Source organism: Nannobrachium achirus (genome assembly GCF_963921795.1).
Source record: "Nannobrachium achirus genome assembly, chromosome: 3".
Taxonomy (NCBI): domain Eukaryota; kingdom Metazoa; phylum Chordata; class Actinopteri; order Myctophiformes; family Myctophidae; genus Nannobrachium; species Nannobrachium achirus.
This window is the reverse complement of record NC_137812.1, coordinates 1,577,872-1,649,960: the sequence shown is the minus strand read 5'-3', so window position 1 is coordinate 1,649,960 and position 72,089 is coordinate 1,577,872. Positions and strand designations below refer to the sequence as shown.

Genomic DNA, 72,089 nt, shown 5'->3' with positions numbered 1-72,089 from the left:
TTGAATGAAGTGCACTGTAGGGAGTCCAGGCACAGAGGAATTTTGGCCAATGTGAATGCTGGTCAGCGGGAACCAGGCAACTGTTTTCGGGAACAGTTCGAATCAATCGAACTTCAGTGTGAATCCTCCCTCACATTGAGCTGAAGGTTTTTTTGTACAACTAGTAGAAGGTGAAATAGCGACATCTGCTTGGCCGTTAATCAGAACAGCAGCTTCAACAAGAACCCGGAAGCGGCTTCATTTCCAGCGAACGGAACGTGTTACTTTGTCGCTGCGAGTCTCATTTCTGAGGTAAGACTTTGGGAGTGTCGGAGTTCTCAAGTAAGACTGTTGCATTGTAAAACAACGCTTTTGAGTGCTGCAGGTACGCTGTAGGAGTGCGGCTGCCACCCCCCTTTGACAACTCCCAGACCCCGGACAACTGGTTGGGAACCCCTGTGCTACTTGACAGATTCTGATTTCAGTGGTTTCAGCATCACCAACCTTTTCATAATTCAAATATGGGTAGAGTTCCTCAGTGAAACGTGGGCCTTCATGAGTGCAGATGGGAGTCCTGTCATCTTCAGTGTCATAGAAGGACACCTTCCCCTCATCATAGTCCAGCTGGACTCTGATCCTCTGAGGATTTCTCTGTAGTGAGAATTTTCCTACACCGTTAGAGTACTCCTTGCTTCTGTGTCGACGTAAACACCATATTCCATTATATGGTGCGGGAGGACGCTCTCCCTTCCTGTCGATAGACTTTCTAACATAACCTATATCCCATCGAGGATGGTCCCCAACTTCCACCTCCCAGGTGTGTGTTCCTGAACTGAAACCCTCTGAACCCAGAACACTGGGATACATAGTGAACCTCTCTGGGTTGTCAGGAAGCTGCTGTATTTTCTCTGTATGTTTCACACTGGTCAGGTCTTCAGACAGACAGAGATAGCCGTTTGCTGTGTTTGGGTCCAGAATTACAGGACAGAACGTGACCTTCTGCTTGATCTCCTCACAGACTCTGTAGGCCAGGTTTCCCAGGTGTTTATCCACATCTATCAACACTCCTGAGACCAGCTGTGGTTTTGATAGTGTATACTTGTCTCTGATAAAGGAAACATTTGGTTTCTGCAGCTCTTGTTCTATATCAGAGATTTGGTCTGAGAGAGAGGAGATCTGCTCCTGAATGTTCTTCATCTCTCTGGTGACAACCTCTGCTTTCTGCTTCTCTTCCTCCTTCAGAGCTGAAACTCTTTTCTCTTCTTCCTCTCTCAGAAACTGGTGAAGCTTTTCAATCTCTGCTCTGATCTGATTCTCTGTGGTCTCCACCTGCTCCTTGTTGTGTTGAAAACAATCATTGTATGTCTGGTCAAACTCTGTACATTTGTTGTCACTCCTCTCAGAATAATGAAGCAAGTTGTTCGATGTACAGATGTTTATTTTCAAAACACCGTCAAACTGGTGAACACATAAACAAAGAATCAGGACATATACACAAACACCAAAATGACAATAAACGTAACAGAAAAGGAGAATACACTGAAATCAAATGTACCTCTCTGGCTGCATAGGCATGAAAGGAATGAAGGGGGGGGGTGGGGAATCCAAGTCCCAAAACAACTAGACAACTGAAACAATAAACACAAAACGCATCAGTGAAACTCATAACAAAAAGAAACAAAGAACTTAAATATTGACAACCAAAGTATAAACATAACGTTAAAGTAACACAAACCTTGCCAACCGGCTACAGACACCCAACAGGTTCATGCCTCCTCTCACACAGGCGGCATGACTAGACTGTGGAAGCTAACAGTGCCTGAACTGGCGTCTTCCATATAAGGTGGCCGGAAGTGGCCGGAAGTGACGTGACCACAATGTCCGGTAGGTAAGAAATAAAATACAAAGTAGAAATAACCAAATAATATCGCGGCAGCCAAACTCCCACCAAATCAAGTTGACCAACCTTGATTTCTTAAATGATAAACAACAACAACAAAAAACAAAAATCAGTTTGACCGTGACAAGATTATGCTTCCAACAGTACAACAATTTTTTGCACTGGTCTATCGAGATAGACTGCTTTACTTTGTCTTTTCCCTTGGTCATCTAGAGTTGAGTCACTTATTAACAGTTTAACCTTCCTGACCCTCCCATCAGGGCTAGGATAAACTTCCACAACTCTTGCGATCTTCCAGCGATTTCTTGTAGTGTTCTCCTCTTGCAAAATGACAATGTCATTGACTTCAGTGTTCCTTTTGTCCTTTTGCCAGACTTGCCTCTGTTGTAAGTTAAGAAGATATTCCCTTTTCCACCTCATCCAGAATTCATTTGCTAGAAACTGCACCTGACGCCATCGTTTGCGTAAGTACACATCTTGACTGACAAACTGTCCAGGTGGGGGCATGATAATGCTGGATTTCATGGTAAGTATATGGTTAGGTGTGAGGGGTTCCAAACTGGTAGGGTCATTCAAATGCTCTGTAGTGAGGGGTCTGCTGTTAACAATGGCCATTACTTCATACAAGAAGGTCCTCAATGAGGTACCGTCGAGTCGCTTGGATGATTGATCAAGAATGGCAGTTAAGACATTGCGGACTGTTCGAATTTGTCTTTCCCAGACTCCGCCCATGTGACTGGAAGAAGGAAAATTCATTAGGAACTCACATCCATATTCCTTTAATTGTTCCTCATTAAGGTCTTTCATCGCCTCCATGAATTCCCTTTTTGCACCGACAAAATTCGTGCCTTGATCACACCTTAATTGCCTCACATTACCACGTATGGCAATAAGCGTTCGTAAAGCATTAATGAACGCGTCGGTCGTGAGGTCGTCGAGCATTTCTATATGAATGGCTCTGCAACATAAACAGGTGAAAAGCAGGCCATACTTTTTCAGCTCCTTTCTAGCTTCTTTGACATAAAAGGGACCAAAACAATCAATTCCACAATAAGTGAAAGGTGGGGTCGTTTCCATTCTTTCCACTGGCAAGTCTGCCATTTTTGGATCTTGGGTGGACCTCCTGTACCTTCTGCATTTTGTACACTTGTAAATGTGAGAGGCCACTGCATTGCTGCATCCTGTAATCCAAATCCCATTAGATCTTAATTCATTCACAGTGATTCCTCTTCCTTGATGATGTACCTTCTCATGATAATGCTTAATGAGTAATAAAGATATATGACTTGCTTTAGGTAGAATGACTGGGTGCTTAACATGAGGGTGTAGGCATGACCTCTTCAATCGTCCTCCCACCCTTAGAACACCGTGATCATCAACAAATGGATCCAAAGTGTATAACTTGTTAGTTTTATCCTTCGCCTTAATGGCTTTGCGAAGCTTGATACTTTCAATTTCACTTGCGAATGCATCCTTTTGTGCCAACTTAATAATGAACAGTTCTGCTTCTTTGCGTTGCTCAATACTTGTAGTTTCACCTTGAAGTGAAAGTCCCTTTACCTTTTGAGCACGGCGCTTTAAACAAGCAATGGCTTTGACAGCTCTTTCCCAATCTGAAAACCCTTTGAGACGGTCCAACATCGTCCTTACTTCCTTTGCTTGTACGTTGTACACTTGAGCCTTGCGAAGTTCTGGATCCTCAGGGACCATTTCCACCATGGTTTCTTCTTGTGGCAGCTCTCTTTCCCATAGAAAGTCTGGGCCCGTAAACCAATTTGAAGTTATAAGTTGATCTGCTGTTAAGCCTCTTGATGCATGATCTGCTGGATTAGATTCTGACTGAACGAAGTGCCACTGCTTCGGATCAGTTAAAGACTGGATTTTTTGTACTCTGTTGGCAACAAACACATGGAATCTTCGAGCATCGTTATTTAGATATCCCAGGACCACTTTGGAGTCAGTCCAAAAGTACTCCTTAAGGTTGTCCAACTCAAGCTCATTTCTGAGCATGACACCGATCCTTGCAGAAACAACTGCGGCAGATAACTCCAGCCTAGGTATGGTAGTTATCTTAGTTGGAGCAACACGTGATTTTCCCATAACTAGAGAACAATAGACGTCTCCATTGACATTAATGGCTCTGAGGTAAGTGCACTCCCCATAACCAATTACACTAGCGTCTGAGAAATGATGCAGCTCGTACTGCTGGACCGCGAAATCTGCCGGAATAAAGCATCGCTTGATCTTTATTGTGGACAGTGTCTTAAGATCCTTAAGCCATGACTCCCATTGGCTTCTGAGGGTTTCTGGGAGTGGATCGTCCCAGTCAAGTTTCTCTCTGCACATCTGCTGTAAGATCAGTTTGCCCATGAGGATGAAAGGTGACAAGAAACCCAATGGATCAAAAATAGAAGCCACAGTAGAAAGTATACCTCTTCTGGTTAGTGGGCATGCTTGAATAGTGACTTTAAATTGAAAGACATCTGAGGATAGGCACCACTGAACTCCAAGAGCTCTCTCCATTAGTGGTTCTCCCAAATCCATATCCAAATTTTTGACACTTTCAGCACATTCTTCCTTAGGTATTGCTCTTAACACATTTGTGCTATTTGAAATGAACTTATGTAGTCTTAGTTGACCTGTGCCACAGAGATCTCTTGCTGACTGAATGATGTGTATGGCTTCTGCTTCAGTTGAGACACTCAACAACCCATCATCAACATAGAAGTTTCTCTGTATGAACTTGACAGTGGCTTCGTCAAATCTTCCCTGACCTTCAGAGGCAAGATGTTTGAGCCCAAAGTTGGCACAACCAGGTGAAGAAGCTGCCCCAAAAAGATGTACAGTCATACGAAAGACAGATGGTGGAGACTTGAGATTGCCTTTCTCCCACCATAAGAACCTTAAATAATCTTGGTCTCTTGGGTTTACGTGGAATTGGTGAAACATTTTCTCTACATCACACATGATGGCTATGGGGCCTTTGCGAAATCTGCAAAGGACTCCCACCAAGGAATTAGTGAGCTCTGGGCCAGTAAGGAGGTGGTCGTTCAAGGATACATCACGAAACTTTGCGGAGCAGTCAAAGACCACACGTATTTTCCCAGGTTTCTTTGGGTGATAAACACCATGATGAGGAATATACCAAGCAGGTAGACCGTCAATCTGTTCTTCTGGGACTTTCTCGGCATCTCCACGAGATATGATGTCTTCCATAAAGTTCACATAGTCCTCATAGTATTTCTGGTTTCTGTTAAATTTCCGTTCCAAGGAAGAAAGACGTTGCACTGCACAGATTTTATTATTTGGTAGGTTTGGACGCTCCTTTTTAAAGGGCAAGGGCATTTCATAATGGCCATCTGACTTATGTTTGATTCCATCTTTCAACTTTGTTAAGAACAGCAAATCTTCCTGAGAGACCATTGCTTCTTCTCCACTACGGTCATTGAAATCAGACTCCAAACCCTTGATTACATCATCTGGCACAATCATTTCTTTGATTTGACTTTTGCAGACATAGTGGACTTCACCTTTAAAGTCAGCTGTTGGGTTTATGTCAGGGGTCACTTGTTTTACCATGATACGATGACTCATCCCTATGGCATCTCCGTAAAACTCACATGGTTTCCCATAACCGATGACGCTCCAGCCCAGATCGGTCCTTTGAGCAAACGGCTGCTTTCCTTCACCGAATACCACCTCTCTGGGCATGAGGGCCAGTGGGCAATTGTAGCCAATCAGAAGTGCGACTTCACATTCCTGATACGGTGCAATATGATCTGACAGATGTTGTAAATGAGGCCATGACTTGACTGTTTCAGGGGTAGGAATATGAGACCTCATTGCAGGAATGAATTCACGTGTGTACAATGTTGGCACTGTGACCTTTGTATCGGAAAAGAAACCCCTTACTTGGAGACCACCTGTGAGCTTTTTGCATGATACGAGTGCACCCTTAGAAGACATAGTCGACAGCTTGATTCTGACAGGTTCAGCGGGGACATTCAAAATGTCTGCTACATCTTCAAGAATAAAGGAAGAGTCACTCATGGTGTCAAGCATCGCATATACAAGAACCTCTTTATCAGTATGGTCTGAGGAAGAAACATACACAGGTACTATAGAAGATGTTTGAATGCTTGTTTCCTCTTGCCCAATACTGTGAGATATCATAGCATTTGATTGACTTGACGTTGCCCGGCCTTTATCCTTATTGAAACTTGATTCCATTTTGGGTTGTAGATTTGAGCGTGCATCGTCATGTAGACAGGTAGGGTGGCGCTTCTTGCAAATGTCACATGCTGATCTATTTCTGCAACCTTTTGACTGGTGCCCAGGTGTTAAACAGCCAAAACAGAGTTTCTCATGTTGCACATACTGTACTCTGTCTACAAGTGGCTTAGCTGTGAAGTGATAACAGTTGTGTAATCCATGTCCTGTTTTATTACAAAGGTAGCAGCTAGGTGGCCTTTCAGTGCTAGTAGAAAATGTTTTTGCATTTGTTGTTGGCCCTTTGTAGGTGACCGTAGTTTGATTCTTGGGTTTATTGCGATCATCCGTCTCACTTTGTCGCAGAGCACTGTATGATGTGATGGGATTGCAAGCGATGTTAGATTCCAATTTGAGATATGTGACAAAATAGCTGAAGTTTGGAAAACGTCCACTTTGCAGTTGGAAAGTAGTTGCTGCACGATTCCATCCATTTACCAACCAGTCAGGCAGTTTCATTGCAAGCCTTTGATTTTCCATTGCGTCATTCAAAATGTTTAAGTGAGCATTGTGTGAGATTGCTGATTCGCAGCTCCTCAGGAAATCAACATATTTGCGCAATTCCACACCATCCCTTATTTTTGGCCAGCTTTGTAATTTGTCCCGATAGGCCTTTGCAATGATAAAGGGATCCCCATACCTCTCCTCCAGTAGGTCCCATGCAGCTTGGTAAGACTCATTGGTTTCCATTAAAGAATAACCTTCAATTGCCTCCTTGGCAGCTCCTCCAATATACCTTTGTAAGAAAAAGATTTTCTCTGCTGTTGGTACATTTTTTCGTTCAATTAAGGTTTGAAAGGAGCTCTTCCATATGTTGTACTTTAATGGGTCACCAGTGAAAGTAGCAGGCTCAGGTATGGGTAGTCTATTAGATGTAATTGCTTCAGCTAGCACTTTAACCAGGTCGGATACATTGACACCCTCTTGTGGTGGTAGTGAGTACTGCTGTCTTGTATTGCCAGGGGTGGAATTGGCTTGAGGAACCTTTAAATTAGCTTTAGCAGCGTTTAGCTTTTTGAGTTGCTCCAGGCGCTCCACCTCCATTTTGATCCTTTCCATTTCCTTTACATGTATGAGGTTCTCAGCCTCCATGTGATTCAACCTCTGTTGTTGCTGCTCCTGTTCAGCCATAATTTTTAAAAAGTTCTGGGTGGCTTGGTTCTCTGCAGCCTTGTCCTTTAGCTCCTCTTGTTGGGTTTGCTCCTCTTGATAATGTGTTGCTGGTAAGGATGGAGTTGTAGCAGTGGTGGTGTCAAACACAGTGCTTACTTCTGCCCATTCGATATCTTCTCCAGTCACTTGATTGCTCTTGTCAATTCTGCGACGCAGGTCATTTGTTGGTGCGTCAATTGTTCGATATTCGTTATAAATGCCATTTAATTCTTCCTGGTATTTCTGAACCGCATTGATTTCTTGTTGTAATATTTCAGAAGGAGCCTGGTTGATTACGGCCTTTTTAATTCTCTTTGCTTGAATTTTCCAATGATCATAAGCACCATCAAAAATGTAAAGCAATCCCTTTAACCTTTCGGTTTGCAACCCCTTTCCTTTTTCAGTCAAAGTGCGACCTCTTTGTCCTCTACGAGGTTCCAAGTTTTGTTTCTCAATGACAGTTCCTGCATCTTTAACAGATTTTATAGACTCTGGTGGCACTGATTCCTTTGTTTTAGGTTCGGATTGGGCATTTGGCAAACCAGGTGTTGTTTCCTTTGGCTGTGGGGGCCCTTCTAATGTCTTTACTTGAGACATTTTGTTTGTGACCCACGCACTTTACCATAAATATAAACAATACACTTAAACCATAAAATGTACCAAAACCTTAAAACCACCATAAAACCATTTCAAGAGCCATATAAAGTGTCGACTTGCAGGCATTTAATTGAACCCAAAAACATTATGCAAAAACGCTTAAAACCAACTCCTCGTCACCAAGAATAAAAGGAAAGAATGGTTCACTCAATGACTCTTCATTTGCATAAGGAAAACCTTAAAGTGTCTCTTTATTGTCTCTTGCGCATCGTGTTGTTTTTACTAACCTCTACTTGGTGTTTCTTGATGATGACCAACGCAAACGTGTCCTTTGCTGGCTGGCTGGCAAGCACGCACGCAAACGATGTAGTGTTTGGGGGGGGGGGAGGGGGGCGTGATGATGTCTCTGCGGAGTCTATCGGCTATTCGGCTAGCAGCGCTAGCGACGGCCGCCGCTTGGTGCTTCTCGGCTGGTCGCGCTCCACTGCTCTCGGCCGGGTAGACGATTCGCCGCAGGATGGATGGATCTGGACTGGATACCCTCTTTGAATGCAGAGTTTGACTGTCACTCCTCTCAGAATAATGAAGCAAGTTGTTCGATGTACAGATGTTTATTTTCAAAACACCGTCAAACTGGTGAACACATAAACAAAGAATCAGGACATATACACAAACACCAAAATGACAATAAACGTAACAGAAAAGGAGAATACACTGAAATCAAATGTACCTCTCTGGCTGCATAGGCATGAAAGGAATGAAGGGGGGGGTGGGGAATCCAAGTCCCAAAACAACTAGACAACTGAAACAATAAACACAAAACGCATCAGTGAAACTCATAACAAAAAGAAACAAACAACTTAAATATTGACAACCAAAGTATAAACATAACGTTAAAGTAACACAAACCTTGCCAACCGGCTACAGACACCCAACAGGTTCATGCCTCCTCTCACACAGGCGGCATGACTAGACTGTGGAAGCTAACAGTGCCTGAACTGGCGTCTTCCATATAAGGTGGCCGGAAGTGGCCGGAAGTGACGTGACCACAATGTCCGGTAGGTAAGAAATAAAATACAAAGTAGAAATAACCAAATAATATCGCGGCAGCCAAATTTGTTTCTGTTGTCCTGTAGAGACTTGAGTGTGTCACTCAGTTGGGCCTTTGGATCATACCTTAACACTGTCCAAGCTGTAGAAAGGAAGATAAAATCAGAAAGTCATAAAGAACAGCATGAGTGTGAATTAAACCTGGAAGGATTGGGTGTCATGTCAGTGCAGGTGCAGTGGGCAATGTTTAAAACGACACATTGTGCATGAGTAGGGTGAGGTTGTCTAAAGTCTGATTGGATCCTTTTTAATGGTTTTGGGATGGAATCTCGAATGTATTAAATAACTCCCACATGATCCCTAGTAATAAATAATAGGGCAACATTTGTCAAACATAGCTAAATATTGCTTGTAGATCTGCAAAAGATGCTTGGCAAGAGATTTGGTGTGGAGGAAAACTAGGGGGTAACAAATACAAACCCCTGGGGGACTCCGGTTGATTAAGTACATGGTTTAAAGCTATACTGTGTAAGTTGCTCAACTAGTGGTCAGTAGCTCTATAGCAAACCGCGGTCGCGTCTGCGTCTTTCGGACGTTTTTTTTTTCTTTTTTTTTTCTTTTCGGAGAAACGGACTCCTTCACCCGAGTATATGCTGTTGTTTTGTTGAGGCAAGCTACTTCCTGAGAAGTCAGCAAGATGCGCTGTGATTGGCTGGCAGTGTATAACCCTCGCTGTGATTGGCCGGTAGTGTATGATGACGTAATTTTTCCGCGAAAACCGGACCCCGGCGAGGATCACAGAAAACACATAAAGAGAAGGCTTTAGAAGCTGAAAATAACGGAGTGGGTGTTCTAAAACTTTAGCGATTTAACAGTTAGGACAATTTTAAGATTTGTTTTATAAAAAAAGTTACATGGTATAACTTTAAAGGAATAGTCTGAACGGAGTCTGTCTTTCTCTCGGTCCCCCGCTGTGCAATGATCACACTAGATTGTGTCTATTACTTAAATTATGTCACTCTGCAGCGTGATCAAATTAACATAAGAAAACATTATTTGACATGATTTTAAAGTTCCATTTATATTGGCTGCAGCACAATTGCTATTATGCCAAGCAAGGCCAGTTAGTTAAGCTGACAGGTGGGGTTAGCCAATCAGGGACCTACAGATATATGTGGATATCTGTATTGCCAAATGGCAATTCTTGTCTGTCAGAATTGGCATTTGGCTCTGTACACCGCACGGTTATGAGCAGGCCTGGAATTTCGTCATTTTAAGCCAAGGCCACTTGGCACTTGGCCTTTGGTGCTGTCCATTTCTTGAGGGCACAAAGGCCAAAAGTCAGGGCAGGAAGGCCAACAAATAAAACAAGATTTTGGTCCATTGAAAGAAATAATTGAATAAGGATGCTATTACATTTTATATGTAGACTATCTGCTGTGAAATAAATAAATTGTGCTATTTACAATGTGATCCATGCTCAGCCCTGCACCAAGCAAAGATACTGGATTGGTTTTAAAAATATAGACAAAAGACACTGGTGTCTGAGGAGGAGACGGAGGAGAAAGTGGTACAGTCAGCTGGGGCATTAAAGGACAACTTTGATTTGAACAGGGGTTCATATTTTAGATTGTAATTAGAGAAAAGAAAAAGTGATTGTTAAAATGTTTTCATTTACTTCATTCTATCGTTTTAGCATGTTTAGCGTGCTAAGACGTGGGGCATGCGTACTTATGGGGCATGCGTACAAGTGGCTAAATATGTATTTTTAGGCACAATAAGCCTGCGATTTATTTATTGCTATTTACAGTAACCCCAAAAGTCACATCTGTCCATGAAAGATTGCAGTGCCTTTTGGGAATGGGCTTATTCTGTGTAGAAATACATATTTAGCCACTTGTACGCATGCCCTCAGCCACTGAAATCGAAATCATTAAAATGTCTAAAACGATAGAAAGGAGTAAATTAAAACATTTTAACTCATCTTTTATATTTTTTAATTACAATCTAAAATATGAACCCTTGTTGTAAAAAAAACAAAGTTGTCCTTTAAGGCCACTGTGGCCTCAGGGAATGTCATTTTTTTGAGGGGCACAAGGTATTATGGAATACATAATAAAAGTCTTATTAACCAGAGTTTGTTATAAGCATCAAGTAGTATAATTGTTTCTCTTCTTGAGTTTGTTATAAGCATCAAGTAGTATAATTGTTTCTCTTCTTGAGTTTGTTATAAGCATCAAGTAGTATAATTGTTTCTCTTCTTGATTATGTTGAACCGTTTTTGTTATAAGAACATCCACAGATATGAATATTAAAATACATTCATTAATTTATTTGATTTTATCTTTTTAATGAAAGAAGGTCATACATACGTCTGGAAACTTTCTGAGGTTTGTTCTTCGGCTTGGTCCGAGGTTTGTTCTTCGTTTTGGATAATTGTCCTACAGGAAGTCATAAAGAACATCATGAATATAAATAATATCTGGAAGGAGTGGGAGTCAGAGTGGCAGACAATCTTTGATTCTTGATTCAAAATGGTGAAATTCCTCGAAAACTGGGAAACATAATTACGTAAAATAAATTCAACTCATTTCTCTCTGACTCTCTCGCACACACACTATGGCCCTCATTTATCAACGTGGAGCAGATCAAAATTTGGGCACACACCAAAATTTAGGGAAGTCTCAACATTTATAATTTCAACGTGACTTAGACGTTGGTGTAGGGTAGGATGAAATCTCACGTCAGGTTCTGAGGTGGTGTAGGATTGATCTTACACCTCTTATTCCATTGTAGACATGCGGGGCAGCAATATTTCTAACTAGTTGACTCATGTATCCACTCCAAAATGTATATTCAACACACTAATAAATAATCCCTGTGAAAACATAACATTTTATAAAAGCTTATAGCTGGCTCTCACTATCATAGACATGCACGCCGATTTTATTTCCAAGTTACAATGACAAGCAATTAAAATCTAGCGATATGGAAGCAATTTCTACTAATTCTACAATTTCTCTAAGTGCTTTAACAGTCTAAATCTTAAGATCACAGATCTGGCTCAGAACAAGCACATATACGAACGCATGCCAGAGCAGTGATCTTATACATTTTCGTGGACCGTGAGCCTCCAATTTATACAGTGACGCGAGTCCTTTTAAATATGGATAAATCCCGAAGGTCCAAACCTGGCTGTGCCCAGCCCAGCGCACGCACGCTGCAGATATTTGGGGGTCCACGTCCCACCGGGGAGAAGACCAGCCCGTGCGGGAAGAGTACATGATTGCAAGTCTAAGCACTCAAACGCGCATTGCGCTCGTCGCTGAAATTGGGTTAAATTAATATCCAAAACGTAACCGTGGGGTCTCTCAATTTATCCAGTAGCTACTGTACACTATGCTGGAGTTAATGATGAAAACCGGCGTGGCAAGAGCGCGTGAGTTCATGGCCATAGGATGCTTGTAACCAAATGAACGCGCTCTGTCTGCGCACGGCACGTATAGGCTATGGTTTAAAATAATATTCAAAAGTATTCATGGCAGTGACTTGTGTCGTTCATGTCGGCTGCAGTGCTATAGCCTCATCAAAGATTGTACCTTTGGTTAATCCCACGACTGCTGTGTAAACCAAAATGCTACTGTTCCAAGTAGCCTAGTTGCGTGTGTGGGTGTGTGCGTGCGTGCGTACATGTGTGCGTGGTCTGTGTGGGACGCGGACATGGGAGTGAACTTGAAGCGTGCAGAGTAAACGCTCTTCTATTGGCTTTCCTTTCGTTGTTGGGTCGTATTCAGGTCGTTCTAGTCGTAAAATCGGGGCCTTTCAAGAATAATTAAGGGTGTGTTATTTAAATTTCAGCCTGCGCATTTATCAACGCTGGGATCAAATGTACGCCAGGTGTGTCTGTTTAGGACGTGTTCGTAAATGCCACGCAAAAGTTGCCCTACGCAAAATTTGGTGAAAAAAATAGACCATTTATAGAATAGGAATTTAAACTTAAACAAATAGTCAGGCCACATACCTGTATAGTGTACACTGACTAAACTACACTTCTGGTCATATTTTATTGTACAATGCTCAGTTGTCACCAGAGCCGTTTTAATGTCAATGTCCGCCCCCCCCCCCTGCTTAGTTAAGCAGTAGTTGACCCTCAAAATGACCTTTTTACTAAAAAAGAAGAAAAAAAAAGTCACATTCCTTAGACAAAAATATTTTATTGTAAATTTACCCCTATTGATTCCGAATGGGGACCAAAATCAATGTGGGTCAATTTATTGTAATCAACTGCTCCTTTAACTGATGGGTCGGGTTAGCCAATCAGGGACATACAGAATAGATATCTATATTACCAAATGGCAATTCTGGTCTGTAAGAATTGCCATTTGACTCTGCACACCTCAGGGTTAGACCAAAGGGTTGGACATGTCTGAGTTATGCCAGGGGCAAATGTTGGATAATCGTTCTATAGGAAGAAACATCAAATCATAAAGAACATAATGAATATAAATAATATCTGGAAGGAGTGGGAGTCAGAGCAGCAAATGGTGAAACTCCTTGACAACTGGGAAACATAATTATGTAAAAATGTTTTACGTCATTTCTCTCTAAGGCCCCTATTTTGAACGACTTCTTATGTGTTAATATTACGGATTGGAATTTCAACTTGAAAATAGACAAGCCAGTGTGCACATATATAAAAAAATAAAAAAATAAACAGCACTCACCTGAGGCATCTGCAACCACTGCTTTGGATTGTTCTGAAATGAATAAAACAATATTCAAGTAATACATCATATTTAAATTGAAACAGAAACATGTGCGCTAACATAGAAGTTGGAAAAAAGCCCTTGAGTTGACTTTTCTTACCCGAAGTTAAACTTAAACTAGAAGTGAGGATGAAGTCTTTCTGTATAAATCAATGGTTCTCAACCTTTTTTGGGTCAGCAGCCCTCTATCCATTATCCAGGTTCCTTACCTCACACCTATATAACATGTAGGATGTTTCTGCTCTGAAAATTCATGTTTGTTTATTTAGTGTTGCTTTTAGTTTTTAACCCCTCTCATGGAATAACAGATTAAATGATGATAGAAATTCTAGCAAGACTACCATTGTTAATCTCTAGGCCCACCCTATAATACAGCCAATTGCCTACATGATATTAAATCCTTAGCGCAGTATTTACAATTTGTAATCAATTAGGATAAAAACATAACCCTCCAATTCTCTAGTTCCTGAGAAACATTTTTGCAGTTGATTTTTTTCAAAATATCCAGTGTAACTTCCACAGCATTGTCCTCAGTGAAAGTTTGAACTAATATGTCAGCAATGTCTGTTCTAATCTTCTATTGTTGTTTGACTTCTCTGGTCATTCTTTTTGCATAATTTCAGCAGGGGGCACCTTAGTCAGGGAATTTTAATAAAACCTGGGAATAACCAACCAAACAATTTCTTCACCAATGTGTTCATAAAGGTGTCTAGTAACATAATTATCTAACAAAAATTGAAATTCAAAATCCCTAGGAGAATCTTTGACAGCTAGGGCAATTCTGGGTCTCATTCACTTACTGTACTATAAGGGAAAAAAAAACACCCCCAAAAATATGCTTTACTGTAAGTAGCATGTTAGGGGTCTAACTAGGTGTTTTTAATTATTCCGAATCCATTGCAAGCATTTGTTTTGCACGAAAAATATTTATTGGGCCAAAAACAGACGCAAATAAACAATGGTTTAGTGATGAGTCATCACTTTTCACAAGGTGTATGGGGACCAGTAAGTGAATGAGACCCAGAATTACCCTAGCTGTCAAACATTGTGCTAGGGATGTTGAGTTTCAATCTTTGTTAGATATGTTACTAGACATTTTTATGAACACATTGGTGAAGAAATTGGTAAGGAATTTATTCCCATATTTGTCAGGTATTCTGCTAATTTTCCCTGACTACCGGTCCTGGCATCCTGCTGGCCTACTGGTCCAGGCACATACCACATACATGTAGGCTCAGTGTAGCCTAACAGTGTGTCACTGGTTTGATTCCTGACCCGACTACCTTTGCTGCGCGTCCCTCCCCATTTCCATCTACTGTCCAATCAATAAAGCCATAAAAGCCCCCAAACATATCTTTACACACACACACACACACACACACACACACACACACACACACACACACACACACACACACACACACACACACACACACACACACACACACACACACACACAGGTTTGCAATTGCTACTTTGTGGGGACATTACACATAGTCTACTATCTTTGTGGGGACATTCCATTCATTTTTATGCAAGTCCTGTGGCCTTACCCTAACCTCTATCCCTAAACCTAACCCCTAACCATAACCCTAAACCAAACCCTAACCCTAACCCTAAACCTAACCCTAACCCTTAACCTAACCCCTAAACCTAACCCTTGCCATGTGGGACACTAAAATTTGTCCCCACAAGGTCTTTTTCTCCGATTGTACTATCTTTGTGGGCACCTGTGGGCCCCCACAAAGATAGTATTGCAAACACACACACACACACACACACACACACACACACACACACACACACACACACACACACACACACACACACACACACACACACACACACACACACACACACACACATTCAAATAATACATCATATTTAAATTAAAACAGAAACATGTGAGGTGGAAAAAAAGCTGTTGACTCTTTTTACCCACAGTGAAACTTAAACTAGAAGTGATGGTGAAGTCTTTCTGTATAAATCAATGGTTTTCAACCTTTTTTTGGGCCAACTGCGCTCTATCCATCATCCAGGTCCCTTAACCCACACCCATTTACATTGTAGGATGTTTCTGCTCTGAAAATTCATATTGGCCTAATATAGTGTGCTTTTATTATTTAAAATCTCTTGGAATCACATGTTAAACTAGACTGTTTGAATCATGAGATTATTGGCCTAATTCAAAACAGTCCAGAATAATGGACACACACACAAATGTGCAAATGTTCAGAACGCTATATCTGATAATAACTATGTAAGCTATTTGTGTCTTAAGCTGACATGAAATAATAGCCTGTACAACACTCAACATAGGTGTATGTCCCGTAGAATAGGAATTTAAACTTGCAGGCCACATACTGTACACAAGATTAAACCACACTTCTGGACATAATTTATTGTATAATGCAACTAGACGTAAACCACACCAGTAACAGAATAATAATACGACAAGACAGACCATGCCAAGATGAACAGATCTACAACCAACATTGTTTTGCATCAGGTTGCTGGCTTGTACTGTAGATCTTTTTATTTTATTTTATTATTATCAAACATATAATTTTCCGAATGTCTGTCTGTCTGTCTGTCTGTCTGTCTGTCTGTCTGGGTGTCTGAGTGTCTGTCTGTCTGTCACAGCTTTTCTCCTCGGTGGCTGGAGCAATTGATCTGAATCCGCATCACCATTAGCATATGAACACACCTGACATAACTGTGAAGCCCGTTTGTCACTTTCACAAATCGTATGCTGTATATTAGCATTTTTATCGTGTATCTTTTCTGCATCTAGCATGAGGCAACATTTTTAACCAAAATCTTTGCTTCTGGAAGAAAAACAAAATGAGATTGAGATCGCAGATCGGGGTCCGCGGCCAAACATATCTTTTTGGGTTTACATGACAACGTTGGAACCGGGTTTGAGTAAAACAATTTTTTGCACTACAGTACTCCTACAGATTTTGTCCAAAAATCATGCAGATCGGTACACAGTATCTCTATAGCCATTAAACCAAACGGGTATTTCTTACATTGATGCTCCTACATATTATCATGCAAGCACCAGTTAAAGTTACTTTCCATCCCTCATATAGTGTGCACAGTGCACACCCCATAACCCACACACTGCACATAATTTCAGAGCTCATATCTTCTAACGGGTAAGGGCTAGTTATTATTTATTTTGTGTTGCAAGTGGCAAAGTCGTAGGACATATTAATTAGGTTTTGTTGCCGCCCCAGTCGTTTCCATCTTCTCCAACTCCATTCAACATGGAGGATTTACTGTGAAGCTGCCTAACATTATTACCCCAATAGACAAGCAACTAAACACCATTCACAGAATCTATGATTAATTAAGAACATTTGCACTTGATTATATTAAACCCTGGATGTTCTCTGAATTGCGAAACACTTGGGTCAATGATTAAACAATGGTAGAAATTCTAGTAGAAAGACTACTATCGTTAAACTAGGCCCACAACCTATAGCCTATTGCCTAAATGATATTAAATCCTTGGCTCAGTATTTAGAAATTGTAATCAATTAGGATTAAACACTTACCCCTCCAATTCTTTAGGTCCTTTGCAACATCATTGCAGTTGATCTTTTTCAGCATATCCAGTGTAACTTCCACAGCATCGTCCTCAGTGAAAGTTTGTACTAATATGTCAGCAATGTCTGTTCTACTCTTATTCTCAATTGAGTGTTTTCGAATTTTTGGTTCCTCTTTACGCTCACGCAAAGCACTGCAGAATTTCTCCAGATCAGTCTTCCCCAGATCTTCAAGGGCGTCTAAGATTGCCTCTTTAGTTGTTTTAGCGGCCATGTCCAAATGTAGTCTCCTTGATAACTTTTGACAAAATTGTCTGTGAGTAAACGGCAGATTAAATGGCGGACGTGTCAAGCAGTGAGTGCAAGTCAGACAGACAGACAGACAAACGGGTTTCTATCTAAATGGAACGCTTAAACCCTGTTTAAGACTTTTCAGAGCTGCAGTCTGTTGCAAAACACAACCAAGAGGAACCGTAAACGTTACCACAACCATGACTTCCTGTTTGACATAGATTGACCAACTGAAAACGTCCTTTTGTGTGTGTGTGTGTGTGTGTGTGTGTGTGTGTGTGTGTGTGTGTGTGTGTGTGTGTGTACCCCCATGTATTTGCAAATATAACGGCAAATACTCCAGACGTCATTGTGATTGATGAGAACAGCCTGTGCTTTTGATTCAAGTTTAGAGGAAGCTTTCCTTACTAAACAGGTTAAATACTAACCATTAGTACAAGCCATTATAAACCTAGGATAGGTCAGCTCATTGTTTTTATATTTGGCAGCCTGGGCCATGTCCACAGGCTGGTGGTCTGAGGATTTTGGGGTTGTCCAGGTATAAGGCAAAGCAGCTTGCCACATATTGCTCAATCTCCTCCATTATAGGCAGTCGATCTATTTGGAGAAGGAGGTGCTATTTGTACCCATAATTATTGTCCATGTATGACAGACTGAAATGTATGACCAATAATGACTGTGAATAAGCTCATGTGTTGATTCTGTACAGTCTGGACTTGTTTGGATTCAGGCACTGACATGTTGTTTCAAGCATGTGGGACATCAGCAACTGAAAAATGTTTGTGTCCCTTGTAATGTATTTTATAAATGTGGACTCAAATAACGAAATTGAAATGTGTGGCCTTCACCTGCCATGTGAGTACCAAAAGGAGTTGTGGTGGTGACATGTGGGGTCCACAGCCCGGACCCCAAAACCTTTGGGGTTAGTTTACGGGTTAGGTTTAGGGTTAGGGTTAGGTTTAGGGTTAGGTTTAGGGTTAGGGGTTAGGTTTAGGGATAGAGGTTAGGGTAAGGCTACAGGACTTGCATAAAAATGAATGGAAGTCTATGTAATGTCCCCACAAGTGATGTGGGGGGAGGGTGTGTGTGTGTGTGTGTGTGTGTGTGTGTGTGTGTGTGTGTGTGTGTGTGTGTGCGTGCGTGCGTGCGTGCGTGCGTGCGTGCGTGCGTGTGTGTGTGTGTGTCGCTGCAGTCGCTCTCTCTCAAAAAGCAAAAAGAGAGGGAGAGAGCTCGCTAGAGATGTTGCATCTGTCCAAAAACAAAAAGGTCTCATCTCACAGTGCACTCTAACTTCTTCATAAAGATGTTAAACTTGGTCACACATAGGTTTGAGTGATTAGGCTACTTTGTCTGATGTGAAAACATTGTGATGGATAAAGACATGGATGTTACCTTCCGAACGTTTCGCACCGTTTTCGGAAAACCGCGCATCGGGTCGGGTCGAGGCCCGGCACTGCACTCCGTGCCGCAGCGGGGAACGCGCGTGCCGAATCTGAAGCCGGTGGGACGAACGGTTCTCGAGATACGCGGATTACATACACGCAGACAGACAGAGATTTGTCGCATTTATAGATAGATTAAGGGTCGTTTCATACCGTTATAAGGACCCTAACTAATTTCGGTTCGGGAGTGCTCCCCGACCCGAAATTATTTAGGTTCGGGGGGAGTTCATCCATACTTTCTTAACGGCTATAGTGCCGAAGTCGCTTAAATATTTGAGGTCCGTGGCATGACAACGTTTGTGGCCGATGAATGAGCATTGCAGGGCGGATACATATTTGACTTGCCCTGGCGCTGCTGCACGTTGAATGACTTGAAGTCCAGTGAGTAGCAGGCAGCTCCAGCAGGCAGCAGCACCAGTGACGGGGACACGGGGTCTCTTCCATAGGTCTCTTTCTCTCTCTCACTCACTCTCACAAACGTCGAAAACATTTAATCTACAAGCTCATATTATAGACGTGCCGCGGCCGCCTCTCTTGCTGCATGCATATCATCACGCAGTCAACTCGTCGTGGACAACACGGAACATTAGCAAAGTTGTGTCTATGCTTTTCTTTTCTCTTTAAAACGGTCGGCGAGTAGCACTAGCAAGACATGCACCAAAGCTGTGTGTGTGTGTGTGTGTGTGTGTGTGTGTGTGTGTGTGTGTGTGTGTGTGTGTGTGTGTGTGTGTCGCGCGCGCGCCTCCCAGTCCACCACTCGTATGTATCCGCTCTGCGATGCCCAACACACGGCCACACAAGCATTTGGAAGTCGGCGTGTCTCCCTCCCAAACGACCGCTGTTTCCTTGGATTTACAGCCGAGAATATGCACTTGAAGCCGGGCTGAATGAATTAGAAGACACCGCTGAGTACCGAAATTAAGTCGGGAGGTCACAACATTTCGTCAGCACCGTAGAGCCGAATTTAGTCGGTTGACGCCCCCCCGAACCGGGAGATGCGAACCATATTTGGGTTTGCCTAGTGCCGAACCGAACTTTGTTAGGCTCCTTATAACGGTATGGATCGACCCTAAGGCCTACATTTCTTACTAGTCAGGGATCCTTTTAACATTGTTTAATGCAATCATATAGGACTTTCTGTTTGGATGTATGGTCTGTCAAGGCCAGAAAGTTTTTTTTTTGTTTTTTTTTTGCCACTCAGTAGGCATTCCCGCATAACTTCCAGGTATGATGATGATATCATGCACATACCCTATATTAAAGTGTTGTTTTATAAAAAAAGAAACAACTACATACCAAATGTAACACTTCTTCTAGGGCCGCTTTCTGGTTCGGGGTTCAATCTGGAAATAATAATACACAATCCATCATAAATACATATTATAGCTGGAAGTAGTGGGAGTATTTTTCCCTCCCTTTCTCTCTCTCTCTCTCACACACACACACACACACACACACACACACACACACGCACGCAAACACACGCATGCGCACACATCCACACTATGCTTGTGTGTCTTGGGTATTACTGTATATAAAACTCTAGTAAAATGTATGCATTTAGCGTTAATAAGCAGAGTAAGCAATAAACATAAACTGTAGTCAACAAACAACAGATGCCAGATGTAGTCATGTGTACAGTATTATGTGCACACTGGCCTGTCTATTTTTAAGTTGAAATTCCTATTGTAGTCTCAACCGTTAGGGCCTCAACCTAGGGACGCTTCCCAGCACACAGTGACCTCTCTGACCTGGGCCTCGGCGCATAGCTCTCTATAGGAACCAGCTGTATTTTCTCTGACACACACACGGCACCCAAGCACACATCCCAGTTTTCGTTCGTGCGCTCCGGTCAAGAAGGAGACACCCTATAGACACACGTTAGTGCATGCACGCGCATGAATTCTCGCGCACTATAAGGCGCACGTAGCTCACACCCGATACTCGGGCAAAACATGTTATTGAGTCCCTCTACACATGTGGTTCGAATCTCAGCTCTCGAACGTAAGCAACTCACCTATGTATTACTGGTAGACCAGTTCATACTGGTTGTTCGTGCACGACATGTATGCGCATTAACTGCGAGGAACCGCTGACCTCACCGGTGCACTGATTCTGTGCCCCACACACACGAATGTGACAACAGGGGAGACATGTATGCGCGCCGCTCAGCGTGCGCCCGATGTGCCCAGGCGTAGACACAGGTTACAGAATACAGTATATAAGAGAGGTGCATGCATTGGTCCGGGCCTTTTTCTTGACAACCTCTCGCCACATCGAAGCTTGAAGAATTTGTGCCCGCCAACTGACTGTAACTGCTTGATTTTGTAATAAACCAGACTTTGTCCATTTTGGCAAGGGAAGCTGGACAACTTTGTGTCTCTCATCTGTCTCAGCCGCCGGGGAAAACAAGACTTCTACCACTCTCAATATACTACAGAAGCTGGTGCCCAACGTGGATTCTGTTTAGAGCCTTCTTTTTATGCAGCTTGTTTTTTCATCTTTTTTGCTTTTTCCCCACCTGGATCCCTTCTGTGAGCAGGGTGAGTTGAATTTGTATTGATTCACGCACGTTTGCTTGTGGAGTGGGCTCCTTGTGGAGGCTGCTTGATGAGCTGCAGGTAGAACCCGTGTGGAATTGGTCTTGTTTTTCTCTTTTTTTTTTTTTTGTTAATGCGCTTTTTCATGCGCGGGGGACAGATGGGTGATACGGGCCAGTATAGTGTTTAGTTACTTTCAGCTGGCGTTTTTTTTTTTTTTTAGTAAACTTTAGAGGGTTTACATGCCGTTCCTGCATTTTGGAAGCAAAGAGTTGGGTTTAGCTTAAGAAGGGTTAATTGCTTAATGCTCTACCGGTCCAGGGTACACGTCAATTGCTCTGGCCACCCCTAAAAGCAATACGATGTTTATTGCATGTGGATCTCGCATTATGAGAGGCAAAGAATGTGGTTATAGTCTTTTTTGTTTAGTGTTTGACTATTGCTGGGCCAGGAGAACGTCATTGCTCGTGCCACCCTAAATTAATTTGTGATATGGTCATGGTATTGGTCCCATCTTAGGCGTAGGTTTGATCACCCTCACGTGCAGGTGGCGATGCTTTAGTTTCTTAGATTGCTGGTTTTTGTGGGAATTGGTGGTCTGTAGGGGCTAGTGGCGTTGATAAAAGACCCTGGGAGTACTGGGTTGTACTTGGAAAATGTTGTGGCATGCATTGTTGTTTAGCGCTTTGATGTGTAATGACTTTGGTTTTGTTGTTTAGGCCTATTGTTTAAGGGTTGTTTTAATAGTGGTGTGTTAATTTGGGTTGTGTTTATGCTGTACCGGCCGTCCTGGCGACGTGCTGGTGTGTGCGTAATGCTCGTGCGTAATGTTCTGTGTTTGTTGTCTGTATGTGTTTGGTGATTGATGTCTGTCTCTCAAACGCAGCACGGTGACGGCCATCTGCCCGGGGACTACGGCCGATTCTCTGGGGCTTGTGGAGCGTGCCCTGACGTGGGAGTGCCGCCCGCTTTGTCTGTCTGTTCGACGCGCGGTGCAACTTTGTGTCCCGGTGTCGCCTGGCGTGCCAAATTCCTTTTCCTGCTGCTGCTTAAGGTTGGGTCGAATATTATTTACTTTTACCGTTCTGTGGCGTATGCATGTTGTGCGCCGCGGCGCTCGGGTGTCTTAATGTCTAATGCACTCACATAGTTTATTTGGTGTTGCGCGTTGTACTGACTGCCTGACCATTTGCTGTATGTGCTCACGGCGTTTGTGGCGAATTCGTATGTATGTTGGGGGCCATACATATGTATTGGTCTAGGCCGTTTGTGGGTTTGTACGCTGGGAAGGCTGGTCAACACACACTGCATGGGCGCTCTGTCACTGTTTGGGCCCGGCCGTGTGTTGCGGTTGAGAGGGTTGGGTTGGTGGTTCATGTGTTGTAGTTGTGTGTCTGCTCTCTGTTTTATTCAGTGGGAGTGGGGTGGTTTTTGTTTTGGGCACTTGGGGCTGTGGTTTGGCCTCGGGTGTTGTTGAATGTTTGCATGCGCTTGTCAGTTTCGCTTGGGTGCGCCTAGTAGGTGTTTGCGCACTGAATTGGCCACTTATGGGTGGTCTGTTTTTGCGTATACTGCGGGGGTCTGTTTGGGACCTCTGTGGGTTATTTTTACGTGGTTGCCTGCTTGCCCGGGGGTTATGCTGTCTCACACTGTGTTTGAACTTTGCGTGTGCTTGGGGGTATTGCACGTGAAGTCGTGGGGTGGTGTGCGCCTGGGGATTGTGGGCTGCCTGGTGTTTTACGCGCCGTTTGTGTGTTTGCGGTGGTTCTTTTTTGAGGGGTTTTTTCTGGTCTTATGGTTTTGTGAAGTTCTACTATTCAGTTTATTTTGTTTTTTTGGTTTGTTGGTCACTGTTGTGGTGGCGAGTGTTTGTTTTCATATGGGGATTGGTCTGGTTGTTCGACGTGACTGCGCTTTGGCAGTCACGGTTGTGGCATTGCAGTTGTGGTATTCTGGTGTACCACCGTTTCGGGTGTTTGTCCGCCACGTTTGGCATGAAGAGTCTGGGCAGGTTGTGGATTATGAAGCGGGTGCTGTTTCATTCGCTGGGTTTGCGGAAGAGGTACTGTCGCTGGGGGAGAAAGAGTGGTTGCCTCGTGACACTTGCAATCAGCTGCTTACTCTGTGCCGGGAGCATGTGCGTCGGAGATTTATTGGCAGATAAATCTTTGTTTGAGTTTTGGGTGAATGATTGTTCTGTGCTTTGCTTCCGTGTTGCATGCGTTCGCGTCTGCTGTCTGTGTGTGGGTTTGGGTGTCCACGCTGGCTGCTTCACTGGGTGAGCGGGACTCTCTCTGCTGGCGTTGGGATTGGTCCCAACGTCAGAGGGGGGGGTGGTCTGCCCCGCTCGGCTGGTGGAGGCACGCCTCGGGGTTCCGTCATACACGCACCCCTAGTGACAGACTGTCAGTGGCATTACACGTCCTTTCAGTGCGTTATGGTTGTGTAAATGTTGTAATGTGAAGCCTACATATAAACTGCATGATTTGTCTCACTCTGAAGTTTGCTTTTGTCTAATCTCATGTGCTTTGTGGGGTGGGTCCCTCTTTTCTCTTATTGCCTGACTGCCTGTATGCGTTTTGGTTCAGTATTTGAGTATTTATACTCGGATACATTCCCTCTACTGGTATAACTTTTCTGCCTCTGTCTCCTCTCGGCATGGTTGTGTGTGTATGTGTGAGGCATTTCTGTGCGGCCTATTGTCTCTGAGTCAGGAGATCCTTTCTGCTGGGCTGCTTCACTCACACTGACGCTTATTTCCTGTCGGGGTTTCGCCCCCTCTCGAGTCCTGACCCCGCCTCTGCGTCTCATTGGCTGCCTGTGGGAAAGAAGGGCCTGCTTGCGCACGGTCGCAGGCAGTGGAGGGGGTGAGAAAGGGAGCTTTTCTCTCTACTGGATCCCGCTCTTCCTTTCTTTTTCCCAGTCTATAATGGGTTCGTAGTTATTTAAGAACAAATTTTTAATAATTGCTGTGAATTCCTAAAATTCCACAGTGATAATGAGGTCAATTGAGTAATAAGACCTTTTCCCCCGTCAAGTAAATTACTTGGCCTAAACCAAATGAGGTCAATTGAGTAATAAGACCTTTTCCCCCGTCAAGTAAATTACTTGGCTTAAATCAAAAGTTTCCAATAAAGCTTATCAAAACTGTAGAGCTGATTTCTGTGTCGGTTGAACGCAGGACATGGTTCTATAGTACATAATAGTCACATTTTTCCAGTTGCCAGCGGTAATTTATATGTGATTTCACAGTGGTTAGAAGACTGGTGCAGGTTATACCTTCTGAATTAGCAGGGGGAAGCCTTTCCCTCCTATTCTAACGGCCTTGATACTTTTCTTTTCAGTATTTTTACTTGAGTACTTCTTTCTCTCTGTTACTAACTATACTATACTCATACTTCTGATATGTCAGAGTTGGTCTATGGTTTTAGGAGGGATGTCTGAGTATTTTTACTCGAGTATTTCACATTTTTCTCTACCCATACCGGGATTCACAGTATAACACTCTAGTCTGGCATATGAATGTATTCACTTATAAGATCTACTAAGTGGTTTAGCATGTGAGTACGTGTACCTGGTTTCCTAAAACCCTATCTTTTATGGTCAAATATGCTTAGGTTGAAATACTTTGGATCAAATCGCTGGAGACAACCTGTTGACTATCCTTCCTTTACAATAGCATGACGTAGTTTGAACCTACCGTCAACATTCAGGCCTTACTCAGGTCCCATTCTTAGCATCTGTGTATTGTATACTATAGGCCCACTGCCGTCTGTAGAGTGGTGAGTGACTCCGTTTGGGAGGGCTAGGGGCAGCACAGGTCACTGTTTAATAAGCATAGCGAAGGGGGGGGCCGTGGTACCCCTGCACGCTTGCTCTCTCTCTCTCTCTGTACCACACACACATGCACTCACACACATTCGCATGCCCATACACCCCCACACGCACACACCCTCTCTCCTTCTCTCTCTCTCCCTCTCTCCTTTTTTCCTTTTCTTGGGAATCCCACCGTCGTATATACAGTATTTGTCTGTGCACACTGACTTTATTCTTGGTTAAGTCAATTTCTTTTCTTTCTTGTATTGATACAAGGGGGGTGTTTTGTGACATCTGGGTCTCGATGGTGACACCATTTACCCCTAGTACATTACAAAACTGTGTTTAAGCGTGTGTCTTGGTAACCCTTTCCTTGGCCTTGGGTGCTCATGTTGACAAGGCTGCATGCGGAAAGACCTTCCGATCACTGGGTTGTGTTGAAAAGTAAATAACTGCATGTTATTGTGGCTGTTGTGAGTATCTGTACTTAAACAGCAGCATTCTACACAAGTTATATATGCAGCGAGCTTGCATTCTCAGGGCCTATGTGGTTCGGAAGCCTTAAATGGTAGTCCGTCTGATTCAGAGATTGGGCGCTCTAGCCATTGTTTTAACACATTTTTGATTGTATGGTTACCACTAATGTCTGCATGCTGCTCGCTGGTTGCATTTTTTATCTCCCCAGAGGGGTAAGTTGCTGGGGTATAACATTAGACTAATGTTTTTATTAACGGGCAAAATGGTGTGTGTCTATTGAGTTACTGACATTTAGTTTGGTGTGGAAATATTGAATGCTGTAACATAGGACACATATTTTAACACGATGAGTGGTTGCTGCATGAGTGTTTGTGGATTGACTATCGGGTTGAGCTATAACACTGCATGGCCATTGCATTGGAGTTATTATTTATGTTAGGTTGTGCTACCTGTTACTATTATTTTCAGGTCGGTGTTCTCCAGTACCAAGGGGGGTAAGTGATCGCTGTCTCAACCCTGTCTGGTTGGGCCACCTGCCGTTTCACGGATATCCGGCGATTCAGGTAAAAGACAGTAATCTTATCTTATGCCTTATCCGTCTTCCTGGGTGATTGGTTTTTAGGACGTAGATCGGCTACTTTTTGTTTTTTCAAAAGGACTTTAATCAGGATTTTTCCCGCGTTGTTTTTTGACATTTCCGGACTGTGATAGGACCTCAATAGTCTTGCATATTTTTGTTTAATCCCCGACCTTGGACTTTTGACTAGACTGAACACTTAACTTTTTATATTGTTGTCTTGTGCTCTTTTTACAGTGACTTGTACTGTATCTTATTTGCGTAATAAAGAAGTTATTCAGGATATTATTGTCTCCCTTCTCGTATTTTTGGTCATTTAAGGGAACACAAACTTATAATAATTCTTAGGTTAAGGGTCGACATTTTATAGTGGTCTTGGTACAGCCTAAGGCTGGTTTCCTCCAGGTTCAATTTAACCTCGGGTTGGTAACCCTTTGAATGGTTTGGTGGTTTCAGTTGTTGCCGGCCTCTTATTACTGACTCGTAACACCACTCACATATGTTAGGATTGGGGAAAATTCTAATAAAATTCTATTGTCTCTGTGTGTTCGTTTCCCATTAGCGCATTTGGAAAACAAAAAGTTTAAGGTATACATGAATAAAGTGTTTTAGTGTCTGTGTGTTCTTTCATTCACATTGTTTTAGCAAATATACAGCTAAGGGCGAAGGACAACATAAGTTGGGGTGATTACACCACAAAGGTCCTTTGGGGGACCGGCAACAACACAGGCTCTGTGCAGGAAAATAGTGGGTATCGGGGTTTACTGGGGTATTTGAATATTTTTTATATTATTTTTCATCCTTATCAACCCCCGCCAAGTTTATCTCAGTTGTGGTCTGCACAAGGGCCAAGTACATTGCCAAATTTCAAGGGTATATACATCTCTGCTTGATAGAATGGGAGCCGAACTGTCAAAGGCGGCGCAGGCGGGTACAACTCCTGTCGGTATTGTGCAAAATAATAATGGGATGTGGCATAAGAAAACTCTTGCTAAATACTCTAAGGCGTGGAACTCGCGATGGAAAGACATCGCTAATCCATGGCCTAAAAATGGCACCTTTGACCCTGAAGTTATCAAAACATTGCAGGTGTTAATTAGCGCCCATAAGGCGGGGCAAAAGAAGGGTCGCCGCGGTCTTGCGCGTGCGCAAAAACGAGAGCTCGAGTTGGGAGCTTTAGCTTTGTTCCTTCAAGAGAGCCAAAAGTTAAATAAGGCATACAAAGAAAAAGTTGGGCAGGCTGCCAGAATTCGCCAAGAACCCGAGAAGCAGCTGCTTTGTGACACTCCCTTCTCTCATGTGGCTCCTCCGCCCTACACCATCCCGCCTTCATCGTCCACTGCATGTGGGGCAATCTACCCCCAATTGCCAGTGATATCAGCGGCTGGGCGATATGATGTGACAGATGATAAGGGTATGATGGTTGAAACTGGAGATGCAGACGTCAGGTTCAATTTAAAACCAGACTGCCGCAAGAAAGACACGCCGCGGGCAGTGGGAGGGGCGACGGCTAGCCTGGGTGGCTCTCCTAAACCCTCATCCAGAAAGTCCGCGGTTGCCAAGAGCAGGAGCCGCAAGTCCTCCTTGACGGGAGGATGGGACCCTCTCATTAAGCGACTTCTGGCCAAAGCGGAGCGTCGGGGACGGGAGGTCCGCCCAAGAAAATCGGTGGTTGGCTTCACCTCCGGTCAGACAACTGACTCAACGGACAGTCAAGCTTCCTCAGACTCTGGATCTGAATCAGAGTCTGAGGTCGAGATTAGTGCACAACCCAGCCGTACGGGCTCGGTGATGGCACGGATTGGTCAAGCATTGGAGAGGCTCAGACATTCCCGGGACTCCCTAAACCGAGAGCTGGACCTTGTCGGCAGTGATAGAGAGCAGATGGCGGACATCAAAGACAAATTGGATGCCATATCTCTTGAAGAAGCCGAATTGACTATTAGCCTGGATGAGGAGAGTCGTCAGCTTAAGAAGTCCAGTGCCCACCGGGGGTCTGGGAAGTCCTCCCGGGAGTCGGCGCCCAAGTCCCGGCAATACTACTTACGGAAAATGTCACACCGAGAGGCCCCGGCATCTGCAACACAGGACCCGGCCGACTCGAAAGCATCAGGAGACGAGAACGTTAGCATCATAGCGCCGCTGTTGATCAAAGGTCAACGGATGGAATACAAGCCGTGGGCATCAACTGACGTTACTGATTTGGTGCAGAAGCTCCCACCACTCCAAGAGGGGGCGTTTCCCTGGATCGCAAGGCTCGAACAGCTTACGATAGGATTGACCCTTGCCATTGCTGATGTTAAAATTCTCCTTGCTTTGGTGATAGGGGTCCCTTCGATGGAAAGTGCCCTGACAAGGGCCGGTCTCACTAGGTATGTTGGTACTAAGCAACACGACGCAAACCTCTTTCTCCAACATACCGCAGCAATGTGGCGTGCGTTGAGAGACATCTATCCCACCAACATTCACCCAGACCATATCGTCTTGGACCCTCTTAAGCCCGACGAAAACCCAAGAGCGTTCGTCGCCCGTGCCTTTGAGCTGTGGCGGACTACAACAGGGAACGACGCTCTTCGCAACCAGATCGAAACAGCATTGGTCCGGGCCAAGGTTGAGGCGGGTCTTCCCCCACTGGTGAGAAAGAAGTTGGCTGAAGTGGTCGGCTTGGGAAGCATGACTCCCACACTTTATGCAGACAACGTCGCCCATCAAGTTGAGCTCCAGCGCAAGAAAGAACTTCAGCTGAAAGAGCAAGACCAAGATAATCTGAGAAAACTGACTCAAGCTCAGCTGACCTGTCAGAAAGACATTCTCAAGCAGGCCGCGGTGCTCTCCGACCCCCCGGGGCAACCACCGGCTGCTCCGACGGCTCCGGCCATCAACTCGTCTCAACAGCCACCGACTCTGAGACAACCTCAGGGCCAAGGAGGCCCGTCCAACTTCCCTCCAGGAACCTGCTTCATCTGTGGTCGGTTTGGTCACTTCTACAGGAACTGCAGAGGTGGGGGGCGCCCTCCTCGTCGCTACAACAATCAGCCACCTCCTCCACAGTGGTCACAACAGCAACAACCTCAAGAGTACTGGCCACCGCAGACCAACGCGAGGTCTCCCCAATGGCAGCAGACCCAGCCTCCGGCGGGTCCCGTTAATCCGTTTCGGGGCCCTCAGCCCGCTGGGCTATAGGGCTGCCCTAACAACTCCGAAGGAAGGTGCAATCAGCTGGTGGTAACGAGCCCTGTCGAAGACCCGATTGTCTGGGTCAAGGTTAACGACAGACCTTTGCAATTAATGGCGGATACGGGAGCTGCTTTTACTTGTATTCAACCTAAAGACGCCACGCACCTTCCTCGATCTGGACATTACGTCCGGACCATCGGTTTTGAGGGAATAAAACAGCTGATACCGACTACGCTGCCCGTGAAGATCCAACTTGAGTCTCAAGTAGCCGAAATCTCGGTCCTTGTGTCAGACAAGACACCTATTGGCCTTCTAGGCAGGGACGCGCTGACACAACTGAACTGTACTATCAAATGCACAGCTGATGGGTGCATAATATCCGTGCCCAATGGAGAATATCGTCAATTGATTGCTCAACCGCCACCTGATGGAGCCATGGTCTATTGGCTGGGAGATTTGAGCAGTGATTTGCTGGGGCCGGCCAGGCAATGGGACAAGTTCATCGTCGCCAATATGCCTGGTTCCAGAGTTCCTGAATACCCGCCTCACTGCACTCTGAAGTACTCCAAAGAAGCCACTGAGTCTGACGCTGCTGAATGGAGAAGACACCAACCAACGCAAGTCCAGTTGAGTTCTGGTTGCATTATTCTTGGACCTCAAGGTGCAGCTCTGAAAATAAATGGACAACCTTATCTGGCGGAGACTTTCCAGGTCGAGGACAGTCTCCCACATGTGACTTTGAGAATTGCAGAAGATCACGAGCAGAAGCATATAGGGGCGATGGTGGCTGAAGCGGACAAGGCCACCTTCGTAACGACAAAAGAAAACCCTGCTCTCTGGGTGAGTGAAGATCAGCGATTTCTCAAGATTATGATTTCGGCACAAGGTGTAGGCCAACCGCAGACAGTGAGGATGGGCCACCGATCCATGCTCGATGTCGAACCCGACCAGGCCCTCCGAGAAGACATGATGCGTCAAGTACCGGGGTACCTGTGGGCCAAAGACAGCACAGACGTCGGGCTAGTCAAGGCCGCCCAACCAGTGAGAGTGCCACTCCAGCCTGGGGCAAAACCACCCTGGCGTTACCAATACCCTTTGAAAGACATTGCTATCCAGGGTATCGAACCTCATATTGAGGGACTTTTGAGGGCTGGAGTTTTGGAGAAGACCAACTTCCCGATTAGTAACATGCCTCTTTTGCCTGTCTTGAAGCCTGACAATTCATATCGTCTTGTTATTGATTTGCGCGCTATTAATGAGATAACGGTCGATTTTTCCGCAGACGTACCAGACCCGCATATTCTGCTGGCGGACATTCCGCCAGATGCGGTCTGGTTTACCGCGATTGACCTCTGCGGGGCGTTTCACTCCGTTGTGTTGAGTGAAGACTGCAGAGGACTATTTGGCTTTACGTTCAAGGGGGAACACTATCGGTACCGACGCTTACCGATGGGCTATCGTCATTCCCCCCACATTTTCAACAAGGTCTTGAAGGATGATTTGGTAGATGTCGCACCTCTCCTGACGAGTACGGTCCTCCATTATTGTGACGACATTCTGCTGTGCTCAGAGGACCGTCAGACGTGTCATCGAGACTCTGTGACCTTGCTCCAAAAATTAGCAGAAAAAGGTCACCGGGTTTCGATTAAAAAGATGCAATACTGTGTGAAGGACGTGATCTATCTTGGTCAAAGGATATTTCACGGTCATCGTGCTATCTCTGAGGGGCACGTTGAGTCCATTCGTAATGCACCAAAGCCTAGGACAGTGAGGGAAACCATGAAGTTTTTGGGGGTTACACAATATTCGGCTTATTGGATAGAAAACTACACTAGGCTCACGGGCCCTCTCAGAGATATGATTAAGCAGGCAGGGGGCAACTTGATTAACGCGAAGATTACTTGGACGGTTGATGCGCTTACTGCCTTCGAGACCTTGAAACATAGATTGATCGAGGCGCCGGCACTTGCGTTACCGGACTACACCAAAATGTTTTTGTTGTATGTATCTGTATCTGCGGGAGGGAAGCACGCGTGCGCTGTCTTGACTCAGTCTACTGGCATTGGCCCCAATCCCCAACCCATTGCTTATTATTCTACGGCATTCAGTGATGTCGAGATGGGGATGTTGTGGTGTTACCGCGCATTAGTGGGCACCTACTTGATGTATGAAAAGGCATCGGCACTCACTATGGGGTATCCAGTCACCATTCTGGTGAAGCATGAGCTCAAAAACCTATTGGATCATGGCAAGTACACACTGACCATGTCCAGAATTAGGGATTACCATAGGTTGTTAGAACAAGAAGATGTAACAATCGTTAAATGTTCAACAATCAACCCGGCTGAGGTTTTACCCACAGCTGAGGATGGGGACGAGCACTGTTGCTTGGAAGAAGCTGAAAGGTACTCCAAGCTCAGGGCCGATCTCCAGGCGCTTCCCCTCGAGGAAGTGGATGTGGAGTACTGGACTGATGGGTCTTGCTACCGCATCGGCGACATTTTGTGCGCGGGTTATGCCGTCGTGCAAGCTCAGGGATCTGAGTTTGTCACAGTTAAAGCGGAAGTGCTTCCCCAGCCGGCATCGGCCCAACTGGCTGAGCTGGTGGCCTTGACGGAAGCTTGTTTGCTGGCGGAGGGTAAGCGGGTGAACATCTACACAGACAGCTCGTATGCACTCAATGTATGCCACCTGTTCGGGGCTGTCTGGAAAAACCGCGGCTTTAAGAGCGCCGACGGTTCGCCCATTAAACATCGTGCACAGATCCTGAAGTTGTTGGATGCTATGATGAAACCTAAGATGATTGCTATCACTAAGTGTGCCGCCCATCAGTCAGACAAATCTTACATCACCAAAGGGAACGTTGCAGCAGACGAGGCCGCGAAGGCAGTGACTGGAGCCAACAAACCAGGTAAGGTTCTTTTGATCACGCATGAGGTGGACCTGGAGGAAAAGATCACGTTGTCTGACTTGATTTTGATGCAAGACGAGGTCAGTGACATTGATAAAGACTTGTGGCGTGACAGAGGTGCAGTCCAGGATAGTACTGGACTTTGGCGCAACCACGAGGGGTTAGTCCTTGCCCCGCCTGACTTGGTGGGTCTGTTGATTCACGAGGCGCATTCGTTTGCGCACGTGAATCGGGGGGCCGTGTATCATAAGATCACCCGGGAGTATGGGTTTTGGGCACCATATCTTTTTCAGCAGATTGACCAAGTTATTGGAAGGTGTGCCATCTGTTTAAAGAACAATGTTCGACGAGGGGTTACCACGACACCAGGCCATGTCCCAACCCCCAAGGGGCCAATGATGGAATTGGTCATGGATTATGCTGACATGATCAGACCCATTGAAGGAAAGCGCTATCTTTTTGTGGTTGTGTGTCGCTTTACTCGTTGGGTGGAAGCCACTCCCACAAAACGAGAGGACGCACGGTCAGCCGCTAGATTCTTATGCCGGGAAGTCATTCCAAGATTCGGTTTTCCTTATAAAATAGCTAGCGACTCGGGAAGATCCTTTGTGGATCGCACAGTGCGGCTAATCCTGCAGAAATTAGGGATTAAGCAACGTTTTGGTACCATATACCACCCCAGTTCTCAAGGGGCCGTGGAACGGCAGAATTTAAACGTCAAATCCCGCGTGAATAAAATTTCGCAGCACACAGGCTTAAATTGGTCTGAAGCCCTCCCTCTGGCGTTGTTATCGATCCGTTCCTCCCCGGTGCGGCCCTTAAATTTGACTCCGCATGAGCTTCTCACGGGCCGTCGAATGGTAACCCCTGGTGTGCACACAGGAGGGAAAGGCCCGAGTCTTTCCCTGCTGGAGAAAGATATGAAGGCGTATGTAGAATATATGTCTGCCCTCCATCGGAGGATCTCTGCCTATGTTCTTTCCAAACAGGAAAAGGAGGAGAAGGACGAGGAGAAGCTGAAACAGAGCCGGACGGCAGCCAACACTATCGTCCCCGGGGACCAGGTGTATGTGAAAAAACATCGCCGCCGGTGCCTGGACGTCCGCCGTGAGGGCCCATATCGCGTGGTGCGAGCCTCAGGCTACGCTGTCCAGATCGAGGGTTCTCCGACGTGGTATCATCTGAGCCACTGTGTGAAAGCCCCCGCTGAGACAACCAACGAAGGCGCCGCCGGCACAGACGAGACGACCGCTCCGTCAGTCCAGGGGGGTGACGATGGTGACGAGGCGCAAGGCCATGCCACGGCCGGGGACCAACCCAGTGTCCTGGGGCCTTCGTCCATCGACCCAGACGAGTCGAGTGGCGATGTTCCTGGTGATCTGTTACCTGCTACGGCAGACACCGGGGACATGGGGCCGGGAGACGAGCCCGAGGGACGGTTTGGTGCCATCGACCTACAAGACGTCCCGACCAACGACCAGACGGGTCCCCCCGGAGAGCCACCATGCCCGCCTGCGTCGGCCACAAAACCCAGGAGGCGTCGTGGTCGAGCCATTCCCCTGCCAACCAAAAGGCCGGTCCGAGAGAGACGTAGGCCTAAGCGCTTTGACAACTGAGGACCGAAAGGACAGCGAGGTGCAGGGTTCGGACACCATGGTGTCTTCCTTGAAAACAGCCTCCAATACGACTACCTCCACGAATACAACTGCTCGACCTTCTGCGACAACCTCTCCGGTGACGACATCTCCTCCTACGACGACTCCACGGATGACAGCTATTAACGTGACAGTGGCTGTTAATGCCACGACAGCTGTCAATGTGACAGCAGCTGTTAACGTGACAGTGGCTGTTAATGCCACGACAGCTGTCAATGTGACAGCAGCTGTTAACGTGACAGCGGCTGTTAATGCCACGACAGCTGTCAATGTGACAGCAGCTGTTAACGTGACAGCGGCTGTTAATGCCACGACAGCTGTTAACGTGACGGCAGCTGCTGACCTGACCACAGCTGCTAACGTGACCACAGCAGCTCCTGGGTCCACCTCCCTCCAGGCAGTTGAGGCAGGGTGGGAGGGCAGGGCAAGGAGTGTACGGAAAACACACACCACTAGTAATGAATTGGAGCGGTTATGGGTTGAGAAGTTAGCTAGGCCTCATGAAAAAATTCTTAGGACTAGGTATACGGCTACATTGACTGATCCGTTACATCGCCAGGCTCATGCCAATTCTTGGTATCAGTGGATCGACTTCACGGCACGATCCATTGGTAGATCGAACTGTTTCTTTTGTACTCAGGCCCGAGTGGACACGCTTCTGCTGATAAACACCCAACATAGCTGGGGGAACTGTGAAATGGAAAAAGAAAGGGCTAGAATAACCTTCATGGTTGAGCTTGGGTATCCTAACGAAGCTGAGTATTACAACAGCCCTGCTGCCATTGCTGTGGGGCTGCACGTGGGTCCACTTTGCCCGGCCGAGTGCCTACAGTATTTGGGGTCGAAGGAATATTATGATGGGATCATGACACAGGGCAACCTTACAAGAGACTTGAGGGAGAGGCTGCAAGGGGAGCAATGTGTCAATCTTGATGTTCGCATGGATCTTGACATGGAGGCGGTTCCAGAAGGTACTCCCTTACGGCTGGCGGGACACTTCGAGTGTTTCCAGAAGACTAATGGGTTTAACACCACACGTCAACACATTCCGATTAAAGTGGGTATTCTAGGAGAAGAGTTTTGCGATAGAATATGGGACATTACGGATGATCTAGCAGAAAGTGACTGTCTGCCGGTTCAAGAGAGGGACGGCCGATTGTCAGTCGTCCACATGGTTAAAGGCATCCGAACAATGCCCTCTCCTGACATATGTCCACTTCTTTATGCTACACAGGCAGTGGCAGATCAGTTCTGGATCTGCGGGGAGGACATTCTGCTGAGTTTCTTGCCCATAAACTGGGTGGGCCGATGTGCCCGGGTTCAGGCAGTTCAGCCTATTGCCATCATTCCTTTTGAGGAACTTCAGGACAGACGCGACTTGGTGCCTAGAAGAGTCAAGAGAGAGCTGCTTGAACAAGAACACATGAAAGGTCACAGAGTACCGGTTGACCGCCACGGAGTTCCTTATGACATCCCTCAAGATTTCATGGTCATAGACCACGGCAAGCTAATAACGGCAGCTCTTTTCTTTCCTTCGATCGGCATCAGCGTCAACACAAGGTGGATCAACTTTATTGCCTTCAACACTCAGCGCTTCATGAACTATACCTATGATGCTTTTGGGGCTATAGGGAAGCAGTTGGCGGCTACCAGCCTGATGACTTTGCAGAACAGGCAGGCGCTCGACTTCCTGTTGGCGGAGAGGGGGGGAGTTTGCGCCATGGTTGGGCCCTCCTGCTGTTCCTTCATCCCGAATATGACTGCCCCTAACGGATCCTTCACCTTGGCAATGGAGAAATTAAGAGAGGTGCGGGATGAATTGCACGAGAAGGCCGGCGTGACGGACAATTGGGACAGTTGGTTTGCCGACACCTTTGGGGGTTGGGGGACCTACTGGGCTCAGATCGGAGCTGTCATTCTGATCGCTGTGCTTGTCCTTGCGTTCATCTTATGCTGTTGCATTCCTTTGGCCCGCTCCTTCATCTCCAGGGGCATCGACCGTGCCATGGGCTTTCAGGCGCTGCAGATGACGTCAATTCATGTCGAGGGGCACTCAGAGTCTTCTCTCCCAGAAGAGGATCCTGTCATTAAGGATGAGGTGCTGATCGACAGCATGTACACGGAGGACTATTTCGATATCCATCCACACGAGCGTGGTGACATATGGCATATCGATAAGCTGCAGTTCCGGGAGGCAGAGGACTAAGGGGGCTCCAAGGCCCGGATGACGCTAGGTTCAACCTCAACTCTTTGGCCCCATACACACATGTCACGGCTTTGCCCAGAGTCAACAATCTGATTATTCTGTCTCTTACATCCTACCTCTAAAACACAACTCTCCCTACCTCTCTTGTGCATCCAGCATTCATTACACCACATGGTACGGTATGCCACGATGTTTGGCGAAGCTGCGCGTTTTTGATTGACAGTTTTTAGCTGTTTTTTAGGCCATAAACATGAGTAAAGGTTGTTGCGGTTAAGCGTCGCCGATGTGCATGCTTTTATTATTCATTATATCATTGTTTGTTACTCACTTTTAGCTAAATGCATTATATGTATTCTTTCAGTTCTCTTGCCCATATATATATTTTCTTTTTGATGTTTTATTTGTGATCTACACCGCATGGCTTGAACGTAGTGTAGGCATAAGCTCAGAGATCACTGTATCCATTGTTTGTGTAACGTGTTTAATCATTTCTAAGTTTACTTAGTTGTTTTTGTTTTGTGGTCTGGTTTATTCCGGATTCTGTATGTTTATGATTCATGTATTGTTTTGTTTTTTACAGTATTATGTAGTCTTTTATTGGATTGATTGGTACATTCAGATCGGCTACTGTGTGATGGGTTGATGTTCCGGTTCATGGTTAGGTGCACCCCGTTCTGTGGCGGTAAATGGCCAGGGGTGAGCTCCTATCGTTCGCTCAAAGAGAGGGATTTGTAGTCTCAACCGTTAGGGCCTCAACCTAGGGACGCTTCCCAGCACACAGTGACCTCTCTGACCTGGGCCTCGGCGCATAGCTCTCTATAGGAACCAGCTGTATTTTCTCTGACACACACACGGCACCCAAGCACACATCCCAGTTTTCGTTCGTGCGCTCCGGTCAAGAAGGAGACACCCTATAGACACACGTTAGTGCATGCACGCGCATGAATTCTCGCGCACTATAAGGCGCACGTAGCTCACACCCGATACTCGGGCAAAACATGTTATTGAGTCCCTCTACACATGTGGTTCGAATCTCAGCTCTCGAACGTAAGCAACTCACCTATGTATTACTGGTAGACCAGTTCATACTGGTTGTTCGTGCACGACATGTATGCGCATTAACTGCGAGGAACCGCTGACCTCACCGGTGCACTGATTCTGTGCCCCACACACACGAATGTGACAACAGGGGAGACATGTATGCGCGCCGCTCAGCGTGCGCCCGATGTGCCCAGGCGTAGACACAGGTTACAGAATACAGTATATAAGAGAGGTGCATGCATTGGTCCGGGCCTTTTTCTTGACAACCTCTCGCCACATCGAAGCTTGAAGAATTTGTGCCCGCCAACTGACTGTAACTGCTTGATTTTGTAATAAACCAGACTTTGTCCATTTTGGCAAGGGAAGCTGGACAACTTTGTGTCTCTCATCTGTCTCAGCCGCCGGGGAAAACAAGACTTCTACCACTCTCAATATACTACACTATTTTAAAGGTATAGACTGATTTCCTGAGCGACACTCTGTAGAGGGCCATTAACTGCGGTGTAAACTGTAAAGTAAAGTAACAGACTGTTACAAGTCCAACAGACTGCTTTATATCTAACTGACCAGTATCACAGTCAGAAGGAGGGTGAGTATCAGTATCACTACATCTGGATGAGCACAACCATCAGTAGAAACATGCAGGACCAGTTCAACCAGGTTCAACATTGTACTGTTTTGTACAGGTACATAAGAGTAAAACGTATTTTTGTTTGGCTTCCTTCAGACAATGCAATGATATGTATATAACGATATAATAACAGCAAACAACAAAACAAAAGAATCATAATAATTATGATAATGGCGTAGAAAGATTTTGGGAAAAGAGTGCAAAGCAGAATTGAGTTTGTAGATGGGCTTGTAGATTGGTTATTTGCAAACACACAAAGTATACAATATGGCGTGATCATGTGAAAGTTTGTATTTGTCCTACTGCATTACTGCTAATCCCCTCTAGAAGGCAGCATTGTCCCTCACTGAAACTCTCTGTGTAGTATAACAGATATAAAAAGCTAGATGCCTCATCCACCGCTGCAGTTCATTAGTGACTGGTAAAACAGGACTGGCGAAACTGTGGAAGGCACTTGCTGCCCCCTGCAGTGGGAAAGAGGGAGTCCTGCATCTGATTGGCCTACCGACCATCCCATTCTGTGACGCACAAGGAAGCGTCCTTCAGAATTCCGGAAGCTTGACAGTCCTCTTAAAGGACAGCTTTGTTTTGTTTTTTTAAAACAAGGGTTCATATTTTAGATTGTATTTAAAGAATATAAAAGATGAGTGTTAAAATGATTTCATTTACTTCTTTCCATTGTTTCAGAGATACTTATTTCAGTGGTTGGAGGCATGCGTACAAGTGGCTAAATATGTCATTTTACACAGAATAAGCCCATTCCCAAGATACAACGCAACCTTTCATGGTTGGATGTGACGGGGGCTGGAAGTGTTACAGTAAATAGCAATAAAGAAACTGCTGGCTTATTGTGTCTAAAAAGACATAATTAGCCACTTGTACGCATGCCCCCATGTGTACGCATGCCCCACATTTTAGCACGGTAAACGCGATAAAACAATAGAACGAAGCAAATGAAAACATTTTAACACTCACTTTTTCTTTTCTCTAATTACAATCTAAAATATGAACCCTCGTTGTTAAAAAAAAACAAAGTTGTCCTTTAACGCCCCAGAGCCGGAGGAGGCGTCTACCTTTATAAGTCTATGAGTAATGCAACCTGATTCTATCCCAGATTTGAACCCGGGTTTCCTGTGCAAGCCCTGGAATCTTTACCATTGGGCTAATACGAGGGTTAGTAAAATTACACAGTTGGCAGAATCAGACAGCCTACATATACTTTTTACATAAGGTTCCGCAACACAGCAGAGCAGGTGGGTACACCAATATTTACAAACATTTCACTTGCACTGCTGCATCGTGGCACTTTAAGCAGCATTCTCATGCCATCATTATATGCAACATTGAGTTTTTGCATTCTGCTCTTTTTGTAGCGCCGCCACAAATGGGCAGTATACATAGGTGTGCAAAAAGCTTTAAAAAGTGTGGACTTCACAGAAGCTGAACACATGCTAGTCCCCCCAGGAATCCGCGGAGAAAAAATCTTTATTCCGCGGAGAACAATCCGGATTCTGCGGAATTCTGCAGAGAACATTTCTTGATTCCGTGGACATTAAAAAACAAACTAAAATGACCAGTTATCAAGCTAAAAATTATATAGTTCTAATAATCAAGTAAAACCCTTCATGAAATAGCTACAATTAATTGTAATTAGTGGTTAGAATAATCGAATAATCATTTTTGAGAATAAAAATCTAATATTAAATCTATTATTTTTAATTGCTATTGTTTTTAATAATTACTTTCTGTTGCAAAGACTATATTGTCATCCAAACCATGCCCATAGTAACCACATTGTAGAGGATAGCCTACCTACTACCTAGTATGGGTGTAATATTTATTTATTCTCTTCTGCATTAGCATTGTTATTGCCAGGACCATAGAGGCATAGAGGAACTATAGTTCAGGACACAGTTTCTGTCAGGAACGAATGTGGGACCGGACCAATAGCGTCAGTGCTAGCAGGAGGGAAGCTAAGCTATTCCCCAGGCTTTGTATGGGGTGGCCACTGATCAAACCATGTACACATCGTTTTATAATAGTAGTAATAACTACTCCCGCCGCTCTGCTGCCACTCGCGACTGTTATTCTGCGGCCGTCAGAAAAGTCCGCGAATGGCCGAGAAATCCGCGGGTGGTCGCGAGTTCCGCGAAAATTTCCGTTTTCGCGGAATCGCGGATTCCTGGGGGGACTAACATGCTAAACTCATGTACAATCATTGCGACCGAAGGTCGCCTTATTGGCGTCGCCTCATTATACCCTGAGAAATCTCGTAGCTTGTCTGACTGTCAGTATTGTCTGACTGTCAGTACAGGAAGTGATGTCATGTGATGTCAGTGAGTCACAGTGATGTGGTACAGAATGACTCATATATGGGCATAAAGGAAGGCCCACTTAAAAACCCACGAAAAAACATAAAAAATCACCAAGAATAGCCGATCTAGAAGGTCACAACGCAAAAAAATAGACGATGCTGGTGTTTTACACTGTGACACTGAGTATCAGTGTTACTCTGTACAAAGACAGTATGCAGACTAGTGCTTGCTCTGCTATCATATAGTAATATTACTGTATAGAGATTTTTGCATATTAATCAGAAACAATCTAACAACAAATAGTTAATATAATGGTGGAGCAAGCACTGCACAGATAACAAGTCTTTGTACACAGTAAGGTTGCAACCTAACTACCATGAATATTGTGGATATACCCTTCTATTTAATCCTTTTGGGGATGTTGATGTTGTCATTTGCCCATTTGTCAATTTGGTAAAAAGAAATTGGTTGAATAGAACTCATATTTTGGGACCATCGTTCCATTGTTCAAAATGGTTTGTAATGCAGGCTGCTATCCCAGGAAGTCATGTGATCCAAGATGGCCGTGGTGTGAATATGCATATTTGGTCTATAGTTAAGAGTTATGGAATTAGTATTTTCCTTTTCTTATACTCTGTCTGTAGGCATTTGATGGGTTTGTCTTATTGTTGTATTTCATAGTAAACTTACGGTAATGCAAAACACGAAACAAAAAAGAACTATAGAAAATATTTACTAATTACTCAATAAATGTTCCTAAAAAGAAATAAATGCTTGGGGTTGAGGTTGCCCAACACATTGTGCAGAACAGAAATGGAGTACCAGATAGGCTCTGATACCCGTTTTATCTGAGTCCCAGGTTTAATTCCCAAACCCGCCTTTATCTCTGCTGCAAGCTAGTCACTCCCCGACTCTTTAGCTGTTTCCTGTTTCTCTCACAGTGCTATTGAATAAAGGCAGGACAAAATAATAAAAGTAGGTGACATAATATTAAGGTGTCACATGTGTTTCCGGATCAAATGTGCTGCCAAACAACATTATGGGCAAATGAACCAGAGCCTAAATTGAGTAGTAAAATGTAATACTTCGGGACCACAAAAGTACCATCAGAATTGATAGAAAGACATTCCCACATTAAAGGGATCCCTGGCTAATACGACAAATATGCCTTAATACATTATAATTGTCCTCTATAACTACAATGTAAAATTAAAAACACCTGAAATATTTGATTTCTTCTAGAAATAGATAATCTTTCACTCAATAGGGGAATTGCCTGTCACAAGTTGATGATGTCATAAATGTCATGTGTCATTTTTATGGCATGCATGTGCAAAAAAAAGCAAAACACAAACACATTTGAAATGTTGATTTGATGCTCATATTAACCATAGGAAGAATTACGTTTGTTTTTATTTTCACTTGCATGCCATAAATTCCATAGGGATAGATCACAAATTACATTTATGACATCATCAACTTGCGACGGGCATTTCCCTTATTGAGTGAAAGATTAGCTATTTCTAGAAGAAATAAAATAATTAAGGTGTTTTTAATTTTACATTGTAGTTATAGAGGACAATTATAACATATTAAGGCATATTTGTCGTATTAGCCAGGGATCCCTTTAAGACCAGGGAGATGTTCTGCTCGATTGCATCTCTCCACTCTGACATGTCTCCTTTCCGACATGTCTCCATTCCGACACTAACCCTATCTCTAACCCTAACCCTAAGCCTAACCCCTATGGGAGTGTCGCCACTCCGACAATAAGAAGTCAATTTCGGAGTGGCGACATGTCGGAATGGAGAGAGCCTCCCGTTCTGCTCTACGTGGACCAATTCTGCTCAGAAAGCCGTGCTTTTTGAACATTGGTCCTCGCACGGTCTGCAGACATCTTCTGATGCTGTCAGCCAATCGGGGTCGGGTTTAGCAGGGTGTATACATCTCAGGTCTCCACCTCTGGGGTCACCTGGGGTTGGGGTCGTGGGTTGTGGGTCGGGCAAATTCTCAGTAGTAGCGGGTAAGTCTACATCCTCTCTCTTCACTCCGTTTACATTCCTTAAACCTATGGCATCCTCATCCTCCCCCGAGACACCAAGGAGGTCCCAGGGCACTACAGTAATATCAATGACCATACATGTAGCGAGTTAACATTTGTTTGTTAGGTTTCTTTAGAACTTGATTATATTGTGTTTTTCTCTAGATAGATATCCATTTACACTGTTATATTGCTGTTAATGTACTGACCTATTATCTTGTTTATTATTGCGATGTTGTATCTGCTTATTGTAAGTCGCTTTGGATTAAAAGCGTCTGCTAAATGCCTAAACTGTAAACTGTAAACTGTAGGAACGAGGCAGCACGTGGCGGGCGAAGACCAGACGTGCCAGCAAAGAGGATGAGACAATGACGAGCAAGGTTAGCAACATTACCAATGTCCTGAAGGGAAACCTCTGGATGATCTCCCCTGTTAGCTCATCCTCCTCCCAACCAGGGAACAGCAGGACAGGGGGGAGGTGGAGGATCGGCACCCCACTCAGAAGTCTCAGCAAGGTCCCCAGGACGAGGCCGGCAGCTGCGCCGTAACCATTGGCGCGGCTACAATGCAGGACACAGACGATCTGGGGGAATATCACGCAGATCTGCAGGTCTGAAATCAGCAGCCAGAGGGACAGGACACCTTCCCCGGAGAAGGCCAGGCCTGTGCCAGCCACGCCTGCCAGCAGAACACTTATGCGGATCACCCATGCACACTCCTTGTCTGGTGCCTGGAGAGGGAATGGAAAAAGATTCATTAAATAAGTTGTCACTTCAGTGATGGTGAAACATGATATAACCTATGTATGCATCGTCTTTGCTGTCTGACTGTGTCTTATTCAGGCACGTGCACACATAGACATCAAAGCCCCTGCCCTTTTACCCGTCTTTAAAAAGTGCCCTCTCCAGACCATGAATAAGTACCAAAAATAGGTGTCGCACGCACGCACGCACGCACACACACATACACGCTACAGTAATATGCTTTACAATCACAGCCACACTTTCCTCACACACACACATGCCCGTGCACGCACACACACACACACACACACACACACACACACACACACACACACACACACACACACACACACACCGTCACACACACACACACACACACACACACACACACACACACACACACACACACACACACACACACACACACACACACACACACACACAGGGTATATACAGTAGCTTCATGAAATGAACTGCTCAAATGCACCAATCGCTTCAAAGAGGGTTTGATTTTTATTGGCTCTCTGACTTCTTACTCGTAGACACCTACAGACTGCACGTACACGAAGACACAAACACCAGTACGCGCACACACACACACACACACACACACACACACACACACACACACACACACACACACACACACACACACACACACACACACGCATAGAGTCACAGTAAATGGTTACGTACCTAAGGACACACAAAGACACACAAACACAAACGTGCACATGAGCTCATTCGCAGAGACACTTAATACTGTACACAGTTTCAAACCTGTTTCCGGAGAAGGTTCTTGTAGATATTATGAGTGAACAGGGAGGCAACAGCAAGCAGGACCGAGTCCATTGAAGACATGACAGCGGCACTTATGGCTCCGATACCCAACACTGACACCCAGTATGGGGTGAAGTTTTGCAGGGCCAGCGGCAGCACATTCCCTGCCTCCCCACGCTCAAACGGAGGTGGAAGTCCGTATTGTGTCTGGTTCCAGTCTGAAAAGATCAACTTCCACACGTTTGTGTCTGAAGCCCCTTGTCCACCACGGGGTGGAACCAGAACTTTCCAGAACCTGAACCTACCGTATTAGCCCGAATATTATACGACTCTGATTATAAGACAATTCCTATTTTTCAATTATCATTTTTGGAAAAAAAATATGTTGAAGACAAAATATTATATATTGTATATATTATAAGTTATTTGTAAAGACAAACGTTTTTATTTTAAATTATTATAGGAAAGCTCAGGAGAAATCTCACTTTTGCGAACGCCCGTCATTTCGACCGGAGGGTTAGCGACTCACTCCACGGAGGTTAAGGGTGAGGGTTAGAGTCCGATGTCGAAAAGATGACATGTAGTAACAGCGACACGCTCCCAAAGCTCATACAGAGATAACATGCATTAACCCATTTAGGCCTAACCTATAGTTATGCCTAAATCAGAATTTAGCCTACAAAAACAAATATGTTGCAACATACTGTACATGTACTGTAAGCCCCTCCCATACACTAAAATGTGTACCCGGCCTGAATGAATTCATACTGAAAATCAGCTCCACATAATGTGTATCAGAATAGAATACAGTCCATACTGCATACTGCTGGGGAATAAATATTTCCCTACATTTCTACATTTCCCATCAAGCTTAGCCGCCCGTTTCGTCATTCAGATGCAACGCTCATTTGTAAAAAGGAACCATAGGCAGCCAGCATTAGTTTCATTTACTGTTTGGATTAAACTTCCATGCTAAAGATCTCATGTGCAGCCGTCAGCCGTCATCCACGCCGATGTACGCGAGAACAACGCACACGCACGCGCCCCGGTAAGTTCAATGCCAAAGCCATCCGACTTTGCCGAAAGGGAGGTGAAATGAGCCGCGGGGTCCAAATGTCGCTGCACAATATGTAGACAGTGTACGGTAATTACCCTAGGAGTTCGTGGGGCTGTGAGGAGAGCAGGGAAAGGTCCTGAAAGATACATAACGTTGAGGATGTGTTTTATAGAATAAAATATTGTGTTATATTCGGTATAATACGGTATTTTTTGTTATTGTTTCCATAGCTCACAACCCGGGTTCTGAGAACCTTTTTTAGGTCCTACTCTTGATGTAGTACTAAACTTGAGTTCTGGGAACCTATGGAAGGGGCCAGGAGCGCTGCTGCTCTTTTTCATGGGACCTCCCGGTTAGGTCTGGTTATATGGAAACGTAAGCAGAACTTGGTCCCGGAACTTCACAGGTTCTTGAAAGTTCTTAGTTCTGGAAAGTTATGGTTCTTGTATTTATCATTGATCGTCACGATGACAACAATTAGGAAACGTAGACACTCATTCTTTAACAGTGTGTGCAATGTGTGCGTTCACAACGTACCTGCAGTGGAAGCCACTGCTCCTATGATGATGGAGGGAATTCCCAAGATGAGACAGGGCAGAGCTGCGGCCAAGCTGGTGATCTGAGCCTGAGCAATTGATGCAGCCGAAAGGATCCTCTGGTAGAAGGCCTGGTAGCACAGTCCTCCCAGAGTCTTCAGCATGCACGCATGCACACGCACACGCGCACGCACGCACGCACCGCACGCACGCACGCACGCACCGCACGCACGCACGCACGCACGCACCGCACGCACGCACCGCACGCGTGCACGCACACACACACACACACACACACACACACACACACACACACACACACACACACACACACACACACACACACACACACACACACACACACACACACACACACACACACACACACACACACACACACACACACACACTAGGGCATTAACTTGTGATGTAACTTGTAGCTTGTCTTGTGATTTTTGCAAGTCGACTCGACTCAGTAAAAAACTTGAGTTGATGTCGACTTTATCGTTTGATGACGTCATCACATCACACACGACCCCCCCCAATTATTTTAGGGGGTCCCCAAATGATTAACTTAATGTGAAACATTGTTTTCTCACTCAACTGTAAACAAACCAACATAAAGTTTAAGTGTATAGAGGGTATCTGCACATTTCTAAAGTGCCAATTTAAGGACTTTTTAATACCTATAAAATGGCAAATTAAACATTGTCCACAATGTCAAATATATAGCGGCAGAAATTGTGAAAATAGGCGATCTACATGCTCACGAGGCGTTGTGAGCATGTAGATCGGCTATTTTCACAATAGATTTTTTTTTTTTTTTCAACTTCGACTTTCTCTGGTGGGAGTCGACTTGTGTAATGAAGTCGACTGAGTCGACTTGTCGACTTTTTCGTTAATGTCCTACTTTACAGTCACTAGACCTGTGCCCGTCGGGCACCGACCTACTCGGAATGATGCAAGTGGGGAGGATTCAAATAGGAAATGCATGCCCCCACCCTGTTACTGATCAAGTTAAGGGATTTAACTAGGCTAAAGTTGTGAGTGTTCCTACCTCCTGGCATCTGTTGTTCTGCTGAACACGCTATAAGTATAGCCTATCTATTGCACCCGCATCAAACTTCATGCACTGAATGTATTGCTTTTTGTAAATTAATTTAAGATGAGAGAGCCCTTTAACACAGTATCATTATGTTAGAGATGGTGTGGCATACTGATTGCTGATCCAAATTGACTTCAAATCCTTGAAAGATAAGAAAGAGTACTCTTTACACTTGGCCATAAGCCTATTTAAAATAATAGCAGTAATATCAGGCCTAAACACTAAGGCGCTGAACCAGTGAGTGCACACATGGATTACACAATAATAATTATACAAAAAACAGATACTAAAAAAGCAACAACGAACCAACGATAATAATTCATCTATCCATTTTCCAGCATCCTCCATCTTCAGCTCACCCAACCAGGAAAGGTTGGGTGTAAGCGTGACATTAGATGATGATGATGATGATGATGATGATGGTGATGATGATGGGTTGAGAAGCAGGAAGGGAACACAGAGCCACTAGAAAGAAAGAAAAGAAAAGTAAAAACTGCAGCAATGTGATTAGAGGAGTGATTTTATTTAGGTACAGTTATTGCATTAAACATAATATTTTAGTCTTGTCCTTATTAGGCAAATCAAAACTGGGTAGTATAAATTAGGGCAAACATATATATGTCTTATATCAAAACATGAGTATATTTCTAGTAGTCGCTTCCAAGTCCTGTGGTAAGTACTGGTGGGAGCTGATGGCAGGTGTTGCACTCCACCTCAGCATTCCGTCCCCCACCGGTCTAGCACATTGGCTGATATAGACCAGGGGTTCGCAAACTTTTTTGTCTCAGGGCACCCCATAAATATTTTTTTAATCCGAGGCACCCCTACATTATAATTTTCACTCCCAGCACCTTATATTTATAGCATATCGTCGTTGCCGGGTGGAAACCTAGTATGTCCAAAACCGTTCGTTTTGTATTTATCATCTATAAAATGTACTAAACTAGTGAGAACAGCAGATCTACAAGCACACAACATCGCGAGGCGTTGTGTGCTTGTAGATCGGCTGTTTTCACTAGTTTGTGCGACAGCCTTGTATGATGAAGCAGGGCTTTGCTTTACCAAAATACGTACACATTTGAAACTTGGAGATACAAGGTTTCTGCCTGACAGTGACAATATTTTAGTGATTATGTTGCGAGGAAAACGTTGTGGTTAGAACTGACTGAAAATAACTTGATACTTAAATTCCAAATATTATCAAATGATCTCGCGGCACCCCTGGACTGCCGTCACGGCACCCCAGGGTGCCCCGTCACCCACTTTGAAAACATATGATATAGATATATGATATAGATAATAAGCCTCTCCAACATACATTAGACCCCCACATGAAGTTGACTGTTGAGGCTGTTTGCAATAAGTAGTATTCACCATGCTGATGAAGATGATCACGAGCTGGATGACATCCGTGTAGGCAACCGAATAAAACCCTCCCAGTAGTGTGTAGATGACAGCAACGGCTGCAGAAATGATGATGGCGTAGGACGAAGGAAGATCAAGGACCACACTGACTGTCCCACCTGTAAAAATGCACAATACATCAGTGTTTGAATGGTTGAATGTACCATTGTAAAGTCATGTACGTTCCGTTGTTTTGGGTTGAGATTGGCACATTTCCTGGGGCAATCTGCCCAGATCATGCATGTCACACATGTCTTCTTTTTTTTTTTCTACGCTCAAAAAGCACCTGCAATGTGCATTTGAAACTACATTGCAGTGCACATCATGGGGTGATCACTGCTTGCCTCCTGTAAATTGTTTTATTTTTATTTGTGTTTATTTTATTTTTATTTTGTTGCTGAGTGAGGTCAGAAGACAAAGTGACATGAGTGAGATGAAAAAACCTGAGTGGAATGTGCCAATGTCAACCAGAAACATCAGTATAAACCTCGTAAAGATATTCTCATAGTGTTTCATTCTAATGTGGGACACAAGGTTAAAAAAAGGTTATAGATTTTGGGCAGTTTGGGGGTGTTGATGATGCTCCCTAAACACAGCCAAGACTAATTCAGTAGCAGTAACACCACCCAGTAGTGGTGTGTGCACTCGTGTTTGCATTAAAATAAAGCATCGCCTAAGTTGTGTGCCAAAATAGGGCCCTTGCACCTTCAGGACCATTGGAGTTCTCACATGGCCACCAGTTGCCAGTATTGCCATGGCAACACTACTTTTCCAGGTGGTATTGCCTGGCAACACCACACTTTGCCCCAGATCATATGGCATTTTATCATTTTAGTGATTTTAGTGATTTTAACAATTTTGATTCGCATTCATGCCCCCCAGTTTGGGGGCATGCATGCAAGTGGCTAATGTAATTATGTATTTTTAGACACAATAAGCCCATTCCCAAGATGCACCGCAATGTTTCATGGGCAGATATGACTTATGGGGGCTGGTGTAAATAGTAACACAAAATTGCCGGCATATTTTGTCTAAAAAGACATATATAGCCACTTGTACGCATGCCCCCACCCACTAAAATCCAAATACTAAAATCGCTAAAACAATAGAAAGCAGTAAATGAAAACATTTTAACACTCATCTTTTCTTTTCTCTAATTACAATCTAAAATATGAACCTATGTTCTAAAAAAAGAAAGTTGTCCTTTAAAAGAAAGCACTATATTGGTAAGTCATACAACGTGCAGCGCTTTGCGTTCATACCCTGCATGGCATGCTGTGTTAGGCGTGTGCAGGGACGTGCTGGGCCCCTGATTCAGCCTGGAAAAAAAGAGTTGGAGAGGCCCTCATTTCGCGCTATAGAGAGAGATCTCTCTCTATAGCGCTGCTGCTACTCAAAGATTTGCCATTTCAGATCATGACAAGTGACAAGCCAGTGGGACAATTACATGAGTTATATTTCGTCGTTGTCGGGTGGAAACCTTGTATGTCCAAAACCGTTTGTTTTGTATTTATCATTTAAAAAATGATTTAAACTAGTGAAAACAGCCGATCTACAAGCACACAACGCCTCGCGGTGCGAGGCGTTGTGTGCTTGTAGATCTGCTGTTTTCACTACTTTTGTGCGACGGCCTTGTATGATGAACCAGGGCTTTGAAATTTGAAACTTGGAGATACAAGGTTTCTGCCCGACAGTGACGATTTACTTTATTGGCTGCCCAGCCCCCAAAATGGAACGAAGGCAGACATTTTATTTTTAATTTTTTCCCCGAACGGCCGGGAATGAACCGGCCGTTCGGGAGTTGTCCCGCTTTTCCCAATGGCCAGCACGTCCCTGGGCCTGTGTAATGTTGTATGGTTGGACATTGGGCAGTGTTGTTTTCTGTGAGAATCTGACAGCTGCAGACAGTGTGTGGTGCAGTGAGGGAGGGCCGTGATGAGCGGTTATAATAATCGCAAAGCACTTATTATAGTAATTCTGATTGTGTCTAATAAACAATGTTGTTGTCTATCGATACATGTGAACATTATGCATGCCATCTGCTGGTGTTTAAGACATGCACTGCACTCACTGACACTTTAGAATGGAGGAAAGTTTGTATCTGTGCACTGTGTTGTTGTTGTTGTTGTAAAGAACTGATCAACTCTGGCTACTGCAGTGCAGAGCAGCTCACTCTCACTGAAAAATACATTTCAGATTGTCAGCACAGCGTTATTATTTGGGTTAGGGTTAGGTTGGTTACCACCAAGGTTATAATAGTTTTGGATTTTTTCATTCGTTTTTATTTTGATTAGTTTTGTGATTTTGTTTTCAATTACAGTTTAGTTTTAATTCGTTTTTAAAGTGGGGTTGCTAGTTTTGTTTTTATTTTTTGTAAATGTTTAGTTTTAGTTTAGTTTCGATTAGTTTTAGTGTTATTTTTAGTCTTTTACGTAATATGTCAGTTTTTTTGAGTTTCAGTGAAATTGAGAACAGGAGCGCTCGTCGTGCGGTGCGGGGCAGAACAAGCGGTCGCTTTGATCCACCACAACAACAACGACAACGTAGCGTCGGCAGGAATGATAGCGCCTCACCCCACGGAGGTTAGGGTTAGGGTTAGGGTTAGCCATAGTTTTACAGAGGTTAAGGTTAGGGTTAGGGTTAGAGTTAGGCATAGTAAGCTAATGGCTAAACACAGCTAAGCTAGGCTAGTGGATAAACAACGAAAGAGGTGTCGCAAACGATTGATGAATACGCAGAATTACACAGGTGCGCTGATAAGAGACTATCAAGGTGAATTAATCCAGGTGGTGTTAGGGGTGTGTGGTGAACGACAAAACGAGCACCCCAATCTCACTGAGTTACCCAAACTGACTGTAACATATATATATATATAGGCCTATATATTTCTTTCTCTTTTTTTTTCTTTTTTGACCAGAAATACATAATAAAATCCTAATTGTCTATGCCAATATGCTACAGATTGAGCACAAAGAAACATAAGCCATTGTTTTGAAAGCCAATCTACAAGCTCACAACACATTTTCAGAAATGTTTCTCATTACTTATGTGTTTATTTACTTGGTCTACAATGACATGCCCAAAATGGGGGGTTAACGAGGTTACAGTACATATTCTGAAGAAAAACTTCAGACTTCCAGGAGGTTAAGAGGGGCATTAAATGTGACATGCTGAACGTCTATTCTGTATTTGGGATTTCAATATTTGGGTCTTATCAGTACAGTTAGTATTTCCATTGCATGAGCCAAAGGGCCATTTAGGTGCAGAGGTGAGTGGGTGCGTGTCATTTGGTTATTGTAGAGATTACTGGCTTGTCAGAGGTTAGTTGAGGTGAGGAGGAGATCAAGTTCGACCAGTTCTACCTTCAATCTAAAACAATGTTATGGTACAGTAGCTTCGACAGCTGTGGTTTCTTTCCACTGTGGTGATATCTTGATGAGAAATCTTCTATCATGATGAGAAAGTCTTAGACCTTGCATAGTTGAGATGCAAGATATGTGGAACAATGGAAATAGAAAGGTCATGTACTGTACGACATACATGACTAGTGATTAGATGATTAGATAATGATAAAGGGCATGGGAGGATTTAAAGAAATGCAGTGTTGTTGTGACACTGTCTCCTAACTTTAATCAGAGGTGAGCAGATTTATAAGCTGGAGGTGATGGAAATGGACAATAAACTGGATTGGACTGGGAACACGGATGTCCTGTACAAGAAGGGCCAGAGCCGGCTTTACTTTCTGAGGAGGCTCAGCTCTTTTGGTGTGTGTAGGACTCTGCTGAACATGTTCTATCAATCAGTGGTGGCCAGCGCAGTGCTCTATGCGGTGGTATGTTGGGGGGGCAGTATCAAGGAGGGCGACAGGAAGAGGCTGAATAGGCTTATCAAGAAAGCGGGTTCTGTCCTCGGTACCACCATTGGATACTGTGGAGGAGGTGGCCAATAACAGGATCAGGACTAAACTCCTGGCCATCATGGACAACCCCTCTCACCCACTACATGACACTGTGAAAGGGCAAAAAAGCTCCTTTAGCAACAGACTGTTACATCCAACTTGCAAAAACGAACGCTATAGGAGATCTTTTCTGCCCACAGCTATAAGACTGTACAACTCCTCATCTGGTTGGCTTGACCAAGCCAGTTAGGATGGGGGATGTGGGATACAAGTTATTTCAGATCTCTATTAGTAATGTTTTCGTTTGGTTTGTCAGTTAACATTTTAACTTGCTTAGATGCATTTATTTTAGATATTTATTATCATCATGTGTTTTTTCATTGACGTTTTTATGAGCTGCTGTAACGCTTGAATTTCCCCTCGGGGATCAATAAAGTACCTACCTACCTACCTACCTACCTGATTGTGGACCTTAGGCTGTGGTCAGTGGTTTCCACTGACTATGATTGTGGAGTGTTACTACAGTATATTGTTATTTTTGGACAATTTCAAACACTTTCTCTCAAGGGTGAAAATCTTTTTCATCAAGCTTTACTTGTCCAGTTCTGCCCTCCTTTGCTTTTGTAAATAGATCCTTCTGAACAGATGTGTTTGATCTTTTCCTGCACAATTTTTCACTGAGGTCCCATTGACTTTAGTTGTTTCATTGTCTGACCACACCATATGGATCCATTGTCCAAAGAAGGATTAAACATGTTTTGCTATTTTCAGGGAATTAAGGAAGTTATTATCAAACATTACTTCTAGCTGTCTTGTTCTCATCTGATGCAATCATGGGTAACACTTTATAATAACTATTAGTTTTAAGTAGTTAATAGATCATTAATAAACTATTTGTAAAAGAGTTATTAATGACTTGTTAAGCATTTGTTAAAGGAGCTATAGTCAACTTTTTCTTGAAAAACGGATGCTAAAATTAAAATAATGTTTCGAAAATATGTTATAAAAAATAAGCTTCATATATGTGTTTCAATTCAAAAATGACCACAAAAAGCATAAAATAATGATAAAATAATAATTTTGGCCATTGTCCGGCCGACACTTTGTTTACATCCTAGTCTAACACAATATACTAGAATGTAAACAAAGTGTCAGCCTGACAATGGCCAAAATGATTAATTTATCATTATTTTAACTTTTTGTCGTCATTTTTTAATAGAAACACATATATGAAGCATATTTTTTTCTAAAATATTTTCGAAACATTATTTTTATTTTAGCATCCGTTTTTCAAGAAAAAGTTGACTATAGCTCCTTTAAGGATTAATAACTTTGAGCAAGTCATCCCAACACAATTAGGTACTCACTAAAGACAATATTTATAGACTATTATTGTTATTAAAAAAAATAATAATAATTTATCACTGACCCAAGGCCAACATCAGGATAATGGCAACCCAAAGCAGGTCACATATCAGAATGGGTATCAGAAGGATGGTGGTGATACCGTTGCCATAACGACGATGAAAAGGATCCATCATTGTCACAAACCTCTGTGACCTCATTGGCTTGGCAAAGAACAAGCCTCCTGTTGGGACAAAGCATGAATAGAATAATAGAATGATTTTAAACACGGGTGCGCACACCAAACACGGTTTACAGTTTAGGCATTTAGCAGAAGCTCTTAATCCAGAGCGACTTACTTGTAATTCATACATCAATACAATAAGCAAGGTAATACAACAATACATCTACATCATTTGCATAGAAATATCAATCTAGAAAAAATAATGTAGGTAGACCAAGCACCTAATCAGTAAAAAATGTAACAAAAAACCCCCACACGGAAGAAAAATATATGAACATATATGTTTTTAATATATGCATGCATATATGTCTAACATATATGCCACATATAAAAAAATGGCCGCCTATATGTCATATATGTCATATATGTGTGCATATAAACATATATGTACATATATGTATATATGCACACATGTTTATATATGGTCGCAAGATATATGCACATAGCCTACCAGTCAAAGGTTTGGACAGCTTCTATTCAATGTGTGTTTGAGAAGCTGTGTCCAAACCTGTGACTGGTATGTACACATATATATGTAGAATATATGCACATATATGCACAACATATATGTACATATATGTGTTAAATGATACACATACCATACTCTCTATATATACCTACAGGAATACAAAATAAAACACACAATCTTGAAGTCATTATTAGCATTTATTCACATACAAGCAGAACTCAACTGACACTGATACTGTATGTTCCATTTGAAAACTGAACTGACGACATATCGACTGCTGTAGCCTGGCACATTAATGGCCACACATTGTGTGTGTGTGTGTGTGTGTGTGTGTGTGTGTGTGTGTGGGCAGTAATTAACATACAGGCACATACTTACAGAGAATGCAAAATGTCCATTGGTCAGTGCAAAAAAGTAGAAGTGACATGGGCTGGACTCCCAGCAAAGCCGCACAGGAACAGTCAGTAACAATTATTCCAGTTAAGTTACGACCGCTGTGTCTCTCATTGTATAACATTCACAAAGGACTTTCCCAGTCTCTCACATCTCCGTCCTGGGTACGGGTAGATGAATCTATCGGATCCTCTGTCTATCCAAGGAAGGTGGAGGGGGTGGGAGGATATCCAGCGTCCTAGCCATTTGCATCCTGGCCAATTAATCCTCCACCCCTACAAGGAGAACCCAACAACGGAGCCCGCCTTCCTCACCAGTCTGTTGAGTTGAAGGTGTCACTCGCTCAGTTGTTCCTCCCCAGCACGTTATTCCACATTAATTAAAAAAAAAAACGTTTGGTGGCAAAACGATCGCAGTCTTCTCAGGAAGAACAGCCTGCTCTTCCCCTTGCTGTGAATCACCTCAGCGTTGTCCAACCAGTCTTGATGTTTCCACCGATACTGCCTTCCATCCAGCTCCGGTGCTATACCGTAAGATTGGAGACAGAGAAGATGAAATTAGCTATAATAGCACATTAAACATGTTTTCCCCTAGCCCCTCTGCTGCATGTTATGCACCGCGGGATGGAAAATCATACTCTGGGAGCATGGAACTACCTTTACTTTTTGGATAGAACCTCTACCTCGGCGTGGAGGCATTCTACAGCAGCCCAGGGATATCCGCTTAGGACCTCATCTCGAGGAGCACAACGGTATGCAGCGGAGAGTGAGGTTCTATATGGGGCTAGTTTTCCCCATGTTCGGTCCTTTGCTCAGTCAGTGGGGGATGTTACAATATTACATTAAAAAGTATTTGACTAGACTGGGAGAGACTCTCACCACTGCAACATCATGTTGAAGCTGGGCAGCATTTCTTTACTAACTACTGCACAATGTGTCAGACACATTATTTCCCACATATAACCAATGCAATGGTGACATCATACTGTATATCTGAATATACTTTACAAAACGTGTAAGTGTAAGATAAACTTACTTTGAATCTTTTCCACTTTGGTGGGGTCCAGCATATGTTTGCCCTCGAGCTCTGGAACAACACCATGCCTCCCTGTGACAACTGCATCCTTCCAGTTCTTCAGTTGTGAAGAATTTGTCAAACAGCTGGTGGAACAGGCGACTGCAGTCCTTCTTAGCACTGTGGTGAATGGCTACCTGTTCCAACGAGAACACAGAGTCCACAGCCAGTGAACAAAGATTCCATGATTAACACATTTCACAAAGTTTCTGCTCTTCAAGTGGACCATGGAAACAGACCATTGTGTGATCTAATTAGGCCTGGTTTACACTGGCAGCCAAACCCAGCCTGAATCAGATCTGTGTCACATCCGGGTTGGAATCTGATTGGTTCCATATGTGACCATTTAAGCCAATCGGATTCCAATCTGAATGTGACTCAGATCTGATTTAGGCTGGATTTGACTGCCAGTGTAAAGCAGGCCTAAAGGAAACTTAACTTTCTAGCTCTAACAGATCACAAAGCGTAGTATGGGATATAGTTAAGATAGTTAATCTTCTCACTGTAGTGTGAAATGTATATTGAACATGTTCGTCTACCTCCCAAATTTTTACCTGGACTATAATCGTACCATCAAAAATGTAAAATCCATTATACATTTATACATACCTGGATATAGCTCTTGCACCTCAATGGCCAACACCTAAACCTTTCACATTGGATCTGCCATCTCCATGTCCCCAACCATCTCAACAAGTCCCTGTAGAGCTTGCAGGTGTTCAATGCCTGGAATGAAGAGGAAAAAATATTATGACAATCCCAACATGTTCAAAGGTTGAGTACAAATAAGTGTTAAATAGCGCTATATTCTGATAACAGTCATTGCTATGCCATTGCTATGGAATATTTATTTTCTCAGTAGCAGGGATTGTCATGTTCAATGGCAACCTTCTCTCCCCATCTCTCCAGTAAACAGAAAATGTAAAGTTTCAAGTGAGACAAAGAAATGAGCTGACAGAATTGACAACTGCAACACTATGCTTCATTTTTTGTGAATGGTGGGTGACCCAGCCAGGGTAGGGGATATTTATAACAACACACCCGGGGGTCTAGAGTAACTTAAAGAGATATTCCAATTTCAAAATTACTTTTTGTCATTTTAGCATCTAATCAGGCTTTTGGGAACACCCAGGACAGTTTTTGAATTTCTTCATTCAGTATTTACATTTAGAAGCAGACACATATCAGTCGCTGATTACAGATGAGCATGGTCATCGCATAATTTCAGAAAAGTATAGTTTTAAGGGTGAATATTAGGGACAGTACAGTGAGCCATCTTAAAAACTTTAATTGAACTGTAACCTTACCTAGATAAACTTCAAAAGGTGGTCAATGGCTTGTCGGGCTGAGAGCTTTCCTGGTCTCGTTGCGGCCTTGAGGTGAGGGTGGCATGTGGTGGATAAGGCAAGATGGAGGACATCTCACTGTCCCATCCTGAAAATACAAGGGTGGGGGGAAACAAAGACATTTTTACTAAAATCTGTTTACATTTTGGTTTCAAAACCATCCCCTCTTCCATTAGTATTATTCCTTTAATTCCAGCGTACCATTTTCCAGTTCTTCTGTTGTGGATTCAGCATTATGAAGCAGATCTACATGGTCGCCTGTCTGGGCGAGTCCACAGCTTTGTTCAAGGACTTACTGCATGTAGTGAGTAAGTAGGCCACTTCTGCAGCGATGTCATCACCAAACATCAGACTGAAATCCTGTATCTGCAGACAGGATGGAATACAGACAACATGGCATACATTTTAATGGGTTCACCCTATGACCAGGGATGTGGTCTGTTTAAAGTCATTTTTCATTTCAGTTTGACTTTAAGGCAAGACAGTTAAACATACATACCATTCCTGCAATGTCAAGAAATCTTGTAAAGGTGGTGAATATTTCAGAGGACTTCACTGGGTCATGAACCATTGTTTGGCAATGGGTGAAGGTCTGTTTCATCTTCTCCTTGACCATCATCAGTGCGATGCCCTCAAGACACTGGGTTTCTGTCGTTAGCTGAAGAAACCCACTCCCATCTACTGGATTGTAATACTGCTCCTAAAAAACAAGAACGTGTTTTATTTTTTCTCCTTAAAAAACTAAACACATGCCCTTGTCTGGAGAATTGTTAAAATCAAGGTCAACAGGTCTGATATCTGTGACGATCAACTTGTTGGGGTTAGGAGAAAGGTATGTACTTGTAGGGGTTAGGAGAAAGGTATGTTGGGACTTGGGACTAGTTCTGACCAATGGGCCATGGCTTGGAGCAGTGGTTCCCAAACTATTAGCTCAAGAGAAATTATGCCCAGGACCCAAGCTAGTGAAAACAGCAGATCTACAAGCTCACAATGCGGTGCGACGCATTGTGAGCTTGTAGATCTGCTGTTTTCACTAGTTTAGGCCATTTTCACTAACTACTTTTTTATACAAATATAAGGGACGTTAAAAAATGTGTCTGCGACCCACATATGGATCCCGACCCACTGCTTGGGAACAAGTGGCCTAGTGGGCACCCACGCGATTTGCTACAATGTGATGTTGGGTTTAGTTTCTCAAAAACGTTAAGACAGTTTTTACCCCTTACACCAGAGGGCCACTTGTCTTTTTACTGGACCCCCTTGCGATGCCCACCACAGTAGCAAAAATGCACTATAGGCCTATGCACATTAAAAAAATATTTAACATGTGAAATTCTAACTATAATCAAAATCATATACCTGTCAGTGGCTGAGTGTTTCTTCTCTTCTTTTGTCCCTCTGAGGCTTCGTTTTGAAGTGTTTTCACTCTCCATGCAAGAAACTCACTCTACTGGATTGTAATACTGCTCCTAAAAAACAAGAACGTGTTTTATTTTTTCTTCTTAAAAAACTAAACACATGCCCTTGTCTGGAGAATTGCTAAAATCAAGGTCAACAGGTCTGACATCTGTGGCGATCAACTTGTTGGGGTCAGCATATAGAAAATTTGTTGAAATTTAGTTGAAATCTCACTCTTGTCTTTTCGGGGAATTCCAGGAGTGAGGAGTAAGGAAGTTAGACTTGTATTATGTACTTACATAGCCCAAAGTGCCCTATAGGGATCGGCCAGGTATGGAAACAAGGCAGTGATTTGCGTAGTCCTCTTTAACACGCCTTGAAGGACTCTTCCTACAATGTGCACACACACACACACACACACACACACACACACACACACACACACACACACACACACACACACACACACACACACACACACACACACACACACACACACACACGTTATCAATTAATTAAACCAATTTGATTCCAGAAATTAAATTAAATGATCTGACAAATGATGATGGATCAAGCACATGCCTCCTTTGAGTGTCAGATGTGTGTCATTTTGTCTGGCTGGTGTCAGTGGTGTTAACATCAGCTCCACTATAAGATCTAACATCAAAAGTAAACAACACTAAATACAAACTGGTCAAACATTGGCCAAATTGTCAGCTGATATAAGAAAGAGGCAACCAATGTGAAAATAGCAGATCTACAAGCTCACTGCAGTCCAAGTACTTGGTGGGTGGAGGGTCCCCAGTTAAAATGTGAATATTTTGGGAGGTCCCCATGCAGTTCAAATGTGATTATTTTGGGGGCTAACAGTCAACAACAGATTAAAATGTCAAGGTCTCCCCTTAACTCTAACAGTGTACAAATGGAACCAAATTAACCTGTTAGGGGTTGTTTGGTTCCATTTGTACACTCTCTGCTACCATTGAACAACTAGCAAATTGACATTAGCTAGCTAGCTACAAACAACACATGCTGCTAACATGGAACAATTGCTAACTAATGTTAGCTTATAGCCACACATACTACAGTACACAGCAAAGCACCTATGATAACACAAAACAAAAGCCACTTCTATCAAAAGGGCATAGTATAAGCTATTCAACACAGTTGGAACATTCAGTTCCTTTAGGATGTACTGTAATAACTTTAGCATCAGTTAGCATTAGCTTTGTATTTGTCTACTGGTTAGCATGGGCCCTTCAGGAAACACCACAGACAAAAACACCACAGACAACACTCTTAACATACATTATCCAGTGGTTAAGTATTGTTTAAATTTCACCTACCAAAAGGAGATATACATTTAGTCCATGAGAGAGCCTTCTGCCTGCATTCACACTCACTGGCAGTGGCAGTGAGTCACTGAAAGCAATTCAAACAAACCGGTTCAATCCAGTTTCACTCTGCAGGCACATCAAAGCACTGTGTGATGTCACTGGTCTAACCAAGTTTGGGAACTTAACCCTGTAACTGCTGATGCAACAATGCATTGTTTCTCATGTGATGAACAACACTTATGCAAAGATTATATTAGATAATAAATTGATTGATAATGATAATAACAATAATTATTACAACTATTATAATTATAATACATACTATAAATAATTTTAATAATATAATGAATAGCCTATAATTATATTAATAAATCCGGATGTTATTTTACATAGGAATGTTATATTAGTTTTATATTAAAAAACACACAGCATCAATTATATATTTTTTCAGATAAAATACACTTATTCTGACTTGATTTTTGACATTGAGTCCGATGTAGTTGGTCCCGTCGCGTGAAAATGCTGGCTGTCCGTCACGTCACACTTTTCCCCAACTCATATCTCTGCCACCGTTGCCCCATGCCAAACTTTGCACACACAGTCCTTGCCTGGCAAACCACAACCTCCACCCCTCCCAGGACCCCCGGAGCTCCAGGGACCCCCTGTTCCAGCTGCCAAAAAGTGCAAAAATGACCAAATGACCACCCCAACAGGGCTGCTCATGGGGAATTCCCGGGGGGCCACCGACTCCGGCTGCTCCAGAACAGATCCAAAAGTGATTGCACCCCCTAGTGGAGCACCCCCTCCACTGCAGCACGCTAAAAGGCCATAACTCGATCGGCCCCCCAGCAACCGGGGTGACCTGCATTAAGTAGAAAATAAGTACTATGATAAATTGTGTTATATAAAACGTATATGCACATTATTTTGCAAATAAAAGTGAGATGTAGGCATTATGTATGGCATATATGCAAAAAGTCAGACATATATGAGCTATTTATGAGGCATTATATATGACATATATGCATAAGGTCAGACATATATGAGCTATATATGAGACATTATGTATGACATATATGCAAATATATGACCATGACTATGGCATATATGTTGATATATATAAGCCATATATGACACATATATGTTCCTATATGTCCACATATATGAACATATATTACCATGAATATGGCATATATGCAGCATATATGTTTCATATATGTCACATATAATATCATATATGTGCATATATTTCCTTTCCGTGTGGGAACCTAAAAATGCTATCTAGCTTTCATGTATGGTCATTGAGGGTATGCGAGTGCTAAGGTAACTGCTATGGGCTTAGGTCATACATGGGCAACTAGCGGCCCGGGGGCCACATGCGGCCCCCACCTTCACTTAAGGCGGCCCGCAGGTTCATATCAGAATACTGATATATTATTGATTTCAGCTGTTCCAATTCCAAACATGCAAACATGATCCGCTTTAATTACTTCAGTCTGTAGTAACTTTAATGACAAGTAAAATATTGTCTTTTTTATGTTGAATGTAATGTGTATTTAAGTCCATAAAGTTAACATAAGTATAACTAAATGCATTTGAAATTGAATGAAATTTTTACTTTCAGGATTCCGATTCAAAAATAGCAAAATAGCTGATCTACAAGCTCAAAACGCATCGCACCGCGACACGTTTTGAGCTTGTAGATCGTCTATTTTTGCGTGACATAGAATGACGGAGTATAGGGCATTCATTTACGAAAATAGTTAAAATACCCAAAAGACCCAAATGCATTCGGGTCCCCATCCGGAATCAATGGGGTAAAATTATTGGAATACATTTTTTGTCTTAGGAATGCGACAAAATCCCCCCAAAAATATTATGTATTATGGTGTGAGTAATCAATAGAAAAAAAAACTCCTTTAAGTCTTCAATACTCTTAGTAACATAGGAGTGGACAAACATGCTTGCTTTATGCAAATGTATACATATTTATTATTGGAAATCAAATAATAACAAATGTAGATCCAGAAAAGAAGAAATTACTTTGCATTAACATAAAACAAATTATGCTCGCGGACATAGGTGTCTTGTTCAGATCACTGACAATTTTGTGACCTCCAGCCACATGCCAGTTTGAATAAGATATGTCAATATAGAATCTATCAAATGTCATTATGCTTTTCATTGAATTTGGAATGAACAGACATCATGTTTCTTACCTATGGAGAGATTTAAGAAATAGGCAAGGGGGGGCACTAAGGCCCAGATAAGACCACGAGAGGGAGTGTAGGCAGCCTCAGCGGTTCCCAAAATGTAGCCTCCTCCAACCCAGGTAGCTGATCACACACACCGATACACGCACGCACACACAGATGCACGCACACAGATGCACGCACATAGATGCACGCACGCACACACACACACACACACACACACACACACACACACACACACACACACACACACCTTAATTAGTTATTAGTAGAGGTGGTGTAGCCTTTTCTTGTCGGGTCCATGCTCAAGCTACCTCAACCCTATGTTCCCTCAGCCTTATGTTCCCTCAGCCTTATGTTCCCTCAACCCTATGTTCCCTCAGTCCTATGTTCCCTCAGCCCTATGTTCCCTCAGCCCTATGTTCCCTCAGCCCTATGTTCCCTCATCCCAAAATAGGACCCTATGTTCCCTCAGCCCTATGTTCCCTCAGACCAAAAATAGACCCTATGTTCCCTCAGCCCTATGTTCCCTCAACCCAAAATAGACGGTGCCATGGCATTGGTCCGACATCTCATTGTTCTGACGCACCATTCGTCCGATGCTGGTGAATGCTAACCTGCCGACGCTGTTGAATGCTAACCTGGTGAATGCTAACCTGTGAATTCTGACCTGACAACACTGGTGAATGCTAACCTTTTGAAGGCTGGCGAATGCTGACCTGCCGATGCTGGTGAATGCTAACCTGGTGAATGTTAACCTGAAGAATGCTAACCTGATGATACTGGTGAATGCTAACCTGGTTAATTACGACCGTAGCTCGCAGTTTACTTACACTCTCATACTATCCAAACCTCCACCGGCCGTCAGTCCCTCCGTCCGTCTGCCTGTCCCTCCGTCACGTCACTCGTCACACGCCACACTTTCCCCCTACTCATATCTCCACCACCGTTGCCCCGATCCATGCCAAAATTTCCACACAAACTCTTTGCCTGCCAAACTACAACCTCCAAGGACCCCTGGAGCTCCAGGGACCCCCAGGTCCCTAGGGGACCCCCAGTTGTAAAAATTGACCAAATGTGCAAAAATTACCAAATGACCACCCCAACGGGGCTGCTCACTGGGAATTCCCGGGGACCACCGACTCCTGGTGGCACCGTCTATTTTGGGCTGAGGGAACATAGGGCTGAGAGAACATAGGGTCTATTTTTGGGTTGAGGGAACATAGGGCTGAGGGAACATAGGGTCTATTTTGGAATTGAGGGAGCATAGGGCTGAGGGAACATAGGGTCTATTTTGGAATTGAGGGAACATAGGGCTGGGGGAAACATAGGGTTGAGGGAACATATAATAAATTGTTAGGGAGTGAGGGAACATAGGGCTGAGGGAACATAGGGCTGAGGGAACATAGGGCTGAGGGAACATAGGGCTGAGGGAGCTTGAGCATGACCCCTTCTTGTCAATGGGACATTGTCCCATTGACAAGAGATTTAAAGACCAGACAGAGGGATTATATCTCCAAACTGGCTTGGGAACGCCTCGGTATACTCCCTGAGGGAGTGGAGTAAGTTGCTCAGGATAAGGAAATCTGGAGGTCTCTGTTGGAACTATTACCCCCGCGACCCGATTCCGGATAAGCGGTTGAAGATGGATGGATGGATGGATGGATGGATGGGGATTTGAAATTCCCAATCACAAGAGATCTGGTGGGAGGGGTTGTGTTTGACTTGTGTGTACACAAAAAAATTCCCACCTCCCCCTCCCCTCTATGACAGGCATCAAACAGGTCGTTGTCATTGATGCTAACGAGTTAAGCACTACCCCCCTTTGAAGTTCAAAGGTAGCAATTAAGAGCTTTGGCTGAGCTCCCTCTCCCTCCACTGTTTCTGTTGATTTTCAAAAGTTAGACCCACCCCCTCCTCCGAGGCTCCAGTATATGTGCACAGTATAGTCCAGTTCATGTCCAAACATGAAAGGTTCGTTCAAATTATGAAAACTATATATTATTGGAAACTTCAGAGTATAGCAAATAAGAAAATCCATGATTCCATTTGCAAAATCCCTTTTGACAGCTGCTGAAAGTTTGTGTCTCATTCACTATAATAAAAAGGAAAAAAAATACCCCCAAAAATTTGCTTTAACTAGCATGTAAGGGATCGAACTAGGGGTTTTTAATGATTCTGAATCCAATGCAAGCCTTTGTTTTGCACACACAAAAACATTCCTTAGGCTAAAAACGGCCTGACAAAACTATGGTTTAATGATGAGTCATCACTTTTCACAGTTTCATGGGGGCTATTTTTAGCCCAAGGAATGTTTTTTCATGCAAAACAAATGCTTGCAATGGATTCATAATCATTAAAAAAAAAACTAGTTTGACCCCTCACATGCTACTTAAAGCAGATATTTTGGGGGTATTTTGTTTTCCTTTATAGTATAGTGTAAGTTGCTGAAAGTGAACTTTCAGCAACTGTCAAAAATTTTCCTACGGATTTTGCAAATGGAATCATGGATTTTCTGATTTGTTATACTCTGAAGTCTCGAAAAATATATAATTTTCATAATCCCCCGAAAATTTGAACGAAGTTACACAAGCGACTTGACTAGTTATAAGAGGGATTGAATGTAGGAGTCTCAGAAGAAATGGTGGAGATCCCAGACGTATCAATGATGTCAGTCATTTCCAAAGTACAGGCAGCGGCCAAATACATATCCTAGTTTCCAACGTTCCATCGAGTATTGCGCAGAAGGTGTGCGGCAGTTCCGGCGTCGCAGCCGAGAGTGATCTACAAGCTCACAACGGTTGCATCTGCGACACGGCGTGAGCTTGTATGTCTGCTGTTCTCCGGATGTGTCCCACAATAGGGGTGTAACGATATAGTAACTGTATCGAAAATTTTATTTTAATTTGCGATGATCTACTATATCGTTTGCAAAAGCAAAATATCGTACTGTTTTGGCTTTGTATTGTATCATTTTAAAATGTGGTAATCGGTATCGAATCGTTGTGCAATGCAAATAATTGATTGTATGGAAACTAAGTATTTGTACCTTGTATTTGGATTTTTTATGAGGGAAAATGAAAAAAGAGGAGTCTAATTGCCTTTCCATTCCATATAGCTACTGGTCTATCGATAAATGTGTCCCAATCTCACTGAGAGCCAGTCATTGCATTTTTTTTCATTTTCATTTTTTCATTTCATTTGAAAGCTGGGGATCATAGCTACAAAGTGATATATTGGTTGTGGAGATTGACCCAACAGTTTTGAAGATATGGCTTATAGAATGATGCCATGCTGAAATAGGACTTTTGAGATATTCAAGTTTTAAATACATTTCTAACCTGCAATGACCTGACTCCGCCACATGGGGAGCAATCTTTTCAATCTTCAATTCAAAGAAGCTTTATTGGCATGAGAACACAAACGTTTACACAGTGGTGGAAAAGTACCTACATTTTATAATTAAGTAAAAGTATCAATTCTGCAATGTAGAATCACTCTGTTACAAGTAAAAGTCCAGAATAAAAAATGTACTTGAGTAAAAGTACAAAAGTATTGGTATCCAAATGTACTTAAAGTACCAAAAGTAAAAGTACAAAATGTTTGAAAATAGCAGATCTACAAGCTCACAACGCGTCGCACCGCAATGCACTGTGAGCTTGTAGATCGGCTATTTTTAAATAGCCTTGGTATAACATAGGGCTAAAGTGGTTTATGTATGTTTTAAACTTTAGTTATTGCTTTGTAGATTTTTATTTTAATAGTCCAAATTGTAGCCTATACACATTTTGGCCATTTGAAAATAGCTCACATTGTGAGCTTGTAGATCTGCTATTTTAAAATATATATTTATTTAATACCGGGCTTCTACTTGTAACAGAGTATGAGAAAAGGAAAGTTTTCTTCCTATAGAGGCACAAAGTTCTATGGGGCACAGTTTTTGTCTACTCTACGTTGCTCTACGGGAATGCACGTGCGCAACACCAGAACTCGTGCCCTATCGAAATTGGGGTCGGCTAACTGTGCTAACTGTGCTTTATATAACATCGTCGAGTGTTTGTGTAACTTCAGTCAGATTGAAGGATCATCTGACTCTGATAATGAACCACAATCTACAGGCTACGCTTAACCGCCTCGCGTTGTGAGCTTGTAGAAGAGCAAAAATAGAGTTTGGTCGCGTTTTATACAACAGATGCCTACGTTAGCCTGCAGCTAGCGCTAGCTAACGTTAGCGTTAGCCTAGCCACTCATTAGCCAGTCATCCAGAAAAGTCTAATAAGTCAATTTTCCAACGGCGAGTGAACGATTGCATTCTGTGTCCTTCATGGATTTCTTTCCCCTGGCTGTCAATGTTTTTATTGTCCAAAAAGAAAACGCTCTGAACGTTAAAACTAGATCGTTTAGGACGACATGTTCTATTCAATGCTAAGCTAACTCAATGACAAAGGAAGGCTTCACGGAAGAAAAACGCATACGTCACAGACGCCTCCAGGCAGGAACGGATCATTTTCACCCGCGTAGAAGAAGAAACAGCGGAAGTGAACGGCGGAAGAATAATAAATAAAATAATACACTAAATCATTATAACAACATTACGTGGTTAATAATTATTCATTTGGAACACACGTGGCATTAAATTAATGGGATAAATACTGTGGGTTGCAACGCTAAGTAATGGAGTCCCGATATTACCGCATTTGGCTATAAACGGCTAACAAAGGCTGGCTAGTTAGCATTTTAGCTAATATCAACTGGGAGGACTAACAGAATTATGTACCGATCTCTCACATTAATTAAAAAAAGTCTTATTTACATGCAGAGTTAAGCTCTGGCGTTTAAGTGAAATGTAGCCTAGATATTATGAGATGCTGTTGTGGCATTATCTTTTTAGAGAGAGAAGAAAAAAAAAAACGTCATATAGGCTTTAGGGAATAATGACAATTCCCGAGATGACTGGCTCCCAGGGAAATTGGTACACAAATGTGTGTAATCTCTGTGTTCATGTCAAGGTGGGTTTGTCCATATATGTTAAAATATAATGTCCATGTATTTGCTAGAGAATCACAGCGTTTACATCCATAATAATATATTTTTTACACAGATTTCATTTAGTTACTATATCGATTTTAAATCATTGAATCGAATCGTATCATTTCGCCATGAATGAACCGATATCCTCCATGTATCGTATCGTTAACCATGTATCGTGATATGTATCGTATAGCTGTTAAAATGAATCGTTACACCCCTAGGACTCCCACACATAATGCTACAGTAAATTCTCGCGGAAACAGATGGCTCATTTTGGGGGTCCTTGACATGACAAAGTTTGAGAACCACTGATATAAGCAGATTCTTCTAAATCCTAACACTTTTCTGAAAAAACTAAAACAAAAAAAAACACTGCTATATCAGTGGTTCTCATACTTTGTCACGTCAAGGAGCTCTAAAATGATGTCACGGCACCCCGTCTTTATATCGTCGTTGTCGGGTGGAAACCTTGTATCTCCAAGTTTCAAATGTGTATGTTCTTTCGCAAAGTAAAGACCTGCTTCATCGTACAAGGCCGTCGCACAAAAGTAGTGAAAACAGCAGATCTACAAGCACACAACGCCTCGCGGTGCGAGGCGTTGTGTGCTTGTAGATCGGCTGTTTTCACTAGTTTAAATCATTTTAAAAATGGAAAATGCAAAACGCACGGTTTTTGGACATACAAGGTTTTCACTCGACAACGTCAATATTTTATATGCTATTAATTACCATCTCAGTCAGGATTTAATTCAGTATTCTTTGGAATCTCATTCAGATCTCAGTCAGATCACCATGGCATAAGCACAGGCAAACAAACACAACTTACTGATTAATTATTGCCATACCTTGTGTTTGTTCATTACGTACTTTTAATGTAGGTCTTTTATATGCTTTATCATGTTTTTATTGAACTGGAGCTTCCGAGCGTAGGATTTTCACATGTATGTACTAGGGCATTCAGGAATAGTGATTTTTAGTATTCGAATTATTCAACCTCAAAGTATTTGAATAGTCGAATATTCAACAGGACTGGCCAAACTGTCAAATATTAAGTAAGCAAGAGGCAGACATTGTGAAAATAGCAGATCTACATGCTCACAACGCCTCACGTTGCGAGGCGATGTGAGCATGTAGATCGGCTATTATTTATCTGTGGAACCGAGTCACATTAAATGTAATACCTACAATTCCAAGTGCTTGTCAGGGTGGGTGTCCCCAGTTCAAATAATTATGTTTATTTTGGGGGTCGCAGCCTAAAAAGGTTTGAGAACCCCTTGTATAGAGCATTAACACATTCATTTGCATTGACAGCTCATTCTTATGACTTCCTATCTAGTTTTATAAACTATATATTTTATTAAAAAAAGAAAAATCTACTTCGGTGAACAACGTTGAATAATGACTTTGATATTCAAATATTCGAATATTTTAATATTTGGTGAATGCCCTAGTACCCAAAGCATCTAAGTGAGAAATAAAGTGAATCTGAATCTGAATCTGAATCTTAGACGTCCTTACCTGTCATTGTGAAGACTCCAATCCAAAGGCTGATGTTGCGTCCCCCTAGTATGGTGACGTGAGTCCTGGAGCCCACACATTTTTTCTCCTCCTTTCTGGATTTCTTAGAGGCCCAGATGCCCATTGCCAGGATCAGAGCATAGAAGACCAACAGTCCTACCAACCCACCTATGTCCAGAGCCATTGTCACACTGTAGACAGACAGACAGACAGACAGACAGACAGACAGACAGACAGACAGACAGACAGACAGACAGACAGACACTTTATTAAAGGGATCACTGGCTAATACAACAAATATGCCTTAATACATTATCATTGTCCTCTATAACTACAATGTAAAATTAAAAACGCCGTAATTATTTTATTTCTTCTAGAAATAGCTAATCTTTCACTCAATAGGGGAAATGCCCGTCGCAAGTTGATGATGTCATAAATGTCATGTGTGATCTATCCCTATGGAATTTATGGCATGCATGTGCAAATAAAAACAAACCTAATACTCCCTATGGTTAATATGAGCATCAAATCAATATTTCAAATGTGTTTTTGCACATGTATGCCATAAATTCCATAGGGATAGATCACCCATGACATTTATGACATCATCAACTTGCGACAGGTATTTCCACTATTGAGTGAAAGATTAGCTATTTCTAGAAGAAATAAAATATTTAAGGTGTTTTTAATTTTACATTGTAGTTATAGAGGATAATTATAATGTATTAAGGCATATTTGTCGTATTAGCCAGGGATCCTTTTAATCCCAAAGGAAATTCTGTTCAACAGTTCTAGTTGCCATACATTCACACATACAAATTGTCAGTAAAAGAAGCAAGAAGAATACATTAAAAAAATAACAACATTACAACAATAGACATAGAATAGAATGCTGTTTCCAGTCTTCAGGCTTTTCCCTGGGGGACTGCCCATAAGTCCGAAGGTTCATTAGTCCGAATTTATTTTTATGGAGAATGGTGTATGTGTGTATGAACAATTATAAATATATAAAACAAAACACAACTAACTACAACATTATATATATTTGCTAACTTACCGTGTCAATAATGCACGCAGCTACAAATGCAGATGGAACAAATAATCAGGTGAACAATATGCACAAGCTGGTGTAGTGGGTTTACGGTATTTACTGCATGTAGAATGATGAGAGCCAGGATGCCTGTGTACAAACTGGTGTCACATATCCTTATGTGACACCAATCCTTAGCCTATAGGACAGAGCAGACCTGAGACACACCCACATACAGGGGCGTCACAAGGGCCCAAGGTGGAAGGGCCCTAGTAACTTAAGCTATTGAAAAATTGCAGATATACAAGCTCACAGCGCGGCAAGCTTGTAGATCTGCTATTTTTGAAAAGTCGTGAAAATGTGTGCAAATCTTTGAATATATGTATTTTTTAAGCAAATATTTGTAACTAAAATTTTGCTTCTGGGGGGTCCCTGGAGCTAAATATTTTGAGATGGGGTCCGTGGCCAAATACATATCATCTTGGGGGTCCTTGACATGAAAAAGTTTGAGCACCACTGACATGGAAACATAGGTTTCTTGCACACATTTTCACAATTTTTCAAAAATAGCAGATCTACAAGCTCGCAGCGCGGCAATCGGCTATTGTTCAATAGTTAACATTCATGGGGGGCCCGCAGTGAATCCTTGTACCCAGGGCCCAGATTTTAGTGTGACGCCCCTGCCCACAGAGAGTCTCCATGCAGAGCTATCCTTTGACCTTTGCACTGGAATACCAGTATAAATAAAGATAAAGAAATACAGATAAAGGCACTATAGGCCAATTATTTGTTTACAAACATTGAGACTGAATGCACAGCTGACTGTATCATGTAATCAATTCCCAACAGATCCCCAAACCTGTTGTTTTGGGGAGCACTGGTTATTCAACCTCCTCTTGTGCTTTGAATAATGTATCATTATAACTTTATAACCATATGATCCATCATGTGCTCTGTACTTTTCTATTACTGTTGTTAGTGTTGTCCTATTTGTAGTATGTTTTGTTTTGGTCTTGTTTTGTTCTGTTGTTGTTGTCCCCTTGTCTTGATGATGTTGTCTTACCTATATGTGAAAGTTCTATGTGTATATGTATAAAATGTATGATGTTTGTCAACCTGTGGGAGCTCCTCGAAAACGAGATGATACATCTCAAGGGGTTATCCTAATAAAGAATTTCTATATATATATATCTTGTGTGCTAGTGAGGTGCTCCCATGGGTGCGCCCTTATCGAGACATATATACTTCATTGCGCAACGGTGTTCCACGTCAACCGAGTAGCTGATATACAAACTCACATCGCGTCACCAATGCAACCCTTCTGAGCTTGGAGGTCTGCGGCTCTGCGCGCGACACCGTCGCAGGACGGAGCATAATTTGGCTTCATGGACTGCAGCTGGGCGAGCAGTAGACGCTCTGGTGATCCAGTGGATCGGGTGGGTGATCAAGAGGAGCGCTCCCTCTGTTCTGATGACGGTGAATAGAGGTGGGGTTTGAAGGACAACTGTTTTGAATCGCTATTATTGTTTACAATCAACAGAAACTAAGGATTATATATTTCAAGAGTGAGAATTTACAGTAAAAATCCTAAGCATTCTTCCTCCACACTGGGAGAAAAACGGCATCTGAAAGTTTGATGGAATGCATTTTTAAACACGAGTGCCATCCATTGCATCCTATGAACGGTGAGGTTCATTTGGTGCCGACCGGCGTGTGCATACTGGTTTATATCAATGTGACGTGGACCATTAAGGCATCTATATGAATGCAGCCTTTACCATTTGTCATGCATTAGGTGCAAGACTTGTCACAAGTAGCCTATGGTGTGTATTGTGGGGGTTTGGGGGCTCTCTGTGCCCACGGAAACAAATGTAAAAGTCCAGTCCTTTGTCCATCAATAGTTGGTTTTATTGAAGAGACGGGGAATAGGCCTAAATATTAGACACATGTAGCTTCCATGGTGAACCCTCCAACAGAACACCTCTCTTTGTTCAACCACAGTATTTATATTCAGTCTTAACATGGGTTTCTACATACTTGTACATATAAATTCATGCAGGGACGTGCTGGCCATTGGGAAAAGCGGGACAACTCCTGAACGGCCGGTTCATTCCCGGCCGGTCCAGGCCGGCCATTAGAAACAAATAAATAAATAAAATGTCGGCCTTCGTTCCATTTTGGGGGCTGGATGGCCAACAAAGTAAATTGTCACTCTGCCCAAATTTGAAACTAGAGAGATCTCTCTCTATAGCGCTCAATGAGGGCCTCTACAACTCTTTTTCCCGGGCTGAATCAGGGGCCCAGCACGTCCCTGCATTCATGTGTGTTGGGTATGCACAAAGTTATGTGTGTGTGCTGCAGCCTAACCTAAACACAGCCTATAGGAGGAGGGAGATGTACCAGGATATGTGTGTGTGTGTGTGTGTGTGTGTGTGTGTGTGTGTGTGTGTGTGTGTGTGTGTGTGTGTGTGTGTGTGACCTGTGCTCCCGGGATTAGGGGCCCAGTGTGTGTGTGTGTGTGTGTGTGTGCTCGGGGCTGCCCTGACTTCCTTCACTGCGTCCATTAATTGAGGCCCAGTCGACAACCTGTCACACTGCACTTCTAGTGGAATGTCCGGCCTGGCAATGTACAGATTGTGATGGGCAGACGTGACTTATGGGGGCTAGTAGTGTTACTGTACATAGTAATAAAGAAATCGCCAGCTTATTGTGTCTAAAAATACATATTCAGCCACTTGTACACACGCCCCCAGCCCACTGAAATCAAAATCGCTAACATAGT

The 72,089-nt window shown here is 43.3% G+C and overlaps 2 protein-coding genes and 1 long non-coding RNA gene across 3 annotated transcripts in view; all 3 read right to left on the bottom strand.

Moving 5' to 3' along the window:
- The window catches only part of LOC308281579 (nuclear factor 7, ovary-like), a gene marked incomplete at both ends in the record, with an annotated part of 14,364 nt that extends 7,085 nt beyond the window's left edge, over positions 1 to 7,279 (bottom strand). Inside the window, 2 exons of the mRNA XM_080721805.1 lie at positions 484 to 1,437; positions 7,217 to 7,279. Of these exons, the coding sequence (XP_080577931.1) occupies positions 484 to 1,437; positions 7,217 to 7,279 (1,017 nt within the window). The remainder of the gene's footprint in view (positions 1 to 483; positions 1,438 to 7,216) is intronic.
- A 35,394-nt stretch (positions 7,280 to 42,673) lies between these two features.
- On the bottom strand, positions 42,674 to 68,461 carry LOC308281578 (high-affinity choline transporter 1-like; the record flags this gene model as incomplete). The annotated part of the gene is made up of 6 exons (XM_080721804.1): positions 42,674 to 43,117; positions 43,911 to 44,128; positions 45,505 to 45,658; positions 46,915 to 47,073; positions 47,983 to 48,131; positions 68,278 to 68,461. The coding sequence occupies 6 exons, from the start codon at positions 68,459 to 68,461 to the stop codon at positions 42,674 to 42,676; spliced, it is 1,308 nt and encodes a 435-aa protein (XP_080577930.1).
- LOC308281306 lies at positions 56,097 to 57,119 on the bottom strand. Its single transcript, XR_013961833.1, has 3 exons — positions 56,982 to 57,119; positions 56,742 to 56,868; positions 56,097 to 56,160 (listed from the first exon to the last, which is right to left on the bottom strand). It is a non-coding gene; the product is annotated as an uncharacterized lncRNA (long non-coding RNA).
- Positions 68,462 to 72,089: the final 3,628 nt, after the last annotated feature.